Raw genomic sequence first — 72,089 nt, 5'->3', positions numbered from 1 at the left:
CTCTACTACTAGTGAACTGCCCATCAAGAATGATGGGGGATGGGTGGAAGGGGACAGAATGTCACCACCCACCACCCCGCACCACCACCACCTCCCAGGAGCTGTCAGGTGGGGAGGGGGGAAGCTTGCCCCACTGTCCCCCTCCATTAGTACCCTGTGCCACTGCTGCCTCCAGCACCTCTGGCCTCACCCCACACTAGCCCTGCTCCTCAGAGGTGTTAGAGCACCACCATAATGGTGGGGACAGTGTGTGCCAGCCTCGCTCCCCCCACCCCCCACTCCATCCCTGCCATCCTGGCAGCACTCTGTACTCTGATTGGTTGTTTCACTAACCAATCAGAGTGCTCCAAGAGCATTACAGACTGACAGACAGATTAAGCCCTTTATTATATGAGAATTTACAAGCTATTTGATCCTCAGCAATCTTCTCCCAGTTACTGGCTCCATGTTCATTGCCTTCATATCTCTCTTGCAAGTATCCTTGAAATGAAGATAAGGATGCCCATGTGATCTTGTTCCTCTAAGGAGTTCTCCACACAAGAGATCCTTGGGTATGCAGCCATCATCCATTATCTGCATACGACCAAGGCATCAAAGTCCACAATGATTAGGAAGAGAATGGGTTCTCAAAATGTTGGCATATTCCAAGCACTTGGCATAGACATCTTTGTCCCACCAGGAAATTCATAGAATATGGCCAAGACAATGTCAGTGGAAGCTGTTGAGGCACCTTTCTTGAGTAGAATATGTGGTGCAGGAGTCACTCCCGTACAATAGGGTATTGATGACACAAGCATGATGGTGCTTTGCCAATACAGGTATTTCAATATTTGGGGACAGTCCTCAGAAAGGAAAATAAGTAAAGAGCCATTAGAAACAATGGGGTCATAAAAGCTAATCAAGATAAGAGGGTAAAAATTGATTACCCTGTTTCAACCAAGCTTAACACAGTTCAGTCTGTGGATGATTTCTCATTCTGCAGTTGCCCATCCAAATGAATTTTAAGGGTTTGCTGTCTAAGAATAGTTACCCAGAGGTTAGCGATGGAGTGTCCAGGTATGTTAGTGTTTGGCCACAGATCTCCATGCCTTTCTGGAGATGATGTCAGAACAGTGTTTTTACATTTTTTTATGTAGGGATTGCACTGTCTATCCAATGTAGACAGCAGAAGAGCACCTTAAGCATCAGATGGTGTATACAATGGTGGTAGAAGTGAGATAAATGAACCTCAGATGTTATAATCCATGTTATTCAGTCCATAAATGGTTTGCATTGATTTGGGCAACATCAAGGATCTGGGTTTGTTGCAAGGTCTGGCACCACACAGAGAATGGGAGTTAGGTAGCTTGCTGCCTGAGGGATGCTGGTTGAGGCTGGGAGGCTGCCTGTAAGAACAAATAGATTTATCATGACCAGGGGCTACTTTGAGATGATTCTCCTTTTCCAGAAGGGGTTAGACATTTTTAATTAGTGCTGTGTGAAGCTTTGGGTGCCGATTCAATTCAGAGGAGATTCAGCCCGATTCAGCAGCCAAAGCTCTAAATTTGAATTGAATTGGGAGACCAATAAAAAGGTCCAAATCAATTCAAAGCTCTCCAAATTGATTCAGAAAAGATTTGGAGAGCTTCAGAAAGATTCGGAGATTCAGGCAGTCCCCACTTGCTGCCACAGGGAGCTGGACCCAGACTTCGTGCTGGTAAGTAGGGGATGGGGTGGGGCTAAAGGAGGGAGAAGGAGACCGTGGGGGGACCCCTGCCAGGCCTCATCCCCTGCCTGCTCCCCCAGCTCCCCTGAGCACCCCCTGACTCCCACCCGCTCTCCCAGCCCTGTCAATGATGCCCCACCCAGCCCCAATGTCCCAGCTCTTTTAAAAAAGAAAAAAGATAGCCCCACACTCACTGGTTCCTGCCAGGTTGGGGGGGGTCAATACCGCTGTATCCCACTGCCCCGCACTGTGTGGAGGGGCTCTGCCATGAGCCCCCAGAGGCCCAACAGCCACTGATTCGAATCATTGTCCCCAAATTGGCTTAATCTTAAGCAAATACTAGCCGCTTCGCACAGACCTATTATTAATTATTATAATTAATTAATTAATTATTCATCTAAGTTGTTCAAACAGGCAGCTGTAGGTCATAAGCAGGGGGACTCCATGTCCTTTCCTTCGGATTTGTACTGTAGAAGGTTGGAGTGAGGTCTGAGCCTGGCTTTGTTGATTTGATAGACTACAGTTTTTGGGTTGTATTATAATAGTAAGAATCCCTGTTCCAGAACCTTAAGGTGTGCATCCTGGTCAGTAGCCTCAGAGCAGATACTGTCACAACATAGAGCTTGGCCATAGACAATGGAAGTATTTGTGTGCTTAGGATGAAAGCTGGTGGCTTGAAGGTAGCTGTTAGGGCTGTGCGAAATTTCACCAGGCATTTCTTTTCAACACTGTTTTGACTCATTTTGAGCTAGAAACAGCAAAAGCAAAATGAAATGAAAGGCTTTGAAACAGCCTCAAAACAAAATGAGGCAATTGAAACTTTTCAAAAGTTTCAAAATGTTTCAAGTTTCAAAGCTGGGCTTGCTTGCAGGGAAACAGAAACTAAGAAGAGGGAGGGGGAAGAGTGGGGAAGGACTGCTCTGATATTGGCATGTGTAGCTGGCCAGTGACTGTGATCCTTCCTTGAGGTCTCTTCCAATCCCAGTGCTCTGGGGGAGGGATGGAAAAACAGCTGTGCCTTAACACATACACAGTCACACATGTAATGAGTGCTTGTCAGCAGTTTCAGGTGCAGTTTCCCACCTGAACCTATCTACTTGAAACCCCTGAACCTATGTACTTGAAACCTGGCAGGCTTCATGGCCTCAGAAGGGTCTACCATGCCTTCTGTTTCACCCCACTGCACCTTAACACACATGTATGACATGAGTTTTGCTTATCATAGAATCATAGAAGTAGGGTCAGAAGGGACCTGGTAGATCTTCAAGTCTGACCCCCAACCCCCTGCCCCCTGCCTGGGCAGGAGAGAAAATGGGCTCAAGTGACACCAGCCATGTAGGCATCGAGCCGCTTCTTAAAGACCCCCAGGGTAGGAGCCAGCACCACTTCCCTTGAAAGTTGGTTCCAGATCCTAGCTGCCTAACTATGAAGTAGTTCCTACGGATGTCTAATCTGAACCTACTCTCCAACAACTTGTGGCCGTTATTTCTTGTTATCCCAGGGGGCGCTGGAGGAAACAAGGTCTCCCCCAAACCCTTCTGGTCCCCCCGGTGAGTTTATAGATGGTCACAATGTCCCCCCTCAGCCTTCTTTTGTAAAGGTTGAACAGGTTCAGGTCCTGTAGCCTTTCATTGTAGGGTCTGCCCTGCTGTCCCCGGATCATGCGGGTGGCCCTCCTCTGGACCTTCTCAATGTTGTCCACATCCTTTTTGAAGTGGGGCACCCAGAACTGGACACAGTATTCCAGCTGTGGCCTGACCAGTGTCGCGTAGAGGGGAAGGATCACCTCCTTGGCCCTACTTGAGATGCACCTGTGGATGCATGATAGGGTCTGGTTGGCCCTGCCGACCGTGACCTCACATTGTCAGCCCATGTTCATCTTGGAGTCAATGATGACTTCAAGATCCCTTGCTGCCTCCGTGCTCTCAAGAAGGGAGTTTCCCATCTTATAAGTGTGTTGCTGGTTACTACTGCCCAAGGGCAGCACCCTGCACTTGTCCATATTGAAACGCATCCTGTTTGTCAGCCCACCCTTGCAACCTATCCAGGTCTTTCTGCAGTCTTTCCCTCCCTGCTAGCGTGCCCACCTCACCCCAGATTTTGGTATCATCAGTGAATTTGAACAGGTTGCTTTTCACCCCATTGTCCAAATCACTGATAAGGAAATTGAACAGTGCGGGCCCAAGGACTGAGCCCTGGGGGACTCCGCTGCCCACTTCCCCCCAGGTCGAATATGACCCGTCCACCACCACCCTCTGAGTATGACCCTTCAGCCAATTAGCAATCCATCTGACTGTGTAGGCATCAATGCCACAGTCGCCTAGTTTTTTAACAAGGATGGGGTGAGAGACAATGTCAAAGGCCTTGCTGAAGTCTAGAAATACTACATCCACAGCGACACCTGCATCCAATGCTTTTGTGACCTGATCATAAAAGGCAATCAGGTTGGTCTGACATGACCTGCCCCTAATGAAACCATGCTGGTTGCCCCTCAGCATCATCCCTGATGCCATCCCATCACAGATGTGCTCCTTGATGATCTTCTCAAAGAGTTTCCCCAGGATTGAGGTAAGACTGACAGGCCTATAGTTGCCCGGGTCTTCCATCCTCCCTTTCTTAAAGATGGGGACCACATTGGCTATCTTCCAATCATCTGGCACCTGGCCCTAGCACCACAAGCGCTCATAAAGCCGTGCCAAGGGCCCTGCAATAACCCCTGCTAGCTCCCTCAACACCCTGGGGTGGAGAGCATCTGGACCTGCTGACTTGAACACGTCCAGCCCCTCCAGAAGCACTTTAACCCGGTCCTCCTCAACCTCAGGTCTTGGGGCGTTCCCCTCGAGTCCGTCTTGAATCACAGTGGAGGAGTCCCTTTCCCTGCCCAAGAAAATGGAGGTGAAGAATTTGTTAAAGAGGTCTGCCTTCTCTTCTGGCGCGACCACCAGATTGCCCAGCCTATCTTGCAGGGGCCCCAAATTTCCTGGCGCCTTCTTCATCCTCCCTATATATTTGAAAAAAGGACTTTTTATTATCCTTGATCTTGGACGCTAGTCCTAGCTCTATGTCCGCCTTAGCTTTCCTAACAGCCCCCCTACAGGCCCGAGCAGTGGAGGTATACTCTTCTTTGGAGACAGTCCCCCCTTCCACTGGGTTTATGCCACCTTTTTGGCAACCAGGCATTCCCAGACGTCCTTGGTGAGCCAGGGAGGCTTTCGGGCACTCTTGTCCCCCTTGCTTCTTGTTCGGATTGTCACCTCTTGGGCCCTGAGTATCGTCTCCTTAAGGAATGACCACTCATCTTGGGCGCTGAGTTCCCCTGCCCTCGAGAACCCCAGGGCCTCTCCCACCAATCTCCTCAACTCTTTGAAGTTGGCCCTCTTGAAGTCTAGGGCTACCGCCTTGCTGTAGGCCCTTGACACCCTGCACTGGATGATGAATTCCAGCAAGCGATGATCACTATCACCCAGGTGGTCAAGGACCTGGACCCCCCTTACCAGGTCATCACCTGTCAATGGGATTATCAATAGCTTGAGGTGTGGTTTCCTAGAAACCCCTGCACCTATCTCCTTACAACTTGACACACTTTTTGGCCTCAAAAGGGGCTACCATCCCTGCTGCTTTTACTTGAATCAGACAAGAAATTACAAAGTTATAGGCATTTTTGTGATTCCCCATTATAGCCTATGCATAAAAAGTCGAAACAGCGAAACAGTTTTGACAAAATGAAACAGAACAGTGCTTCAAAATGAAATAAAACTTGAAACAAAACACTGTCCCATCAAAATGGTGAAATGAAAGTTGAAATGAAATGGTGCTGTTTCGCACGGCCCTACTAGCTGTGGTTGTCTTTTGGTTTCCGATATAATGTTGTGAGAATGTGGCCATTGCAAACTTTCCCTGTAGTGTCTAGGAAATGAATTTGCTAGGTGGAGCTTCCCAGAATTAGCTTCATGGAGGGGTAGAATTTGGTAAAGTCCTGGTGAAATTTCTCTAGAGATTCCTTTCCATATATCCTTACAATGAAATATCATCAATGTACCTTAAATATAGCAGGTGGATGAGAAGACACCTGCAGAAGAAATGGTCTTCCAGGTCTGTCAAACATAGATGTAGGGTCAGAAGGGACCTTGTAGATCTTCTAGTCTAACCCCCTGTCCTAGGCAAGAGAGAAAACTCGGCTCAAATGACCCCAGCCAGGTAAACATCGAGACCCCCAGAGTAGGAGCCATCACCACTTCCCTCAGAAGTTGGTTCTAGATCCTAGCTTCCCTGACTGTGAAGTAATGCCTTCTAATGTCTAGTCTAAACCTACTCTTTAGCAACTTATGGATGTTATTCCGGGAGGTGCTCGGGGGAACAAGGTCTCTCCCAAACCCTGCTGGTCCCCCCTAGTAAGTTTATAGATGGCCACCAGGTTCCCCCTCAGCCTTCTCTTGTGAAGGCTGAACAGGTTAAGGTCCCATAGCCTCTCCTCATAGGGTCTGCCCTGCTGTCCCCAGATCACGTGAGTGGCCCTCCTTTGGACCCTCTCAATGCTGTCCATATACCTCCTGAAGTGCGGCGCCCAAAACTGGATGCAGTACTCCAGCTGCAGCCTAACCAGTGTTGCATAGAGGGGGAGGATCACCTCCTTGGCCCTGCTTGTGATGCATCTGTGGATGCATGACAAGGTACGGTTAGCCCTACTGACCATGTTCTTGCATTGTCGACCCATGTTCATCTTGGAGTCAATAATGACTCCAAGATCTCTTTCTGCCACTGTGCTTTCGAGAAGGGAGTTCCCCAGCCTATAGGTATGCTGCTGGTGCCTACTTCCCAAGTGCAGCACCCTGCACTTGACAGTATTGAATCCCATCCTATTTTCATTTGCCCATTTGTTTCATTTGTAACCTGTCAGGCTGCACCTGGAGTACTGAAACCAGTTCTGGATGCTGCACCCTGCACTGGATGGTGAATTCCAGCAAGTAATGATCGCTATCGCCCAGGTGGTCAGGGACCTGGAGTCCATCCTGAACATGGTGGCTTATTGTGGGGACACATAGGCCTATTTTCTCTACCTACATCCTTACATGTTTCCAGCTTTACATATCCAGATCACATCTTATCAGCACAACATCATGTGCAAACAAGCAGCACTAACACAAGAAAGGCAAGCTACCAGAGAGTCAGTATTAAGCACTACACATTTTAGGACTGAACTTCCTGTACAGACCTAAAGAAAAGCTTGGATTTACCATGCAATAATTAAATATTCATTTGCACAAAAGAGTGTAGGAAGGCTTCTGTGAAGCTCTTGAATGCTGCTATGCCCAGCCAGAATATGAAAAGTAACAGGGTAGCTTGCCCAGGCATGGATGGTGCACAACATACTATGGAGTTACATGGGTGGATCCAGGAGAGGGTTGAGGCTGTGTTGTGGATGCACTAAGAGCTCTCTGAACTCTTGGATGGTCAGCATGGCCTCCTGCTGGAGCTAAGCCAAGTGTCACGGAGCGGGGTCCTGTGGGATGGCTGTTATCTCCCCAAGGCCCCTTTATCATGCCAAGTTGGCCCAAAGGGCACCCTCAATTCTCACCCGCAACGTCTTTGTTGGAAAATATATATTAGGGAGGCTGCTTTTACATCTTCTTGGACGCAGTTTTTGCTGTACTCTGACCCCGTAGGCTCCTGAACCCCTTGTGGGTCCTGTTCTACAATGGGTGTTACGGGGCACCCTAGCCTTATGGGCTATGCGTGGCTCCAACCACCCCTTTACCATGCCCCAAGCCTCACAGATGGAACCAACATTGTTCAGTCTGGGTCTTGTTATGATTTGGCCCCCTTGTCCTCCCTGGGCTCTGTGGCCCTGTCTCGCTCTGCGCCCTCACTGGCACTCAGGACCGGTGCACCCCTAATGCTGTGCCCTCTCTGGCACCAGGGTCCCCCTTGTTGTCGTGGGTTCCCTATACGGCCTCCTTCATCCCCTAATAGCCTCACTCAAGCCACCAGTGTTATACAATAATAAATCACAACACAAGCCCCTGGGCTATAACATAAACTCAAGCCGCCTGGCTAAAACGTCATTCAACCTTACCGGGGAATACTGCATCCCACAGCCGTATCAGGAGCTGCTCGGGCAGTCAGGCCTCTCCCCTTTGCTCACTCAGACATAGCTCCTTCCCCCTTAGCTGCCAGCAGGTAACTGACATCCTGGTCTCAGCCCTGGGGTTTATATGTGGGCCAGGCCCTGCCCCTTCCAGTCAGCTGACCTCTGGCAGGTGTGGGCCACTAGCTCCCTCTGGTTGCCCTCGTAACTAGCAGCTGGGGCTCCCCACTCACTGCTAGGGCTCTTTCCCCAGCAGTTCCACTCGAACGAGCAGGGCACCTAAGTGCTCTGCAACACCAAGGAAGGCAGCTGCCTAGGCTCATCAACTAGTTGGCTTGTGTTCTTCCCTGAGTCACTACTTTCCTGCAGCTCTGAAGCCACAGTAGGGTTGGGAGCAGCAGACAGGGAGTACTGCCACTATTTGTCTTCCTCCTTCCCCATGTCAAAGTCAGGGAAAAGGGGAAAGTACAGTGATGGCATTTGCCCCTGGGCTCTGGAGCTGCACAAATGCAGTAGCTCCAGCAAGAGCCCATGCCAATAGGCTGAAAAGCTCAGAGAGCTGCCTGCAGAAGTGGAGCTTGAGCTCAGAGACCTCACTGAGCATGTGCAGCACAACAGAAGGTGGTGCACTGGCACCTTCCCTGGATCAGCCATTGATGAGTTATGTTTCATTGGATAAGACCATTAATACCTGGTCAAGTATAAATCCTCACCCTCATTTACTTCCTGGCTACTTATTCATATGCCCAAGGCATTGAACACTGAGGGTTAATCCATAAAGTATAAATGCTGTATAGCAATCTTCCTTGTTTACACAGCTTTTTGCTAACTTAGTTATAATAGAAGACATAACACAGAACAAAGCAATCATTCTAGCAGTTCTAGTAACAATGTAGTTATTAGGTTGGCCATAAATATTTGTTAATGTGTAGGTCAATGGTGTGTGAATTTTTTTAATATTATTTCAGGATTGTGGGGTGGTTTCTTGCTGTCAGGAAATGCTGTATGAAGTATAAAAGCATAATCATGGAGATCAGATACAAATACATGCACAGGAATGCTCTGTCCAAAATAATACGTAACCCTCCTGCCAGGCACCAGTCGGCAGCAAAAAGGGCCGGGTTCACATTTAGGTGTACTCCATTAATTATACCAATGGCCCAAGCCCCCACCCAGGAATCTGGGAACACTAAATTTCTGGGAACACTAAATGAAATCTGGGAACTGTAATATCCTTCATAAACAAAACCCCTCCTTTGCTGGCTGTATAAACACAAAAACCCAAATTTATTGCAGAAAATAAAAACAACCCCCAACCCCCTCCCCCCCAGGAAAGCACTAAATATAATTTAAAAACACTATTAACTACAAAACAAAATCTATAGGTAGCACCCTCTTGGGTAGGCTTCATCTTGGCCCAGGCAGTCTGGGACTTGGGGATCCCAAAAGGGTAGTTCTGGGGGCCTGCACCTCTATACCTGCCCTTCAACAATAGGTGGGAGAGGGAGACCCACACCGGAGAGTCCTATGAGCTGCTCCTTGGGTTCACCGAACTGCAGGAAGCTGCTTGAGACCATGGGTCCTTTTGTGTTGCAAGAGGCTCTTGCTCCTAGAGAAGTGGTAGAGCGCCGACCTCCACTTCCACATGGTGGCTTTGAGGAGTTAACTGTGACTTTCATCAGCATACCTCATCTAAAAATTTCTAGTCCCAATCCCAGCCAGTTTGCCAGGCTGAAAACTGCAATGCAGTTCAGAAGAAAGGTAGTTTGGGCCTGAACTAGGCAGCAAAAGCTAGCTGGACTTATACTGCACTGAGGCCTGAATCAACAAGTGTCAGGGTGCACCCTGGCCCAAATCATCCAGTCAAACAAATAGCTGGGGTTCAGCCACACAGCTAGGCTGAAACACAATAGCTGTGAAACTGCAAAAAAAAAAAAAAAAAAGGCAAGGTCTATGGCTACAGCCTGGACATCCAGCCTTAGCTATACCACTATGCTGAGATATAGTTACAAAACAGAGGGAGCCAGGCCCATGTGGCCAGTAACTAACTGCCAGGACCCACTCCTGATCAGTGTGCTCTAGGGATTAATACCCCCTTGGTCTTATCCCACTCAAAAAAAAAGCGGGGGAGAGAGAGGAAATAGGGGTCTTGTCAGACTTTCTCTCCCTATACCTGAAGCTTTCCCTTCACATAGCTTTGCTTGCCTCTCCTGTGATGAGGGGGTGGGGGGAGACCCCCCCTCCATGGGGAACAGTTTTTCTGGCTCCCAATTCAGCTGTGCAGCTCTTAGCACATCTAGAAAAAAGAAAGAAGAACCTTAGTTGAGTTGTTCTTATATACCTGGTGTAACATCATCCACACTTTGTGCAGTTAGGGAGTGCCATGATCCAGACTCTCTCTTACTCAATCTGCAGGGAGAATCTGCTGCTATCTCTGGTCAATTAGGTCAGAGGATTTTACATATTTTGCCCAGATACAGGTCCCAGCTTTCCATATGCAAAGCACATGGTCAAAACAACAGGGGCCATCTTGCCCACATAAATACACACACACACACACACACACACACACACACAGTACACAACAGCCAAAAGCACACACTTTACCATACACAATCTAAGTACATGTGGGTGTTACAAACATAATATAAATTAAACCTGAGATAATTCATGTTTTTAATAATAGAATCATAGAGAATTAGGGCTGGAAGGGACCTCCATAGATTTTCTAGTCTTATCTCTTTCTTGGGACAGAATCATCCCTATCCAAACCATCTGATACAAATCTGTTGTTTAACTCTTAAAGAACAACACAGTCAGCCCTTACACAACACAAAACATAACATCCTAACCTGCCACAGGTAAAGCAGGGAAACCACAGTGGCCAATGTCCACCTTCTGAAAATGTTGTTAATCTATGCTCAAGAGATCCCAGGAAGAGGAACACAGCTGCTGCTAGAGGAAGGTAAAAGCCCCCACAGCCCATACCAATCTGACCATGGGGTAAAATTCCTTCCTGACCACAGATATGGTGATCTCTCTTACCTTGAGCCAGGAACCTTCAGCTTTAAGGCACAGCAAAAGCACTGGCACTTAGGCCCCTTTTCTCCCATGATTGGGCACCTCAGGCCAGGGGAGTTTCTGCCTGGGGCAGCAGGAGAGTGCAGGTTACCACCATTGCAGACATCAGCTGCAAAAGCACAACACAAATTTTATTTTTGGGTGCCACAAAATTTAAGCACTTGTGATGCAACAAAGGGCTATGACTTGCATTTACTTGGTTCTTGTGCCATCATAAAAATGGCATCTTGTGCCATCAATGTCTGTTTGCAGACCTAGAGTGTGGAAACCTAGAGAACACTGCCTGCTTAAATAACTCAGGATTTCCTGTTCAGAAGAGTCTGAGTGCCCTGAGATCCACTGTGGATCTAGTAGAAGCTTCAGGGCTTAGCCTGAGTCCATATTATACTGGGCAATGCGATATAATTTTAAGATAATGTGTGCTGCCAATTGCATTCCAATTTTAATTTATGATGATACCTGAAAAATTACAAAAGCTCATTGTCATATACTGTCAAAACAGAAAAAGGGAAGGGTCATAAAATACACCCATGCTAGTTTTAACCACAGGGAAGAATGGTAATGAAAATACCATGGGGTTCAGCATGGGGTAGCAATCTAGGTGAGTACCTGTAGTCTCTCGCAAGCTTGTACATCCTGTGCTTCAGCTCGCTGCACTCAGTCTTCACTACCATTATTGTTCTTCCTAGCTAAAGGTAGTGTGGGTGTGCTCAGCCAGTGCTACAATTTATAGTCTACCCAAGGATTTTACTTGTTAGGCTTGCTTTCCCCTAAATTTGTTTATGAAGACTTTCAGCAGAGCAGAGAACTGGTTCACTGGGCTCACTTGCTGGCTCACATCCCCCTACCCCCAGCAAACCTCTGCTAAGGTCTGGGGTCAGAGAGTAGGGTTAAACTTCCTTTTCCCCAAGTATGGAGCTGCTGTGCTCTCCTGGCTTACTTAGTGCTGGCTGTAACTGTGCACTACAAATCCCAGAGGCACCTGGAAGCAGGAAGAGGAAGTGATGAGCAACCCTGCAGAATCCTGCTGCTGTGATTCTGGACTGCAAATACCAGAGACTTTGGGGGCAGCAGGCAGAGTAAGCGAACACACAGTCCATGCTTGCTACATGCCAGACAGCCATGCCTTAGGACTCCCCAGCTTCTGGCTTGAGCCACTGCAGGCATGTGGCTGCATTTCCTGAATCAAAAGTAAATGTCTGTCCATTTGCTTATTGGTTCAATCTTTGCAGTTTAGACTAACCTGCAAAAACTGAATCAATTCAACCTTGGGCTTTTTGACTGCTTGTGCTTAGCTGAAATGTTATTACTGACCTGGTTAAATGGCAATTACATAACAATATCTTTTGCCAGTCACATATGTCAGTTCAAATCACCAGGGAGACTTTAATATCTATTTATTTTTATATTGGTGGAACATTCTGAAAAAAGAAGAGCTACTTTACAAAGAAACTCATTAAAAAAGCAATCAAGAAACATGACTTTAAACACAACGTTTCTTTTATGAACTGTAAATATATTTAATGAGTCTGATCTGGAAGGAACACATATTCCACACATTCCACTTATTATTTTTAGGAATAATAAGTATTAGACTCTTAAAGTGATTATTCTTACAAGAAAGATTTAAAATAAGGTTTCAGTACCATAATAGTAATGCCAGAATAGATCTAATCTCAGGAAAACCCTTCCTAATTTTAAGAATAAGTAGGGCAATGGAGTAAGGTGCTTATGGAACTCATGGAATCTCCTTCCCAGGTTTTCAGCTAGAAGCTTGATAGGGATTTAGAAATAGTGAGCCCTGTATTAGTGCAATGGGTTGGCCTAGATAACCTTTGAGGTCCCTCCTACCCTAAGAGTCTATGTTTCACTTCTTCAGTTTTCTCTTTTCTCCTTCATTCTATTCTGCCATTTCTACTTTATGATGCCCAGGTCTATAAAGGTGATCGGATGTATAACGCCCAATGAATTATTTTGGTTTAATCTGGGCCCAGGTTCCATGGGCTGGTACTCTTCTACTACTCTCTACATGTTTTTATACAGTTTCTAGGACCATGATTTTCCAGTAATAAATGGGGCTGTTAGATATTGATCTAATGCACATATCAGAGGCTTGATGAAAGTTAATGAATTAATGAAAGTTAATTAATTAAAGTTAATGAAGAAGCAGGACTGAAAAAGAGGGGCTTAGATATCCTATGGGCTGCCAAATTTGCTTGTCATGAACCACAGAAGATAGCATATTCTTTGCTGGATAAGATCCTAACACTAATTTCCAGGCACCACGAATTTGCTGGTGAGTTTCTTACCTGAAAAAAATCCCCAAACAAATGCAAGGTTAAAGTTCAACTTAAGTGAAGGGAAGATAGAGTCACTGGGGCAGGCGCTGATAAAGCAATCATTGGAGAATTCTCATTTAGACAGCTGGAGCTAAACTTGTTTGCCTCTAATTAAGATCTATGCTTATATAAATAAATACCCAAGAACAGGGAATGTCTTTGGCTACCCTCCACATCTATCTTCCACGGGTGCTTGAGAAAGGCTTCTACTTACAATGTGCCCAGTTTCAATTTTCATCCCAAATCAGACAAAACTTGGATGCCTGTTTGAAACATGAAAATCATGCAACAGCTGCTATTCTTTGGAATGTTATGATGTTCTGAAGTTAGTACGCGTTGGGGTGGTATTTGCTTGAACAATTTAATCCTTACCTGAAAGGGAAGCAATCTTCAAAGCCAAGAGAGCACTTTACATATGCTAAATTGCTTGAGCATGTTGCTGTGTCAGTTTAAAATGCACTTAATCAGGGTGCTATTACAGATTGTCTTTAAACCATTCTAAATCTGTGGATTGAATCATAGATTAATAAAAAATTAGGGCAAGAAGGGACCTTGGGAGGCCAACTAATCCAACCCCTTGCTCAAAGTAGGACCATCCCCAACTAGATCACCCCAGCCAAGGCTTTGTCTACCCAGGTCTTAAAATCCTCTAGTGAGAGTTTTTCCTAATATCTAACCTAAACTTCTTTTTCTGCAACTTAAAACTATTGCTCCTTGTTCTATCATCTGCCATCACTGAGAACAGCCAGTTCCATCCTCTTCAGACGGTGCCTTCAGGTAGCTGAAGGCTGCTATTAAATCCCACCTCAGTCTTCTCTTCTCCAGACTAAATAAACCCAGTTCCCATTGGTCTTTACTCATAAGTCATGTTCCCCAGCACCCTACCCATTTCTGTTGCCCTCCTCCAGACTCTCTCCAATCTGTCCACATCCTTCCTGTAGTGGGGGACCCAAAACTAGATGCAATATTCCAGATGTGGCCTTTTTTGTAACAAGGCACATTGTTGGCTCATATTCAACTTATTATCCACTGTAACCACCAGCTCCTTTTCTACAGAGCTGCTGCTTAGCCAGTCAATGCTGAAGCAAGTAGTGGTGCAGGTGCATGGGATTGTACCGTCCTAAGTACAGGACTTGGCACTTGCTTTTATTGAACTTCATGAGATTTCTTTTGGGCCAATCCTCCAATTTGTCTACATGTTTCTGAACCCTCTAGCATATCTACTACTCCCCTCAGTTTGGTGTCAACTGCCAACTTGCTGAGGGTGATTTCTACCCCATCTCCCAGATCGTTGATGAAGATATTGAACAAAACTGACCCCAGGACCAACCCCTGGGGCACTCCACTTGATACTGACTGCCAACTAGACATTGAACCATTGATTACTACACTTTGAGCCCAATGATCCAGCCAGCTTTCTATCCACCTTACAGTCCATTCATCCAAACAACCCATACTTTCTTAGCTTGCTAGCAAAAATGCTGTGGGACACTGCATCAAAAGCTTTGCTAAGGCAAGGTATATCACATCCACTGCTCTCCCCAAATGCAGAGCCAAGCATCTTATCATAGAAGTCCATCAACTTGGTCAGGCATGACATGTCCTCAGTGAATACATGCTGAGTCTTTCTAATCACCACCTTCTCCTCCAAGTGCTTAGAAATGACTTCCATGAGAACCTGCTCCATGATTTTTCCAGGGATTGAGGTGAGGCTGACTGGTCTGTAGTTCCCTGCATCCTCCTTATTCACTTTCTTAAAGATGGACACTAGTTTTGTCCTTTTCCAATTGTCCAAGACCTCTCATGATTGCCATGAGTTTTCAAAGATAATGGCCAATGCCTCTGCAATCACATCAGCCAAATCCCGAAGTACCCTTGGGTGCATCGCATCCAGCCCTATTAGCTTGTATACATCCAGCTTTTCTAAATAGTCTCTAACTTGTTCTTTCACTGCTGCTGGCTGCTCACCTCCTCCCCAAACTATGCTGCCCAGTGCAGTAGTCAGGGAGCTGACCTTGCCTGTGAAGACTGAGGTGAAAAAAGCATTAAGTACTTCAGCCTTTTCCACATCATCGGTCACTAGGTTGCTTCCCCCATTCAGTAACGGACCCATATTCTCCCTGATCTGCTTCTTCTTGCTGACATACTTGTAGAAACCCTTCTTGTTATGGTTGATGTCCACTTTTAGCTGGAACTCCACTTGCCCTCTGGCTTTCTTGATTTCATCTCTGCATGCCCAAGCAATACTATTATACTCTTCTCTAGCCATTTCTTCAAGTTTCTACTTCCTTTAAGCTTTATTTTGTGTTTTAGTTCATTGAGGCAGTGTGTAAGTATGCAGGGCCAGGGTTGAGTGGTGCTGTATCACCCTCTTGTGGCTGTATGACTCCTGCTTCCTTCCAGCTCTTGGGCCCTTCACTTTTACTTCCTGCCATGCCTTGATGTTGTTTGGAAAGGAAAGGTTTGGAGGCTGCCAAAGGCCCAAAGGGAATGCAGTCCCCTGCTGGGTCATGTTACACCAGGTGCCTTAAGGGCTGTATTTATGGCCTCTGACCTCCCCTGTAGCCACACCTGTACCTTGCAGATGTTACTGGTTATCATCTCAATGGAGCAATTTGCCCCAACTCAAGGTTTCACCCTTCTGGACTCAAAGCCTTTGTGGGAGTTACAACCATCCTTGCTTTGGCTCCTTCTATCTAGCTGGGCCTGCTTGCACAAGGCCTGCTGTCTGAGGATCTTGGCTTCTGGTCCCAGACTGGGTCTCCTATTCTTGACCCTTGGTCTCTGTCTCACATATGCACCCTTCCCTGCCCTCCTGGCCTTAGCTGCTTCTCTATAGTCCTGCCAGGCTCAGGCTCTTGTCTTCTAGGCTTCAGCCAGCCTGTCTTGTATACAGGTCTGGCAAGGCTCAAAATCTTCTGTGCCATATTGAGCCCTCTTGTAACTGGTGGCCCTGCCCCTTGACAGGGCTCAAAGCTCAGTGTGCCCTTCAAGGCACCCCAGTCATTCCACTTCACCCCTGGTATCAATGTCCTTCCACCGCTATAAACCAGAACATAAAGGCAGGCTATCACCTCAGCAAAAGCCTTCCCACTATGAGCAAACAAACATAATGAAAGAAAAAGGCAAGCTGTTGCTTGAACAAAACCAATCCCATTCTGGGTAAATAATCATAAAGAAAAAGCAAGCTATCACTTTAACAAAAAAAATTCCTCACTTTAGGTAAACACAAATTAAGGCAGCCCTCACCCCCTGGGTTCTTAGCATCCTGCCCTCAGACTGCTTTGGTGCCTGCAAGAGAGGTTTCCCAGGCAGCCCCTCACTCTCTGGAAAGTTCTGCTTCCTGCCAGGCAGCCTACATCTGTGCATCTGCCTTATACCCCCAGGCAGGGCATTTCCTTATGACAGTAAGGTGACTCCCACATTCATACAAGTGTTTGCCTTTAGGGCTAATGGGTAGTTCAGTCATCCCTGCTGCAGCTTAGATCTCCAGTATGCAGCCCTTACTTCGACTGCTCGTTTGCTAATGCGGTTGGCTAGTCAGCTGGTTAGTTAGTAACAGAAGCTTCTGGCTTCCAGTTACAATAAGTTAGAACAGTTTCAGAGCAGTCACAGGTTAAGGCCTACCAGTGGAGCATCTGATGATCAAGGGTGTGGCCATAAGCTAGGTCCTTATCCCTCCTCTGGGAGCAGAGCCCCAAGGGCTTACACATGACAAAAGCCACTCTCCCCACCCCACCAAATACTCCTGGTTGGGGAGAGCCACCTGTATATGGCAAAAGCTTAGCCCTCTATGGCAAAAGCTACGTGCCTGGCCTCAGGACCTAGGACCTAGATCAGGGCTCCTAGGGTCCCTGGAACAGACAGCATGGTACCATGCAGCCAGGCGTCATACCGACTGGGGGCAGATGGAAGTGCTGGCCAGGCATTAGAGCTTGAGATGGTGGAAAGCTTGTCAGGTGCAGAGGGGTTGGGAGCTGTGCATCCTGGGATGCTGGATAACTGCAAATTGGTTGCTTCACCTCTATGAGTAGATTAACAATACCCTAGCTCAAACTAGGTAGAATGGATCAAAGATAACTCATGCCCAAAGTGAAGTAATGTTAAGAGGCTTAGAGGGCATTTGCCACAGTTTGGTACCCTTTATGTGTGGATGCTCCCATTTAAGGGTCTTTAGAATGGTTTAAAAGTAACTTGTAACACCACCCAGAGTGAGAATCAGGATGGGTCTAGTTATCCAAGTTGCATCTGGTCCTTCGATACCTTGCAGCTGGATATGGGGTGGTCAGACAGTGGGGTTGGAATGACCAGGTATAAAGACAGTGATATGGGTTGAATGTGCATAACTGTCACCCATCATTTGGGATTGTTAATAAAAAGCAATTGAGGTCTTTTAGGGGGTGAATAGTTGAACTAAAGGAGGCTCAACTCAAAAGTCACTTGCAGAGCTAGAGATAATAGATGATATTATCTTTTAGATCTGTTTATATCCAAGGATCAAAAATCATACTTAAAACTTACTTTGTTATGCTTGACAGCCTGATAGGTGGTTTTAAATGCAATGGGAAAATCCACAACATGAGTTAGACTGAACCTTGCAATCCCCAAGGTGTTTAGCCCCTATACTTGGATTCTCAGTCGTATAGAAGGCATCTGGGGTTCTATGCAAGGTTACTGGCCCTTATGTCACCTCAGGACCCATCTAATGAGGTACAGTTGAGATAATACTCAAATTGAGGGATTGCCACTGGTGATTGTCCCTTAAAGAAACTTGTTTGAAAGTAAAGATATTGGCTAAAAAGAACTGGCTATGCTCAGGTGGTTAGGAGCAAGGGGCTTCAGGCAGTTTTATGTTTGATTTGTCTCCTAGTTACACCTCTCTCCTTTAGTGTACTTGCTTAATAAAGTTAATCTATTCCTGAGTGTTGACTACAGCTCCTCAACTGAACCTACAACATCCACTGTGTTAGGAGTATTTAAAAAAGTGGGATCTACATTTTGTTCATTTTACCAGAGTGACTTTAATATAATTGAAATAGTCCTTCAAACAAGGAATGTAAGCTAGTCTTTTATGAAGCGACACACGTCTCTGTTAATAGGAATTAGATGAAAACATTGTATATTTCTTCTATCATTCTGTAGCAATAAATCAATATAGGACTGGAGACTCTGAGCCCAGACTCTTGTGTTTGCAAGCTAACTTGTCCCCATGTTACACAACATGGGGACAAGTTACAGTGTTACACAACGACAAAGCACAAGAACCTGAAACTTGAAAAAAAACCCATATGAAAAAGTGAAAGAATTAAGGGTAGTACCAGTACCTTCCCACAGCAACAAAAGGGAAAGGATCCGGAAATGTCTGTTCTTTTAGAAATGGTATTTAAAGGTTTGTAAGAAGAAAAATCCTGGCTCCCCATCCTCCTCCTCATAAACATGTTGCCTCAAGGAAACTTTGCCAGAAATTATTCAGTTTGGAACACCATCTAAAAAAAGTTTCTCTAAAAGCAGTGATGCTCAGTACCATTTAGTAAAATAATGGAAATATATTTAGCTCCTCTTAGCTCTTTTGACTCTTTCCACTTAGCTGGTAAATCCTTCCCATGTATTGTGAATTGTCACCTGGTAGCAAAACTGGAGGAGTTCTGCTGATGCCCTGCTCATTTCTCCTTTACAGGACCTGGGGGGACAATAAGGGAAGAGAACTTGTCTAAGATGTGTTAAGGAAACTCTGATTACTACTGTATAGTTTACCTAATATGCTATAATTCTTCAACACAATTTTGGATAGGAGCTTTTTTAAAAGACAGGATACCATACTAAGACCTCATACAACAGCTATCCCTTTATTTAGAGACAATCTTTTAGGTTATTACTAACAGCAATACAACTTAATACCACATAGCATCATAGTAGACTTCTACCACAGAGATTCATGTTCTTAATTCTTATTTAATTTTTTGTTCTGAGCTTCTTCACGAAGAAGGCAAATTCTTTTCTTGTTGGAGTGGAGCATCATCTGGCAGCAGTAACTCATGAGACCCTGTTGCTGTGCAGTCTTAAATAAAATAGGCCTTGGCCATGGCTGAAAATCTTCCCTGGTTCACCTCAGTTCAGTGTAAAATGTCTCCTGTGGTAACTTTCACAGTACATGGAGAGGAAATTTATAAGCCAATCCATCTAAGTTATGTCAGCAAATGGAAACACAAAGAAACTATGCAAGCGTGAGAATAGCATCTCAGTGAGTATTGCTATAAGGAGTGACAGTGTATGTACACAGTAGAGGCAATATCAGAGTAGCAAATAGTTCAGCTATGAAGTACTTCCATAGGAAGGAGATGTAGATATGAGTCCAATAAGGTACAAAGATGTGAGGCATAGGAAAGTACCTGCCAACTTTTGGGGTGGGTAGGGAATGGGGGCAGAAAATCACACAGTAGTGCTATAGAACTGTGGTAGCTATTATGATTCAAAATTCTTTGGTAACATATTTTACTAGATCAACTCTGTAATGCCCTTATACGTGGTTAGAAAAGGAAGAAGGCAGTAAAGTAGTGTCATGGAGAGAGAAAGCCGGCATTGGAGCAACGAGAGAGCTGGGAGGGATGGGGAGAGAACGGCAGGAAACTGCGCTTCCGGAGCAGCTGCTTGATGCAGCTGGAATGCTGCCAAAAGCAGAGCAAAGGGAGGGAAGACCCAGATGCAGGGTGGAGTAAGCACGTGATGGGGGAGCTGATCAGGAGGAGGAGTGGGCAGTCAGCGGCGGAGAGGTAGTGTCGCAGAGTGAGCCAAAGAGGATCAGAGACAGTGTCTGCCTGGAGGAGGCAAAATAAGAAAAAAAACAAGGAAAGAGAGAAGTTTTCTGGAGTGTGGTCCCAGGGACTGTTCAGCATTGAGGAATAGATGAACAGAAAGGAGGAATCTACAGAGAACTACAATAACAAGTAACATTTTCTTGAATCTTTAAAAAAAGAAGAGGAAGAAAGTTGAAAGATACAGCAAGCCCAGCTAGCTTTAAGGTATTTAAAGGTGACATCAACCTGTTTTCTTTGTGATGGTCCTATAAAAAAAAGAAAACAAAAAACCTTATTTGTATTTTGAGCTGTTTAAGTTTACATTTAATATTAACATCTTATGAGAGACATAATACTTACCTTTACTGGAGAAGACATCAAGCGGTCACCAAACAAATAAATAAACAAACAAACAAAATTTGGTTTCTGTTGACCCAGCCAGCTAAGAAGATGCTGAGACTTAAAATTAAAAAAAAATTAAAAATTTAGATGGATAACTAATAAAGAATTTTAGCTTAAGGAACACTCTGTAAGTTTGGTTTTGTTTTGTTTTTTTAAAAGTAAAGATCCTCATGTTGTGAGTAAGGATACAAAACCTCGACAAAAGTAGATTGATATTGTATTACTCGGTAGTGTTTATGTTACATCCTCCCAAACTAAATATTTTTCCAACAAGACATGGCAGGCGGGACTCAGGGTCACCACTGAAAATACAAGCTGAGGAATAATCAACTTAGTAGTTACCTATATTATTCAACTGAGGTTTCTAGACTCCACAGGATTAGTGTGAGCTCTCCACAGTGGTGCATTGGCCAGGAATTTGGTCTTGACAGCAGCCTAAAAAGTTCAGAATGGACCTATAAAGGGACATAATGGGAAACTCTGACCCTCTTCAGCAGACCTGACATCTGGTGGGTCAACTTCTTCTACAACAACAACAACAAGCAGCGAGAGAAATCATGTTAGAAGAAAAATGATTACAGCAGCAAGGCTGGGCACAGCATTATCAAGTGGAGCCCAAAGTACCTAAGATGATGCCCCATGATAATCCAGAAGCCTTCTTGGAGAGCTTTGAGAGAGCTGTATTAGCTGCAGAATTGGACTGAAGTCACTGGGCAGGACAATTAGGTGTGCTCCTAATTGGGAAAGCTGAGGCAGCATATCGGGCAATGAATCAGGGAGAAGCTACAGATTATGACAAGGTAAAGAAAGAAATTCTATACTGGTTGGACATTAATCCAGAAAGGTACCACTGGATGTTCAGGATGAAGAAAAAGAAAGAAAATAAGTCCCCAAGAATTTTGTTACAACATTTAGCCGATCTGCTGCTTAAGCCACAAGAGTTATCCAAAGTTGAAATATGTGATCAGATATTATTGGAATAGTTCCTCCACAACCTAGAAGAGAACAAACAAAGGTGGGTGAGATGCCACAGACCAAAGTCGTCCGCTGAAGCTTTGCGGCTAGCTGAAGATTTTGACAGTGCCCAAATTGATAACTTTAGGGAGGAAGCTCTGATATCAAAAACAGGGTTGAACCGTGTACAAAGAGAACTGGAACATAAAGAAGCTCATCGAAACCAGGGAAGTCACCTGGTTTGTTTTTTATTGTGGCCAGCTGGGTCATATGGCAAGAGAATGCAATAGCTTGCCTAGGACAGGATTTTGATCAGGGTACTCTCATGTGGAACCATGGACACATAAGTATGACCCGAAAGATAACAAACCAGCAGAGATGATGAACTGTAGTATTGGAAAAAGCAGTTGAGATGAGAGAAAGGAGACACCCACAGTTTGGGCCCAAGTCAGACATAAGAAAGTACAAGCCATCATTGACACGGGATGTGCCCAGACTTTATTATGGGCCAATTTAGCACCTGAAGTTCCAGTCCCTGAAGTGGAGGCAGTCAAAATGATGTGTATGCATGGGAAAATGTCTAAGTATCCTACAAAAATGTATTGGGTGAAGGTTCTCAATGTTACCAGGGAGATGCCTATAGGACTATCAAGGGATTTACCATATTAAATGGTATTAGGTAAGTGCTGGGGTTAAATTTATCATGTCTTGAATGTAGTAAAGACCCAGGAGGAAGACCAAATTGGTATGGTAGGAGATGAAACTGAAGACTTGATCAACTTAGGAGGGCTGGACCTGGAAACTTCGCTAGCAATCTTCACTTCCAGGAAGCATAACAAGGAGAAGAGACATTTCAAGCTATCATAGAGACCGAACTAGCTAAGAACAACCAACAGGTAATTTGCCCCAAATGCTGTCAGATGCTACCCCGATTTTAAATAAAACAAGGTTTACTTTATAGGATTAAAGCTGTTGCACAGGAAGGGCAAGAGATACCACAATTACTAATTCTTCAGTCTTACTGAGCACCATTGTTGAAATTGGCTCATGAAAATCTGTTAGGAGGACACATGAGGGTAGCTAAAACAGAGGCTTGACTCTCCAGATGGTGTTTTTGGCTTCATTTCTACAAAAAAGTAGAAAACTTTTGTAAAACTTGCCCAAATTGTCAACAGGTCAATCTTAAAAACCCACAAAGGTTCCGTTACAACCTATGCCAATAGAAGCCAAACCTTTTTCAAGGATTGCATTGGATGTAGTAGGACCCCTCCCGAAGAGTTCCGTGGGGCACCAATTTATATTGGTGTTGATTAATTATGCGACACAGTTCCCAGACGCCATTCCTTTATGATCAGTTATGGGACAGAAGGTAGCTGAAGAACTTATAAAGTAAAGTAGATTTCAAGAAATTATCACTGACCAAAGTACTAGTTTTATGTCTTGCGCACTCCGCATTCTGTGTGGTATACTGAAAACTAGGCATTTACAAACTCCTGTGTATCATCCGCAGATGAATGGACTTGTAGAAAGGTTCAATGGCACATTAAAGAGTATGTTACGGCATTGTGTCCAAGAAGAACCTCGTAAATGGGACCTGTTGATTCTACCTTTGCTGTTTACAGTGCGAGAGGCTCCGCAATCCTCGCTAGGTTTCACACCATTTGAGCTAGTGTATGGGCATCGGCCAAAAGGGCGCCTAGATATGGTGAGGGAAGGCTGAGAGAGGGATGAACCCAAAGGTCCACAGCATTCTGCATATGTAAGGGAGATGAGAGAGCGGTTATAGAAAATAGGAGAAGTTGCATGGGAGCATCTTACCCAAGCTCAGTTGAAACACAAAGAATTGTATGATAAGGTGACGCATCAAAGGGAGTGGCGGGCGGGGCAGAAAGTGCTGGTTCTGCTTCCAAGCACATCCAGCAAGTTCTTAACTAGTTGGCAGGGACTCTTTGAGATCATCAGGCAAGTTAGCCCGGTAGATTATGAAGTATTCAGACCAGGATATAAAAAAGAGAAACAAATATTCCATGTCAACTTATTGAAGTTGTGAAGGGAAAGAGAAGGTTTACTATCCAACCCCGTGCAAGACGAGATAAATACCAACCTTGAAGAGAGGGAGACAGTAAGAGAGGTGGGTCTAGGAATGCAATTGGAAGAAAGGCAGTGGGAACAATTGAGATATTTAGTAAAAGAGTTTCAAGATGTTTTCAGTGAAGTTCCTGGGTGTGTGAAAGGGATGACACACAGAATTATCACAATGAAAAGCAAGGTAGTATGGGAAAAATGGCGAAGGATCCCGTACCATTGCTATGACATTATAAAAAAAGAAATAGATAAAATGTTATCCCAGGGAGTAATCACTGAGTCACAAAGTCCTTGGAGGAGTCCATTAGTTGTTGTACTTAAATCAGATGGTTCACTCCAGCAATGTGTAAATTTTTGCAAGCTAAATGCCATTTCCTGATTTGACGCTTTTCTGATGCCTCAGATTGGTGAGTTGTAAACTTTAGAACCAGATCAGTGACAAAAGATGCTTATAGCTACTTCTGGTCACCTCCACATTCCACCATTGGCAAAGGGTCCTACACAGATGGAAGATTATAGTGACAGAACACATTCTTCCATATCCCTTCCTCTCCTGATCTATCTGTAGGGCAGGAATGGGAGATGGATAAACTGAATTTAACATGGCTGATCTAAAATAAGACTTTCCATATGAAGGAAGGATTTTTGGTATATTATAATTACTGAACAATGCCAAGAAGGTAAAACTACAAATGAAACCCCAAAACAAGTCATTATCCTATCCCATTGAAGCTGAGGATAAAACTCCACTGGCTTTCAGAGTGAGGGATAACCAGACCAGAAACATTTTGATTATGTCTTTGGTCTGTTCAATGTTTACTTTAGAGAAATTCTGGAAAATGAGATCATTGTCTTCTTCTCATGTCTCTAAACCATATTTGGCCATTTTGTTACACATGCTTGTGTTTGTTTATTGTACTTTGTGAGATTTTTCATTGTACATGTGCCTTCAAGCAGTGGACATTGAAGCAGGTATTGCATAGTCTGAGTCTCTGTGCTGCATTCACAGGTAGTTGAACCAATGGTATAGTCCCACTTCTTCACCAGTTCCTTGGCGCATCCAACTTCAGTGCATAGGAAGTTGAGACAGTGCCACCTTTGCCATGGTTCATCAGCACCTGGTGGTAAGGACTTGGCTGCTGGAATGTCCAGTATTTTGCTATCAAGTATTTTTTTCAGCCTCTTGTTCCATATCTGTAGGTGTGTCTCTTTGGGTGTGGCATTGAGAGGTTGGGTGTTGATCAGGAAGCTCCCGAGTGAATTCAGTTGTTTATGTGATGCAGGATGGTTGTACAAAAGGTGTCTCACATTTTTAGTTTGTCTTGAGCATTCTATCCTCTTCTGATGTCAGGCAGAGTGATGTTTAGGTTTGTAGGCTTCAGATATCCTATGATACATAAGCCACTATCATTCAGAATGGGGTCAAGGCATTCAGCACATACATCCTATACAGGGTAAGCAGAAGAGAAGCTGAGACTCAGAGCAATGGTTTGGATGGTTGAGGGGCTAGCTCTCTATTTCAAGTTGGTGAGCTTATATAAAATGTTGTTACGAGTGTTCACCCTTGCTTTTGTCTTAATGATGTGTTCTTTGAATAAAAGGATTTGATCAAGGATGACTCCAAGGTAAACTGGGTTTGGACAGTGGGATAGTGGGGTCCCAGACCAGGTAATGTTGAACTGGTGGTTTGCTTCGCTGGGTTGTAGCATAATTGGGTTTCAATATAGTACAAGTTTAGGCCTTGCTTAGGGATCTTTCAACATAGCCAAAGCCAGTGTTTTGGGCTGTCATGCACAGGTCATCTGCATAGTTGAAGCATTTTGTTTCAATATTGATTGGTATGTCATTCATATAGATGTTATATAACAGCAGTGCAAGTATACTTCCTTGGGGAGGCCATGAATCTGTTGCCTCCATCTGCTTCTCTTCCTATCCAGTTTGACAAAAAAAATGTTCTTCAACAGGGTTCCTATCAGCTCTGTAAGGCATAGGTCTTTTGTCATTTCCAGGGAATGGTGGAGGAATCATGGGTGGCTAATTGTATCATAGGTGGCTGTTAGGTTGACAAACACAGCTCTAGTGATTTGACCATTTTTGAAGCTATCTTCAATATGTTGTTAGATTGAGCAGCTGGCTTGTTGTTGATTTTCCAGGGCAAACACCACCCTGTTTGGGAATTACGTTTTTATCCAGGTATGGAGTTCAGTATCAGTTGTTCATAGAGTTTATATATATGTGGTATAGCAGAGAGATAGGTATGAATTTCTTTGGATCAGATGGATCTTTCCCTGGCTTTGGACGTGCCACTATCAGAGCATGTTGCCATATCTTTGGTATTTTCTGACTAGCTGTTCATTAGTTGAATAAGCAGAGAAGCCATTCTTGAGCCTGGGGTCTGAATTGATTGATCTGTTCACTATGTCATCAAGGCCGGAAATAGTATGCTTCCAACAATGATTTTGGAAAATGAGTTAAGGGTGGGAAAACATAACAGGAGTCAAGCTACTGTTGGGAAAGTGGGCGGATCAGAATAGGATGCAATTCAGCAAGGATAAGTGCAAGGTGCTGCACCTGGGGAGAAAGAATCTCCAATACACCTATAGACTGGGAAGTACCATTCTGAGTACCATGGCAGTGGAAAGGGATCTCAGAGTCTTAGTTGATGCAAAAATGAACATGAGTCACCAATGTGTTGAGGTAATAAATAAGGCTAACCGCACTCTTTCTTGCAGTAGTAGGTATTGTGCGGGCCGGGGGCGAGCCAGGCCCATCTTTGCGCACGCGGGCTGTGACCAGCAGCCCGGGCACGTGGGGTCAGAGAAGACCAGGGGCGAGCTAGAATTAGTCACGGAGGCGTAATGGTTGATTTAAAGATTATTTACTTACACCCAAGATGGTCGCAGTGTAGGCTGGACAGTTTCCAGGTGCAGCTCCGCTTAAATCCTCGTTGGAGGACTAAGACAAATTTGGTTCTTTGGCCCCGGAGTTGTTAAGGCCCCACGGGTTCGGTAATTTCTTTCCCACGGAGTTGTCGAAGCTCCGTGGGTTCGGTTCGGCTCTCTGGCCCTGGAGTTGTTAAAGCTCCGTGGGTTCGAATCTTTAATATGCAGGAAAGGGATACATCTAGGATTGCGCTCGGCGACGGGGAGAGGCCAGAGGCTGTTTAGACCTCTGTTGCCTTCTTAAGAAATGCGTTGGGTCCATAAGGATCCGCAGCGCTTAGAGATCTTCACACAGCGCGAAGTCTCCTCCTCCTGGTGAGTTCTCTAATTTCTCCTGATGTTCATGGAGTCCTCCAACTTGGGCGGAAACCACCCAAGCTCTTTATACGGCTAGCAAGCCAATCGCTAGCCGCCACATGTTTATGTATTAGAATCGGCCAATAACATTTGCACGAATCTTCATACAAATGGCAGGAACTCCTTTGCACCATGCATTTCTGAAATGCAAAAGAAATGCACCATGCAAAGAAAGCTACAAATTGGCGGGAACTTCTCCGTTGCACTGGGGTTCTCTTCTGCAGCAGAGAACTCCACTGTGTAAGGAAGCTGCAATTTAACGGGAACATAATTTAGCAGTGCTGAAGCACACACAAACGAAAAATCACAACTTTGGGTTGTGACAGGTATATCACGAACAGGTCTAGGAAGGTGATACTTCCCCTCTATGCAGTGTTGGTCAGGCCGCAATTGGAGTACTGTGTCCAGTTTTGGGTGCCGCACTTCAAGAGGGATGTGGATAACCATGACAGGGTTCAGAGAAGGGCTACTCGTATGGTTGAGGGCCTGCGGGTAAGATCCTATGAAGACAGACTGAGGGACCTGAATCTCTTCAGCCTCCGGAAGAGAAGGCTGAGAGGTGATCTTGTGACTGTCTACAAACTCATCATAAGGGGTCTGCAGGAAATAGGAGACGCTCCGTTTACCAGGGCATCCCTCGGGATCACTAGAAATAACAGCCACAAATTAAAGGACAGTAGATTTCGACTGGATATCAGGAAGAAATTCTTTACAGTGAGGGTTGCCAAAATATGGAATGGGTTTCCAAGGGAGGTAATGCTTTCCTCTACCTTGGAGGTGTTCAAGAAGAGATTAGAGAGGCACCTAGCTGAGGTTATTTAACCCCAGCGCTCTTTCCTGCCTAGAACAGAGGGTCAGACTCAATGATCTACAAGGTCCCTTCCAACCCTAGAAATCTATGAAATCTATCTATGAAATCTACTGTTCTTGGAGATTGGAAAAAAAGGCATGGCAGGACCAAAAGTAGGGAATGTATAGAAAAATCTGGCCATTCATAGATTAGGCTGACAGTAAATCCAAGACACCAACAGATCATTCTGCTTTTATATATTTATTGGTCCTAAACTACTAAATGCAATAAATAATACAAGCAAAGAATTATTGAGAATATACACCTGAATTCATTAAGTTAAAACCCACATGAACTCCATGTGATCTTAAACGCAAAACATTTTTTAGAGAGGAGGCCAGTAGAGGACCAGAATTAGTTCTTTGATGTCACAGGGCATGTGTAGACAAAATGAGGAGCACATATACATGATACTTTAAAGTGGGTTAAATGCTTTTGCACTGCTTTAATGGTGTTGGTGTTTGCACATGTTGGTGGTGTATTGCACATTAATTCCAGCCACTGTAGCACATTTAGTGGTGTAATGTACCTTAAATGACTTTTGGGCACAGAAAACTAAACCACCTCCAAGGAGTTTTAGTTTGCTTCCTTATAGCTGCAGAGCGAAGCACCAGGCACCAGGCTCAGGGGCTTTGCAGGCAGCCCATGCAGGCAGCCTGGCAGTAACCTAGGAAGCTAGGCTCCACCAAGTGGTGGTGGGGGGGGAAGTGGCAAGCCTGCTCTCTCCCTTTTTTTTTCTTCCTCTGGAGCCTGCCTGACTACATGAGCTGCGCGGGGGCCCAGTGCTTTTCTTCATGGCTGTGGTGCCCCCCGGGACTGCCCGAGATGGGTGCCTGTGGATGGGTGCCATCTTAGGGGGGCCCACTGCTGCTATGGAGGGAAGCACCAACCCACCCCACCCCCCACAGCCCAGGGACCACTCCACCCACCGGCAGCTCGCTGTACCCTCCCTGCCGCTGGAGAGGCAGGTAAGACATGAGTGTACATGACACGGGGGCTTACTTCATCCTAAATTGAAGCGGTGTTTTTAAAAACCTACCACTTCAATTTAGGGCAAAGTAAACACCTTTTTTGTCTACACACCCATAAACCCTCTGAAAGAACCATCAAAGTAAAACAAAAAAATTAAACCATTATAGGAAAGGTCAGAACAAAATACTTTAGCTGTGAGCACCAAAGAGTGGAACTTGCTTATAGTAGTGTTATGGATTAGAAGAATTCACTTATGGTTGGTTTTCAGACCTCAGTATTGAACTGTTTATTTAGTGTCCACCACTGAGTATTTTTACATCACGAGTGCTTGTGAAAATGAAGTATCTCATTTAGTACATCTCCTACAGTCTATGCAGTCTGAGTGTGAAATATAAAAGATACATGGAAACTCAAAAGAAGTCTTTCAAGATAAATTATTTTCACAAACATTAGATATATCCTGATGATATAGGTATTATTATACCTGTTTTGCAAATAGGTAACTTGAGGATGATAGGCTGACAGAGTTCCTTGAGGTCACAAAGGGGGTCATTTTCAAGGGTCAGCATTAATTACCTAGCCTCTCAACTCTGGCAGTCTCTTCAAAAGTTGGTTATAAAAGCATGCGCTCACAAAGCAAAGCAGTAAAATTAATGCCCCTGACTACATTGAGAGAAGACCCGTTGAAATTCTATTAATTACCTAGAGTCAGATTAAACTGCAGAAATTAACACATTCTGATTTAAGTGATTATGTGCTGTATTATATGGATAATGCAGGTAAGGGCCTTGTAACACCTTATGCTAAAAGTCACACAACTGCTAATTGGTTTAGTTCTGACTGGCTTAGTGGAGCAGTCATACCTTAAGGTGAAAAACCTGCTCTGACTGGCCTTCACCAGCACAGCTATGATTTGCCACTAGAGGCTTGGTGAGCAGGGACAGGACTAGGAGCTACAGGCAGGACTAGCTTGCTGCTTTCCCCCTGGACAGAGAGTGGGCCCATCACTGTCAGTTGCAGTGAGACCAGACACACCCCAGGAAGCAGCTTTCCTGGAGTTCTCTAGTCTTGCTGAAAGTGGCACTGCAGCTCTGGTCTGAGAGCAGGGCTATCAAGCTTAAGCTGTAGCAGCCCTGTTCTCAGCACAGACCAGCCACAGCCCTATGAGATCAAGCTTCTTCTGTGAAGCTCTCGGGTCATCTTGAGCTGCTGTGGCTCCATGCTGAGAGTAGGGCTGCTAGGGCTTAGGTCTGGTGGCTCCACTCTCAGTGCAGAGCCACTGTGTCAGTTTCATTGGGACCAGAGAACCCCATGGAAACTAGAGCCCTGGAGCTCACTTGTATTTCCTGGTGACACCATTCACAGGAACTTTGATTACAGATCTTTAAAAAATAAAACACAAGAAAGTCAACGATACTGCCCACACAAAGAAAAGAAGACCCAGTAGATTAAATTGTTTTACTTCAATCCTTGTCATGCAGCTTTAGGGATACTTCTTTATCAGGTCAATGATTTTTGCATACATACGCATGGCTGCATCAAGACCCCAGATGAAATCTAGATGTTCCCAATCTGGGAAATGCTCATGAAAAATAAGATTAGTAAATTGAGGGAGTAACATGGCAATATCCTTTGGGTCTGCAATCACATCATGTCCACCACTCCAAACAGCAACTGGCATTTTCAAATTTTCTATTTCATATGCAGGAGGGGTTGTCTGGAAAAGAGGGAAACAAAATAAAAAAGGAAAATCTGGAAAGCCACAGCAACTTTTTAACAAATAAATTCTGAAGTGATTAAGGTTTATTCTCTCCTCATGCAAACACATTAAAATAAAATAATAACAATAAACCTTTACCTCCATCCTTTTTTTCATCCATCCCTGCCATTACTTGAGTAATTTCATCCTTCCCTCCCAGCAATTGGAGGTAATGCCCCTAATTAAAAGTTATCAATGTCAAAAGATTAAAAGTGCACATAATACAAGGGTTGGAAGACCAGAAGCAGACTTGCATCAGTTTCATATGCTTTAGCATTCTAATGGGATTGTATGCAACTGGGATCCACTAGATAAATGACAGTGTATTTAACTCTTACAATCCATGTGCCAATCTGTCAGATTATTCCATGCTTTTGGTATTAAAAATTCCTATTTGTCAGGATATTATCAAGTTATAGGATGAACCTCTTTATGATGCTTCTGGAATGCAGTTTTTGAGCACTTTAACTGAAAAATGATTTTAACTTTACTCAATAGATAGCATCAGGAGTATATTGAATTTGTCTATGCTAACTGTTATGGAAGATAGTCATTTTTATGTCTAAGTATTGAATAAATGGCAACGTAATGTCTCAGTACCAATCTTTTCTCCCTGGTTTGTTTTGTAGGGCTGCATGAAGCTTTGGTCCCTGATTCGATTTGGTGGAGATCAGGCCTGATTTGGTGGCTGAATCTTTGAATCCAAATTGAATCAGAGGACCCTTTAATTTCTCTGAATGGAATCAGAACCCTCCGAATCGATTCGGAGAAATTCAGCGATTCAGACATAGACACAGCTTTAAATGTTTTTTCTACATACCTCTAAGTACCAGGCGGCTGGTGAATGTTGCAATGCTGGGGCAGATGGAGTGTCCCACAGAGGCATGGGGGGCTCCCCAGAGCTCTGGGCAGCAGACCCAGAAGTGGACCAGAAGCACTTCTGGTCCACTTCTGGGTCCACACAGGAGCTAACTGGGGGAGCTCCCCACACTCCCTTGGCTCAGCGACTGGTGCCTCCTGGGTTGTGGGGGGCACCTGGGTTCCCCCCACAGCTGATTGTTGAGCTAGGCGGTTGCAGCGGGGCCCCCTGTGCACGCCCCAGCCGACCCGGAAGTGGACCGGAAGTAGTTCCCGTCCACTTCCAGGTTCACTGGCAAGCGGAGGGGGGGGGGGGATGTTGCTGTGGGATGCTTCATGTGCCCCAGCATTGCAGCATTCACTAGCCACACTGGTAGCTCGAGGTATGTATAAAAAATATTTAAAGCTGTGCCGATGTCCAAATTACTGATTCTCCAAATCAGCACCGAATCTTCTGATTCAGATTCAGCCAAATTAAATGAGGGACAGTGATCCAAGTCAATGAATCAAATCATTGTCCCCAATTCAGGCTGAATCTGAATCTGAATCGAATAGGGCCCGCTTCACACACCCCTATTGTTTTGTATATGCTTGATAGATGCATTTCCCTACATTCACAGCCTCTCCCTATTTCATTTGGAACCATACTCTACATTTTCCTTTTCCAACAAAACCCACCAAGAGTCTACCAGCTACTAACAGGTAAAGTGAGATGTTACATCTTTCTTTCTTTGTGATTGTTTCTTCTAGGAGGCCCTAGCAGGCTTACCTGAGACTCATTTGACAATAAATGTCCACTTGTAAGAGTCAGTTATGCATCTTAATAACCTTTTACAGTTGGACATATCTATATTAAATCACCTCTTCCATTACAGGGTTCCCAAGAACTACTGCCTCTGTTTCCTTATAGAATCATAGAAAGTTAGGGTTGGAAGCGATGTCAGGAGGTCATCTAGTCCAACCCCCTGCTCAAAGTAGGACCATCACCAACTAGATCCTCCCAGCCAGGGCTTTGGCTAGCTGAGTTTTGAAAACCTCCAAGGATAGAGCTTCCACCACCTCTCTGAGTAATGCTGGTTTAACTTTTCCCTTGTAAAGCAGTGGTAGCCAAGCCTTTGACAGTTGTGCCACAAGTTATCTCCCTGCCTCTTGCCCATCACCCCCCCGCCCCCAAATTCTTGCTGGTCCCCAAGTGCCACTCTAATCCATCCCACACTCCAGAGACATACCTGATAATCTGTGCCTTGGGGTTCTGGAATGGAGGCTAGGGTACTCCACCCTCTGGCTGCTGCTGTGCAGAGCAGAGCAGGGATAGGATGCAACAGGAAATGACAGCACCAAAAGCCAGGTTAATTCTTCCCTGACTGCACAACTGCCAGTTTTGTAATGCTCGCAAAGATCCACAGCTTGGACTTTGGTGGTGGCTGCAGGGCCTGACCTGCAGAGTTAACCTATCTCTTCACAGTGACAGCTGACATGTCTGCTTTCAGGAATGCCTTTCCCCTGCTCTGCCCCACAGAGTGTTCTGCCTTAGGCTTGTCTTCCAGCACCTCTCTTAATTGAGCACTCAGGGTTCATGTGCCACACACCAACTTCCCATGCCTTCATGGCAGGGATGCCACAGGTTGCCCACCCAACTGTAGAAGTACCATTGAAACATTTGAAAGTAGGTTTCCCTTATCTTACTATAACTTTAGGTCTCTGGTTCTAAGTTTTCTTTTTTTAATATTTTTTTCAAAGACCTCATCATTTTCCAACAAAAAACATATCATCCTACCTGATTGTATTTCTCCATATTCTTTACTTTAGAGCCATAGTCATAAGCTTGGAATTGCTTTGCACGGCATACCTGGTAATTACACATCAGTAATTAGACTCAAAAGCAGGATACATTAGGAGATAAAAAGCAGAACACAGTATCTTTCACTTGTCAAGTTCATTGCATTAATCTTCTTTCCAGCACACCTAAAGCTCCTACTAATTTACTGGCAGTTACACATACTTAAAATAAGGAGAATATTTGCATTCTGGCTGTATTCTGGATGATGCTGACAGCAAATGGAAACGGGTTCAAATGAGATATTATTTGGTGGCCTCCTTAGGATGAGGTAATGGTCTTTATCAGTTCCTTGTGAACATCTTAAAAAGCCCTTCTCAAATGTCTCAGCAAAGAGGATGGAAAGATTAAGCTCGAGTACCTCTTGTGTTTAATTTGAGTCAAGCAACATGCTTTCATCTACCCAAATCTTTCTTTCTGAACCTTTTAATAAACTAAGTTTAGAAACATTTCAGAACAAAACACAATTGAAAAAAAATTACCTTTTCCATATCATATGCAGCCAAAATTATTCAACACATAGTTATAAAGAATTTTGGTGAATTAAAAAATTTTCCAGCTAAAATTGTATTCAAAGAAAGATGTTTTCTTGGTCAGCCTTCCCTTCTGCCCCCTGCCTCTAATTAGGAAGGCAGAGATGTACACAGTGATTAGTGTTTAATATTTTTATTCCAGTAATGCCAGGACCCAGGCCCAAAGAAAGATATGCATGTCAGATGCTGACCGATGTTACACGTAACTTTCTGGGGCAGGTACCCATACTGGAGTCTCCAGCCTTGAGGTACATCAGTCAGCTCCCAATTCAAAACACAGGGAAAGTTAGGAGCCTAAAAACGAGGTTCCATGGCAAACTGAGTGGTCAGCCACCTATAGTTTCTCACAATAAAGAACTGCGAAAACAGGGTCTCACCTTAATCCCACCCTGCTCGAGAATTTAATCCCCAGTCAGCATTACTAGGAGATTCCACTCCACTCTGGATTCTCAGGCCCAGAACTCCTGGAGGCAGAGACCTACAACTTCTCTTGTAAAAGCAGAGTAAATTTTGCTTTTTCCTTAAAACATTGAAGATGTGATGAGGCTCTGCCACTTATACATGAGAGATCAGTGGGACAGACCATTCACTCAGGAGATGGGAGACACAATTCAACTTCCTCTTGAAGTTCCTGCCTAACTCTCTCCTTTCTTGATAGGGAGCTCAGCTGCTAAGCACAGGTTGTAGAGTATACCCCATGGCATGGGCACCTAAAAGTATGTGCCAAGTTCTCTTCTCAATCTATTTCTAAATCCATAAGGGCCCCCTAAGATTCCCAGTGTAATTCTCAGTATTGAGCCAGGTTCCTTATAAAACAGACTGGGAAAGTCAGGTGCCTCAGAATGTGAGTAAAAAGCCAGCAGGCTGACCAGGAGGCCACCTAAGCCAGTAGGACAGTAGGCTCAGAAGAAGAGCAGGACCTACTCTTCACAGCTCAAAAGGCAGTTAAGTGGAATAAGTAACTCTGCGCAAGAGGAGGCATAAACTATCTACAGAAGCTGGGCACCTGAACCAGCTCAGTTCTTTTTACAAAAAAGAGAGGAGGAGGTACTGCTCTCCCTATATCCAATACTCCAATTGTTACAGCCTGCAACTGGCATTTGGGGGATTCAAGATCCAAGCTCTCCTCTGCACATTTTAGATAGATGATGTCCTACCACTGGCTTGTTGTGTATGTGAACTCCACTGTTATTCCTCCTGGCTATGTTTTATGCAAGATCAGGTCTGGTAGCTTTGTTCTGAGGAGACCCATAAGAGGGGTTCCATAGGCAATGTAATTGGGAAGTGATGCCTACAATTAGGATCTCACTGAAATTTGAGTGCTGAACAGTTCGGGGCCATTGGGTATATTACTTGACAGCATTTGGGCCACTAGAGGGAGTTCTGGGCACAAGAAGTTACAACTACTTAGGGCCTTGTTACACTGTGAGACGCGCAAATGTTGAATGGCGTTAGTACTAGCTCAGAGGCAGGAAAAATACAGCCCATGGGCTGAATCCAGCCTGCCAGGCAATTTCATTTGGCCCTCAGGAGCCCACCAACTAATTGTACCCCACCCAGCCTGTGTGCCTCACTCCCACCCTTGTGGGCAGAAAAGCACAGCCCAGCCAACATGCAGCTTCTAGGTGGCACTGCTGCTGCCACTGCTGCAGCTGCTGGGGGATCTGCTCAGCTTCCCTGGTGTCCCACTCACTCTGGGCACCAGGTGCGGAAGTGGTGGGGGTGAGGGCAGGGGCAGGGAACTGAAGTTGGGCAGTAGTGTGGGACTGGGGCTGGAGGCAGCATGGAGCCTGTACCTAGGGGGGCACTGAGAGCATAGAGCTCGGGTGGGCAGGGTGTGAGGACCTCCCTCACACTCTCCCCCGTGCTACACAGCCCCCACTGCTGGCAGCAGCAAACAGGCAGGTGCTTGGGGTGCTCGTGCCTGCACAGGTGCTGCTGCCCACCAGCGCATGGCTCACCAAAACTCGTTAAGCAGACCTGCAGTCAAAATAATTGCCCACCCCTGTGCTAGCTTGACTCTGGAGCAGTTGCACTTCAGGCCAGCATAGGCCTGGAGGACTGAAAGGTAAGAATACCCCTACCCTTCTTTTCCAGACACCCCTTCACCACTGTGGTTCTTCCCTGCCCTCCCCCACTCCTGGGGTTCACCCCCACCTCCTTCTTTTCTTGTGGCTGCCCACACATTCTGTCTTGAAGGAGCAGGCAGGGAAGGGTTAACCTGCCTGGCTGGCCACAGCTGCCACTAGTGCTGGGCTGCTTTTTGCTAAGGCTGGACAGGCAGGTTAACCCTTCCCTGCCTGCTTCCCCGGGACAGACAGCACAGCAGGGGTAACCACAAGTTAGCAGCGGGGGTGGGATGGGGCAAGGGAGTGAGGAGGGGGCAGTGAGCAGGGATCTGGGATAGTGGAGAGAGCTGGGGGTGGGGCAAGGACACAGGCCTGATTGAGGCTAGTGGGGGAAGGGGGCCGGTGGGGTGTTTACACTGAAGTGCAGCCTAGAGTGGCTATACCTTAGAGTAACACAAGTTGGGTAACACTATGAGAGATAATCATGCCCTAGAATGGCATACCTTTGAGCTGCCTAACAAGTGCTTGAAATGTGTTTCAGGTGTTAAATGTGCAGATAATTCAGGTGTTAATAGCTCCAAGAGTCACCCAAAATTACCCTGTAACAAGGCCCTTATAAACACACCATTTCAGCAGTTCATATTTAAAATGAATGTATCAACCAGCATTTTCAGACCACACTCATGCCCAACAGCAGAAGTTTAAGCACTTAAAAGACTTCATTTGCTTGCAGAAACGTAGGTATCTAAGTAATGTTATGGAGTGATGTTATGGCCGTGATGTCCCAGGAATGATAGGAGAAGTCACTATTTCTTTAGTGTGATATCTTTTACTGGACTAACTGCAGCTCTATCTCAACTATGCTGTGAATCCAATAAAGGATATCCTGCTACGAAATCCTTGTATCAAAGTAGCTGATTTTGCTGCCTGCACACTCAGAAAGCATGACACACACAGAAAAGTTGGAAGAAAAGGTATTATTTTGTCTTGAGAAGAGAGTTCGATTTACGGAGAGTCTTCCAATACAAAAAGAAGATTGCTATAAAAAGCATACTGTTTTCTGTGCTCATAAAGGGCAGGAAAAGAAATAATGGCCTAAAATTGCAACAACAGACTTAAATTAGATAATAGGGAAAATAACTGTAACTCTGAATATAGTGAAATGCTTGACAGATCAGCCTGGGAGATTGTGGAATCACCATCATTGAAAGTTTTTGATAGAAGGCTAGGCAATATTTGTGTGGGATACTTCAGACACAGAAGATCCTGCTTTTATCAGGGTACTGAAGCAGATGACTTTCTGAGGTCCCTTCTATGTAACTACAAGATTTTATGGACCTATGTTCTGGATTTCAGTACCTAAGTCCCTTTGAAAATCTGTTCTTTAGGCACCTCATGTAGAAATCTTTCCTTTTGGAAATAGGAATGTGTTGTCTTAGTCCTAATTACTATTGTATATTACTTTGTACAAATCCATACGTTTCAGCAAAATGACAAGCAGGTAATTCTCTTATATCAGAATATGAGATAAAGCCATGCCATTGCATATCCCAAATATAGTTTCTCAAGCAGCTTTTCAACTTGACAAACAGCTCTCAAAGAATTTTTGCCTTATCAAAAGCTTCCTCCAGTCTTAGGATTGTCCTGCAGTCTTGAGCAACATGTATTTTATTCCTTGGGTGCAGATAAAAAGGATATGATGCCAGTAATGTAATCCAACTGTTCATTAAGCTCCCATTTCTATTTTCCATTTTCTCACCAAGTTTCCATTGTCTTTCCAATGTATTAAACTTGTAGGGACTATGCTTTATTTCCCAATAGTTTCAAAATTGAAATCATCTTAACAAAGGCTGTAACAAACACCTGCCTCTCCTTGGTAAACATATGTATTGATATATAATAAGATAAAATGAGCAAGAGGATTACACACATATTCTAACCCTGACTCATTTCAGTTGCATCTAGCCTGCATAAAATATATGCTGAGGTCCTGGTACATTTCAAGAGATAATTAATACCTGATGCCAGTGTAGTATGTTTTGCACAGCTGTTCCAGCAGGGGCATGTGCTACATATACATCTGCACGACTCTAAAATGAAAATATTGATTATCATAAACATAGAATTTCATGTGACGATGAGGTTAAATTAAAATATGAAGGACCTGGATCAGCACTTAATTAAAAACTTCAGGATGCAATAAAAACAGGGAGTATATGTATATATTAATGAAATAATAGGTAAAACTAAATACTGTATTATGTGATAGCATTTTGACTACTAGAAGGCCTCCAGGGCACAAAGAATTACTTCAGCACACAAGGCCCATCCATACATGCAGGAAAAGTAGCGATGGGACAGATTTTAATTCTTTCTCCCTTCTCCTTCCTTGGTCTTATGAATCTCTTAGTATTCCATGCAAACTGGAACTGCTTTAAGAAAAAACAAGGGGGAGGGAGGGGTATGCATAAACAATAAAAATGCCAAAGCTTTGTTTTCTGTCTGAGCGTACTTTCTCTCTCCATGGTGGACAACATTCCTGATTCATACGTTACAGCTCTCACATCACTTTTATCTTGTTTTTGACAAAGGCCAGTTCCCAACGTATAAGATGTGCTAGCCAGAACAGTGGTTGGTTTCATTGTCTTAACATGGAGTGCAGCAGAGGATTTTCTTATTTTCTAAGAGTTCCTTCTGTATAGGTCTTTCTGTCTATTCTGTATTGGAATACAGGAAATCATACAGAGAATGAGAGACATTAGACACTATCACCACCTCACAAAGGCATTAGACAGTAGGCCTGTGCGAGTCAGCAGCAATCTGATCCGGCTTTGGATCCGGCCACTTTGGATGGCCACGATCTGATCCAGAGCTCTGGACCAGGTTTCTGCCTCAATCCGGCCAAAGCAGCTCCGAAGCTTCAGAGCCACCTCGGAGATCTGGCCATAGGTTATAATGGAAGATCATTCCATAGGGAATCAATGGAAGATCTATAACCTTGTTTATTTGTGTTCAATTTGGATGAAACTTGCAGAGATGGTAGCCTCCGCCAAGAGCATGAAGCCTGTTAAGTTTCAAGAAGATCTATGCAGGGGTTTGGGGGGAACTGTACCCCAAATTCTTGAAAGCCAAACTTATGTCACAGCTGTGTGTTACAACACAGGGAGGTTAAAACTGCAGAGGTGGTAGCTCTTACTGAGGCCACAAATCCTGCCAAGTTTCAAGGAGATAGGTGTAGGGGTTTGGGGGGAACTGCACTTCAAGCTGCAGACAAGCAAAACTCGTGCCATGGGTGACACTGCATGTGTTAAGGTGCAGCAGGGTGACAGCTGCAGGGGTGGTGGCCCCTGCTCTGACACCTGCCAGCTGTGGAGGAGATCGGTGCAGGGGGGTTCCGGAGCCCTGCACCCCTAGCTACTGACAGGCAAAACTCATGCCAAGAATGTTTCTGTCTTGCGGCAGTTGATTGTCTGTATTGATTATTTCCTCTCCTTAGCCTGGTTTTGTAGGTGCTAATTGATGCTCATTATGTAGTAGCTAGCTCCTGTGTATTGAGCTGGTCCCTGAGTCCCTGGTCCCTGAGTGAATCATGATTGATTGATTGGTAACTGGTAACACAGCAGCTTAGCAGGCAGGCATGCAGTAGTGTCTCCCTTCCTCGCCCCAAGACAGACACAGTCAGTCCCACAGCACCCATGGCATGAGTTTTCCTTGTCCGCACTTGAGGGGCAGTTCCCCTCAAACCCCTGCACCAATCTTCTTGAAACTTGGCAAGCTTCAAAGCTTCATCCTCTGTGCAGAGTCTACCACACCTGAAAATTTCATCCAAATCGGACAAAAAACAACAAAGTTATAGATATTTTATTGTTTCCCTATTATACCCTATGGCTGGATCTCCGAAGCAGCTCCAAAGCACTTCAGAAGCTCCGAACCACTTCAGGAAGCCGAACAAGGCAGCGCTTCCACCCGGACGTGCAGCTTCAGACCCCATAGCATCCAAAGTTTCTCCAGATCCGAAGATCTGTCTGAAGCCTCGCATAGCCCTATTAGACAGTTTTGCTTCTTCAGTTGATATAATGGAAGACAGCATGGTACTTTCAGTCTGTGGATCCATTAGACACAGGAGATAATGTATTTCCTCCTTTCCTGGCTTACTTTTGAGGCTAAATGCCAGTCAAATTTTGTTTTCCAATCTTGAAAGTGAAGGGTAGGACCTGGTAGACAGGAGCACCTGTGTCCACTCTAAATTTACACATGGGTCCCTTTGTGAATTATGTAGAATTTACACAAGATTTGTTTCCAGGGCTTCTGCTATAATCCAGCTCCTGCTTCCAAGTAATCTTTGCTCCAAAGGGGACTGTCTTAACTATCCATGGTTTTGAGAAGTAGGCAAGATCCAAGGGGACTGTGCAGAGTCTGAGTATAGGGAACCAGAAGCCAAGAGATCTGTCTGGGGAACGGAGTCAGAGATCCAGAAGGTTGGGCAGAGCGCCAAGTCAGGTGGCCACCCAGGTCAGGTATCTAGAAGATGAAACCAGAGTCAGGTCAGGGCAACAAAGGGTCAAACTCAAGTTCCACGGACAAGCTGGGACAAGTATCCAGAGTGTAGCAGGGCACTAAGGTGCCTGCTACTGAGAGCCGGGATGATCCCTCAGGTGCCGGTTGCTGAGGCAACTAGTGGGAAATAATGACCCACACCTGCCTAGTCAGCTGATGAGAAGGGGCAGGGCCTGGCCCCCATATAAAGCACAGGCAGGGAGCCAGAGGCAGTTGCTCTAGCAGCAGCCAGAGAAGAAGGAGCTCTTGGTGAAGAGAAGAGAAGAGAAGAGAAGAGAAGAGAAGAGAAGAGAAGAGAAGAGAAGAGAAGAGAAGAGAAGAGAAGAGAAGAGAAGAGAAGAGAAGAGAAGAGAAGAGAAGAGAAGAGAAGAGAAGAGAAGAGAAGAGAAGAGAAGAGAAGAGCTGGATGCAGAGGCAGCGCCTGTCACTGCAGCAGGATAGCGAATCCCTGGTAGGCATGAGTGTAGTTATAGCTGGGCACCTTGTGTTTATGTTGTAGCCCAGGGGCTTATGTTTGTGTTGTTATTTGTTAGACTGGTGGCTTGGGTGAGGCTATTAGGGGTTGGAGGAGGCCTCATAGGGGACTCACAGTAGAGTGGGGACCCCAGCTCCAGTGAAGGCGCAGCATTCAGGGTGCATAGACCCCAGCCCCAGAGAGGGGTGGTTGAGAAGGCCCTGAGAGAAGGGCAGCGTTAATGAGAAGGCCCTGAGAGACGGGACTGCGGAGAGCCTGAGTGCCAGAGAGGGTATGGAGAGAGAGAGAGGGACAGAATAACGTCCATTACATCTATGAGGCTTGGGGCATGGTATTGGAGTGGTAGGAGCCATGCATAGCCCATAAGGCTTGGGTGCACAGTAGAACTGTGACAGGAGAACCATGGCCAAGAGGACAGAAGGCAGCCTCCCTATAAAAATATATAAAATCAAAGACATGGTGGGCGAGAATCAGAGGGTGCAAGATGACAGCTTGGCACGGTAAAGATGGAGGCAGGGGAGAGCACGGTGACCCTGACATCCCTCCCGTTACACAGAACATCTACCAGAGAGCCAACGGAGGCACAACAACCAAGGGTGCAGCAAGCTAGGTACAAGGTTGAGCCTTCATGTCCACACACTTCCTTTTCTATTTCAGGGGCTTATATAGGAAGGGGTAAAGGGTGTTAGAAAATATTGTTGGAAAATTAATGTGACCTTTGTATGACCTTTTATCAATGCTGGCTGATGCAACCTTGCACTAAGATTGCCACTAGTCTGTCAATCTAGGCAGGCAAGCATGGTGATTGGGCCCAACCATGTGGGGTGAGTAAAGTCAAGCCATCTTAGTAATTTCCGCTAAGTTTTGCGAATGCGTTATGGGGAAGCTTATTTAACCAGAGTTTATAAATATATGTGTTGAGTTGCAGTCGGGGTCTCTCTGCCCTTACGAGGACAGGGGACCTTCGGCCGAATAAACTAAAAAGACCACACCCTTGTCTCCCGCTTACTGGAGTCTCAGCTGGGATACGAGCCCCGTTCGGGTTAAGAGAGTCTGCAGGTGTTCCCTTACCAGATTGGGAGCCTGATCGGACAATTTCTCTCACAAGGGTCAGATGACCCTGGCTGACCACTCCAGTGGCAGAGGGTAGATGTGTTGCTAGGCCCAAATGGAGAGTTCTGGCCACCAGCGTCTGCCCCAGTGTGCTACTGATGAGGTGGCAAACTGGGATGAATAGCTGTGCCAGGCAGACCTTGAACCTCAGGCCTCAGCCTGACAGAAACAGCTTATTTCCAAGCCAAATAGCACAACAACAACTCCAGGCAGAGAGAGGAAAAAGTAAGAAGCTCTTTTCTGCCTTACTGAAGTTGTGCCTTCCCTACCTACCAGACTAGGCCTCAAGTAATCAATCTCTGATGACTGCATGGTAGTTGCACCTACAGGGGCTAAGGCCCAAATGTATAACTACAGACAGAGTGCCTCCAACCCTGCCTGGAGGATAACCCATAGCCTGGTGGTGCGAGTAGTCTCCTGAGATGTTGGAGATTGGCTGGAAGCCCCCCAGGCAGAGACATTTTTCTACTTTCATATTCTGGGTGGGAAAGCTAGCCGCTGCTCTGCTACAGAAAGGGAAGGAAGATATCATGACAACAGTGCCACTGGTGACCTTTCTTTAAAAGACAGAAGTGACTTTCTTTTGCTGTGAAAGAATGAGCTTAGGTGCTAAATTTCAAGGGAGGACTCTATTCTGTGTAGACCAGGCATGAGAAGTACCCAATTGTAGAAGAGCCAATTTAAGACCTATCCTCATTGACTCCCTATTGGATAACATACTCCCCACTCAGTATTCCTTATGGGCTCACTTATCAAACTCCCCACACGGTAAGAACATAAGGATAGAAGAAGTGCCATACTGGATCAGGCCACTGGTCCATCAAGGCTGTGGAAGATAACTGTAGTATGTAAAAAATACTTCCTCTTGTTTGTTTTAAACTTGTTTTCTGATAACTTCAGTGAGTGGCCTCTAATTAATATATTCTGGGACTTGGTGAATAACAGCTCCTTAGTTACTTTATCTACACCTTCTTGATCTGCTGCTCTTTTGTAGCTCTCATTCTGAGGGGTCCCTCTCTGCCCACAGAAAACCTAGGTGGGGGCTGTAGATTCTTCTTTGGGGCCAAGCACCTAAGTGCTGGGGCCTATGATGCTTTGTAGCATCTCTGTCCATTGGGCAACTTGGTTATAAATGACTTTCCCAAGACTTGCAGGTAGCATTTACTAGAGATATAGGAGTAAGATGTTTCTCTTGAGCTCTCTTTAGGGAGCTGTGAGAACCAGTTCCCTCATTATAAGAGCCAGCATTAATAGCTGTGAGCAGCTCTAAGATAAGACACTGATGTAAAGTCCTTACTGCAAGGACAGCTGAACTATTTGGGTTGCTAAGCATTACTTGGGGGGGGGGGGGTTAGGTTTTTCTAGATTAGCTGTGCGTGTGAGTGTGTGTGATAGTAAGTTAGAAACTGAGAGAACTAGTGAAGCTTGAAGAAAAGTCAATGGTGGCAGCAGTCCCTAAATATGAGGGATGAAAGTTTTCCAGTAGTAAAGGAAGTCATCAGTGAGTCTGAAGATAACTGAAGAATCCAAGATCTGTATGTTCAACTGCAGATATGGCAACCAGTTCTAGAAGGAAAGAGTGAATCCTGGTGATGTTGGGTCACAGCGCTTTCCCTTTGTTTCTTTTGTCTCTTTGCCTTCGTATTGAAGTGAGTTCGCTCAAAACAGTCAAGTCAAGTGCCTTGTACTTGTTGGTGCCATAGGGGATGATTCAGTGCTCAGATCTCCAAGTTGTTGATATTAATATTGCATTTCTTCAAATTGGCCATGAGGATGTCCTTCAATCTCTTCTTTTGCCCACCTCTAGAAGGGTAACCATTGGCAAACTGGGATTGTAGGACCTGTTTTGGGAGCCCATTGTGAGATATCTTAATGACAGAGGTTCTCAAACTATGAGGCATGCCTCCCTGGGGAGTCAGGGCATCATATCAAGGGAGGCATGATCTGTGAGTCTTTTTAATTTTTTTGAGGATAAGTTGGATAAGTTGAAAAAAAGTTTTATATATTTAAAATATCTTGTTTAAATAACTAAAAATAAAATAATGGAAAAGGCTTATGTTTAACATATTAATGTTGCGTATCAACTCTGACACAACACACATGTTCTGTCATGTTTTGTAAGTAAACTTACAAACCTCAGCAGTGCATTTAGTGAGAGACAGTTTAAATGAGAAATGGATTGTTTTGTGACAAAGGGAGAAAAGCATACAACCAAAGCTGCAGAGAATGGAGCAGCAAGGTTTCCAGCAAAACACCAAGGTCAAATATATGACCAAGTTTATTTAAAGCTTGGTTTTACATGGAGCAGGTCCAGCGATGCATCAAGGCCTCAATGTACTGTATACACCAAAGCACTGGCAAATGACAATATGGGGCCCTGAAGGCTATGCCGGCATCTTGAAACAAGACACCCTACCTTGATATCTAAACCTGTAGAATTTATTCACAGGAAGCTCAATGAATTAACAGGACAAAAAATGTTGTTGAAGTGTAAAGCACTGTTAATCTGAAGGCTATTGTGGCTTCTTACCATGCGGCTTTGCGTATTGCAAAAGCAGACAAGGCTCACAACATGTGAGAAACTAATCCTTCTAGCTGCAAAGAATATGTGCTCAGTGATGACAGAACAGAACGCAGCATCACAGCTAGATGCGATCCCACTTTCAAATGACAGTTTCACGCCATACTAAGGAGACGGCAACTGATGTAAAAGAGCAGCTCTTAGCAAGTGTTCGTCAAAGCTCATTATTTTGTTCAGATAGATGAGTCTACCAATATATCAAACACTGCACAGCTACTGATGTATATGCATTTTGCTACAGCAACAGAATTAAAGGAAGAATATTTTGTTTTGCCATCTTCTCCCCACATGAGCAACTGGTGAAGAGCTTTTTAACTGTTAAATACTTTTGCCTAAGACACAGGCCTTGATTGGGGACGTTGCTTTGGAAGTTGCGGCAATGGTCTATGATAGGATGACATAATGGGCGTGTGACAACAGTACAAGAAGTGGCCTCCACAGCAACCTGGAATCATTGTATGAACCACAGACAGACATTGGCTGGTAAGAAGATGCCAGAGGAGTTCAGCATTCTCCAGGGACTGTCCTCTACTTGTAATATTTGGGGGAGCACCTGGATGATTTTGATAGGTTAGTAAGTTATCTTGTGTTTTGTGAAATTAACAGTGAGTCCTAGTGTTTCACAGAAGCAGCTGAGGGTGATCTAGAGCTCTTTAATGGATGGACACACATAAACACATAGTCAGCATACTGAAGATCAATAATGGAAGTGTTGGTTATCTTGGATTTGGCATGTAACAGGTTGATGTAAAAAGAGATTCCTGTAATCCCCATGCTAAGAAAAACATTACCAAAGCAAATATGAAGGACCAAAAACCCAGGATCATGCAGGCTGAAAAACTATTGGGGTTATGTTCTTGGAAAAAGTCTGTAGAGGAAACTTTTTGGGACTGCATGTTGAAACTGTTAAGAAAGGAAAGAATTGTCTGCTAGTGTTTGATTCTCACTGGGCACATCTGTATATTCATTAATGCACCTTAGTTACTACGCATTTAGTTTAGTATTTGCCTAATAAAGTACTAACTAAATGTGCAGTAACTAGGGTTACTGCACAGTAGCACTGGCTCATGGTTATTTTGTGACCCTGACTGTGCAGTAGCCTAATAACACTGGTCAGTAGGCTATTAGCATGGTTTTTGACCAACACGCTATTGAGCAGTGTTATTAGGCTAATGCACAGTAGGTGTTTCATGTAGATGCACTTGTGTTCAGGAAACCAGACTTCATACTCTGCTTGTAAATAAGCATAATTACATCAAAGAAACTATCTGATTTCAATAATCATTTTTACTCGTAATAGAATCAACCTCCATAGGACAATAGATTTGGCTAACTGCTTAGGTCCAAAGGGAACAATGCACAAGACATCTGTGCAATATAAAGCTGTATTGATCAAAATTTGGCCCCAGAATTTTGGATTGTCCCATTCTTAGTTAAAGTCTAATTTAGTGTTGGTCAAAGCCAGCAGGATACTCTTATTCCTTCAGAATACTGCTGAACTGAACCAGAACTTAGGCAGGTGAAAATAACTACCTATGCACAATGTCTAGACACATTATTTATTTTAGAAATTACTTTAGTTTTATTACTTTAAAATACTTACCATATTCATATTTGGAATATTATGGCCAGCCACGAAAAAGAAGATCGAGGTACAAAACTTACTTAGGACAGTACACAATTTTGTAACAAATTTCTTCAGAGGTTCATATTGTTGAAAGACTCCCTTATTACCAAAGAAGATCTGGGGTGGGGAAACAATTTTATTCAGACAAGAGTGGAACATGCAGGAAGCCTCGTGGGTCTGCCACTACAAGCACCTGGTGACCCCTGGGGTTCAACCCACCCACTGTCTCTCTCCAGCCCCATCTCACTAATGTGAAATTAACAATCAATCAAACCTTTTATTATTATTATTATTATTATTATTATTAGGACTAAAGGATAGAAAAATAGCAAACAATCCTTTAGTCCTAATATTTCCACAAGCTCACAACTACCCATTCCTCCTTATTCTACTGAGCAATAAACATGAAGGAAGCCATCTTTCCATTTTCATGGCAATAAAATATTTAACCTAGCTCTGTTATTAGACAGAGCCAGGTTAAATATTATTATACTGCCTCTAATTACAGGCAGTCATTTGCATTGACATAAACATTTGCCATATTCAGGTGAACAGAGTCAGGCCCCGAAGCATCGTTTCAAAGTTAAAGAAGTAAAAAAGTTGTGGGGTTTTTTTGGGTTGTTTTTTTTTTTAAAGCTTCATCCCCACCTGCAGTGGTTTGTTTGGAGCCCTATCAACAGAGAAGCAGGAGGAAATTCTGTCAGTGGAAGTGACCAGGTCAGGCCTCCCCAAAGTGGGGAGGACTGAGACCACCGCCACCAAAAGGAAGCAATGGGTGGTGGTTGGAGACTCCCTTCTGCAGGGGAAGGAAGCACCCATCTGCCAGCCTGATCTGTTGTCTCAAGAGGTCTGCTGCTTGCCCAGAGCCCATATCTGAGATGTCATGGAAGGATTACCAAGACTCATCCGACCTCTGATTACTACCTTATGCTGCTTATCTATGTGGGCATCAATAATACTGTCAGGGGGGACCTTGGGCAGATCAAATGCGACTACAGGGCTCTGGGTGCAAGGGTGAAGAAGATAAGGGCTCAGGTAGTGTTCTCCTTGATCCTTCTGGTCAAAGGGAAGGTCCCAGGCAGGAGCAGAAGCATCCTGAAGATCAATGCAAGGCTGCGCAAATTGTGTTATCGGCAGGGCTTTGGGTTCTTTGATCGTAGGATGTTGTTCCAAGATGGGAGATTGTCAGGTGGATCTTGTCTCTTCCTAGCAAAGAGGGAAGAGTATCTTCACAGACAGGTTCAATAACCTAGTGAGGAGGATTTAAACTAGGTTTGCCAGGGGATAGACCAAAGCCCTGGGGTAAGTGAGGACGCAAATGTCCTAAAGAAAGTGCAAGCAGGAGGGGGCAACAAGGGAGGCCTTCTCATTCTTCCTGAGAAAGTAGGGCAATCAGCTAGTTTCCTCAGATGCCTGTACACAAATGTATGCCACATCAGAAATAAACAGAAAGAACTGGAAGTCCTCGTATAGTCATGGAACTGTGATGTGATTGGAATAATAAAGACTTAATGGGATAACTTGCATGACTGGAGTACTGTCATGGATGGGTATAAACTGTTCAGAAAGAACAGATAGAGAGAAGAGGAGGAGGAGTTGGTTTTTATGTAAAAGATGAAGCTGTATGAATGTTCAGAGGTACAATATGAAACTGGAGATAGGCCGGTTGAAAGCCTCTGGGTTAGAGACAGAGGAGAGCAACAAGAGTGCTTTCATGATGGGTGTCTGCTATAGACCACCAAACCAAGAGGATGAGGTGGATGCAGTTTTCTTCAGACATCTAGTGGAAATATCCAGATCACAGGCTCTGGTTCTCACTGGGGACATCAATAACTCTGACACCTGCTAGGAGAGCAATAAAGTAGTATACAGGCAATCCAGAAAGTTTTTGGAGAGTGTAAGGGATGACTTCCTGATGCAACTATTGGAGAGGCCAAATAGAGGCTGTGTTCTTTTTGACCCGCTACTCACATATAGGGAAGAATTGGTGGGGAATGTAGTAGTGGATGACATTTTGGGTAGTAGTGAACATGAGATGATGAGTTGAGGATCCTTAGGAAAAGATGGAAGGAGAGCAGCAGAATAAAGACCCTGGTCTTCAGAAAAGCAGACTTGGGCTCACCCAGGTAACTGATGGACAGGATGCCCTGGGAGGCCAGTCTAAGAAACAGAAGAGTCCAAGAGAACTGGCTGTACTTTGAAGAAACCTTATTCAGGGCACAGGAATGAACTATCCCAATGTGTAGGAAGACTAGTAAATATGGCTGAAGATCATTGGCTTAGCAGGGAACTCTTCAATGAGCTAAAACACAAAAAGGCAGCTTCCAAGAATTGGAAACTTGGAAAATTTAGTAGAGAGGAGAAAAAAGTGTATTCCTCAGGCATGCATGGATTAAATCAGGAAGGTCAGCGTGCAATTGGAGTTGCATCCAGCAAAGAATGTGAACAATAACAAGAAAGGTTTCTACAAGCATGTCAGGAGCAAGAGGAAGATCAGGAAGAGTATGGGTCCCTTACTGAACGGAGGAGACAACCTAGTGACAGAAGATATGAAAAAGGCTGAAATACTCAATGCCTTTTTACCTCAGTGTTCACAGGCAAGGTCAGCTCCCAGACTACTTCACTGGGCAGCATAGTTTGGGGAGGAGCCAACAGTGTCAAAAGAACAGGTTAGGAACTGTTTAGAAAAGCTGGATACGTACGAGTTCATGGTGCCAGACTCAAGGCACTCAAGGGTGCTGAGGAAGTTGGCTGATGTGACTGCAGAGCCACTAGCCATTATCTTTGAAAATGCATGGGGAATTGGGAGAGATCCTGGACAATTGGAAAATGGTAAGTCTAGTGCCCATCTGTAAGAAAGGGAAGAAGGGGGATCCAGGGAACTACAGACCAGTCAGCCTCACCTCAGTCCCTGAAAACATCATGGAGCATGTCTTCAAGGAGTCCATTTCTAAGTACTTGGAGAAGATAATTAGGAACAGTCAGCATGGATTGACCAAGGGCAAGTCGTGCCTGACCAATCTGATTGCCTTCTACAATGAGATGACTGGCACTGTGCATGTGGAGAGAGGAGTGGATGTGATATACCTTGACTTTACCAAGGTTTTTGATATAGTCTCCCACAACATTCTCGCAGACAACCTAAGGAAGTATGGGCTGGACAAATGGATTGTAAGGTGGATAGACTACTGGCTCAAGCATTGAGCTCAGAGGGTAATAATCAATGGCTTGATGTCTATTTGGCAGTCAGTATTAAGTGAAGTGCCACAAGAGTTGATCCTGGGGCCAGTTATGTTCAATGTCTTCATCAATGACCTGAAAGATGGCATAGAGTGCACCCTCAGCAAGTCTGCAGATCACACCAAGCTGCAGGGAGTAGTAGATATGTTGGAGGGTAGGACTAGGATTCAGAGACGCAGAGACTAATTGGAGGATTGGACCAAGAGATATAGATAGCATGGCTATATTGTTTTTGGGGAAATCTGGGACACTGCCTCCCCCAGCCCGAAGTAAGTGGTGCTGTTGCAGGCAGAGGCAGGTGGGCAGGGAGCAGTCTGGTGGGGAGGTGGAGCAACATATTGCACCAGGCAGGTGCCTGCCCACCAGCCTGCCTGGTGCACCATGCGGCTCTACTTTCCTGCTGGATTGCACCCTATACCCCTGCGATTTCGGGACTTTTATTTCAATTTTCACCAACCATCTGGGACTGACTTATGAAACCTGGGACTGCCCTGGGCAAGCTGGGATGTATGGTCACCCTAGGAATTGACTGCAGTAATAGAAAGCAAAACACTCCTATAACCTCACCTACTTACATTATTCAAATTACAGAGAGACTCCAAACTGTAAAGAAATATTTGAATAATCAAATATCTGGGGTATGCATTTTCAACAGTCCTGATCATATCTCAGCTTCTTCCAGTTCCTGACATTGCACCCCCCTGCTCCACTACCTTCCCTTCACCCCCGCAGACTAGGATGGGTCCAGGAGGCATTCAGTAGCTTTGCAGTGTTCACAGATTCCCCTATATTAGCTATCCATATAGATAGAGGCAAAGTAGATGCAGTCAGAATCGGGAATCCTGCTATATGGGTGAAAAAATAACATACCTTGAGTAATGATTCAGGAAGACGCAAAAACTTTATCACAGGGCTTGTTGCATAAGTAAGTGTGGCTACAGGACCCAATGCAAAAAAGACTTTGATTTTTTGAGCCAACTCTGGATTAGTTAAAAATGCTGTAAAACCTAAGAAAATAGACGACATATCTTAATATAGCAAAACTGAATCTGAAATAGTCCTGGTTTACTCAAATGAAAATCAAATATTCATTCTCAATCCCAATTCAGATTATACTTGGAAAAATTAAATTCCATGGATATTGTTCAGTTGGATTCTAGTGGCCAAAAGTAAGCAAATTACTTGATATTTTCAAATCACTTTATTGGGACGGTAGGGTTACAGTGATGTTGAAACCGTGATGGTCCAAGAAAGAATGGACCGCTATGTATTTGGGAGTTACTTCAATAAAAGGCATCAAGAAAACAGTCCTTGCCTCTTGTAGTCATTGGAAGTTTCTCTAAAATCAGATTTTTGTTGCTTTCTGAAATTTTCCTCTAGGCATTGCAAAATCCAGTGTGTTATTTTGTGCATTTTATGCTAGTTAGTTTCCAAAGACCAGTAGAATTTTAAAACATGTAAAACAATAGTACAGTATTTCGAAGGTTTGGATTGAGGAACAGAATATTATTTTAATCTTAACTCTAAATATAACCGTACAATACAACAATGTCCACATACAAAACTAATAAAGCATCGACTTAAGCTCAAAAAGGCATGGGAGTAGCAAGATAAAAATGAGTTCAGCCCTTTGTTGATTTGCTATATTCCATTGTTGGATGGTAAGGAGTTTGATAATACTGATTTTAGTGGCTGTCAATTTGTTTTAAAGCAGCAGCATTTCCCATCCAAGTATCAAAAGTGCATTTAGAAAATCAGGAAATTGATTTAAAATCATGAGATTTTAAGAATAATAGTTAACTGGTTAAGGTGCACACCAATCTAACATACACCTTAACATACCTATAGTTGTCCCTGCTGAATGGCCAGCGTAATAGAGCTGTTTCTGTCCAGTTTTTTCCAGGATAAAATGTAGTGTTGCTGGAATATCATATTTACCCATCTCATCAAAACTACAGGGAGAAAACATAAATAGTTTACATGAATAAATTCTAATACAATTGGCCACAACAGCACACAGATTCCTTAGTTAAGTGAAATAGGGACTGGTCAGTGATCATGTCAATTCCTGGGTCCTTTGTTTCCCTTCAAAGAGGAAGTACCACTAATGTGTTTCAAATATTTAGCATGTGTATTTACTGTACCAAGCAGTATAGTGAGAAAGAAGATGTCTAGACAGAGCTCCTGAAAGCTGCTAGCTTGGCAGCCTTATAAATAGGAGTATCCTCTATATTGTATGACTTTAACAGCATGGCTGGTAGATGTGGCTCAGCCTGGATCTGCAGGTCTGGCTGTGAGCTTGTTCAGTACTTGCACACTTCTGAGAGTGACAGAGCTTTCAGATTTAGGACAGCATCCTTCACTTATCTCTCAAAATTAAACTATGGGGAGTTTTCTTCCTCATTTGCTGCACTGGCTTGAATTGTCCAGCTTACTTCATTCTCTCTCTCTTCTACTGCTGCAGCCTTTCACTGCTCAGTCTCACTATCATTGTCCATTGTGCTTTTTACCTCACTTTCTCACCTCCATTACCTTTCTCTTCAGCAACCCCCTACATTTATCAACAACTGTCCTTTTCTCCTACAATCCCTTCCCAAATTTGAGCCTTAGTGAGTAAACCTTTCCCTGGGTCTTTCATCACCCTATTCCTGTAGGCCACTCTCATCCTCCAATCACCATCAATCTAGGAAGCAGTGAACTAGGAATGAGTTCTAGAAATAGGAATGAGAACTAGATGCAATGGTCCTCCATCCCATTATTATCTATCCCACAGAAACTGCTATTTTCAAAATTTCAATCATTCAGTGTACCTGAACTTCCAGAACTCTTTCTGGCTGGGCTTAAGAGTCTTATGCTTTAAGGACCAGGTGTTCCCTCTGCTGTTTCCTAACCAAACATCATAGCCAGCATCTGCTAGGATGAAGCCCAGGCTGTTTTTAGGCAGGTTAGAAATCCAAGTGATTGCATCTCCTAGGACTGCATGCTGCAAAAACACCACAGGTTTTTTTCCTGGAAAGGAAAAGTTTATTGTCATTCAGCAATGACGACAGTGCAGTTAGGTTTGGGTTACAGTGTTCTTCTGGAATGAGGTAGAAATTGGACATTTCATGGTGGTTGGACAAAAACTTAACAATACACTGTAGCAGGCTGCCTTCTTTCAAACATTCTTTGTTCCTCTCTTGAGTGTCTGTCTGCAGTCTTAGCGCTATGTAGTCTCTCACCTTGGCATTTGCTACCTAGAGCACCTCTCATCCTACCCCAGTTATATACAGGTCTTCATCAAACAAAGTAAATAAACAGAAACCTTATCATCCTGGCCCCTGAGATGGGTCCACTGTGGCAACAGTCTTCTTTCCCAGGTTAATACTCCTCCTAGTGCTGGAGTTCCCTACCTCAACTGTGTCTTCTCAACATGCACCCTCTCCCTGCAACTCTTGTTCTGCCTCCTGGAGTTTTTAATTCCCAGCAAGCTACATTCTCAGCTGCAGCCCTTCACTCTAACTAGCTGCTTTCTCTTAAAGGAACAGGCCATCCTGTTACATACCTCGCCCCTCAAGAATGAAGTCAGAGACTCACTTTTCCAAATTTCAGACCCCCACCTCCCTGCCCTTTGCAGAAGTCCATATTCATATGGACTTCCTGAAGTCTTAGGCCTGTGGCATATCTTAAACATGTACGCATGCAAAGCCAGGTACCAAAGCGTGAGCCTGATGTTTGTGTTCCACATGTATATAGGTCACAGATGCTTTCAGGAACTGAACTTTGGGAGGGTCCACCAGCTGTTCCTGCACAAATGTTTGGACTGAGTCCAAATTCACAAGTCCCAGAATTTGGATATCTCCTATCCAGACAAGAAGTATATATGCTGTCTACCTGGGAAATTCTCCTGGGACCTCAGATATCCTGGATTTACCATAACTATAGTCCATGAGGGGGCAAATCTCAGTGCCAGTCCCCAGGATGGCCACATGAGAACAGACCAAGGGCTCCCCTGGCCTCTACTACCACCTCCCAGTGATGATACTCTTTTGCCTCCGGCTCCATGACTCAAACTTTTTTCAGCTCACCCTGCTCTTTTGGGGAGGGAGGCCACAGCACCCTGGGGCTCCATCGCACCCCAGCTACAGAGGCTGTCACTGCTCCAGCCCCACTCCCTCCCTCACTACTGCTGCAGCCGCCCATGCTGCCCCACGTTTGGCTGGGGGCACATGCCCCCACATCTGTGTGGTGGAGGCGGCTGCCATTGCAGGCTGGGCTTTGTGCCCTGAGCCCACTACAGCTGGCCTAGGAGCGGCCAGATGCTACATGCGTTCCGCCACTGGGCTAAGCTGTGCCTGCACGAGGCCAGCTGCAGCAGGGCTTGATGCACAGCTACAACTGCCTCCACCACCTCCACTCCGCACAGAGATGTGGGGAGCACGTGCCCCCATGGCCTCTGCTGGGGTGCACCCAGGAGTAGGAGCCTCGTCCCCACCCCTGGATGACCCCCCAGTCTCCAATCCTCCCATCACCCAGCCAAGCTGGGGCCCCACTTACCTTCCCCTGCTCCTGGCTGGGCTGTACCATCCCTCCCTTGCTACAGGGGCCTTGATCTGGCTCCCACCTCTTCCCTCCCCCAAACTGACCTACTGGACTGGGGAGTTTGGGGGCTCATGCACATGCATGTGTGTGCCCAGCCCCCCACCCCACCTCAGCCCAGGATCAACTAAAAGAGGTTCCCTAGTCAACTGGTTGATTGCAATCAACTGGTTGGGAACCACTGTCCTAGAAGAAGGCATTACTATGCAAGTTGCATAATCATCTCAAGTCAGGACTGGTGTAAATATTCAGATAAAGCAAGTTACACTTAGAATATATAAAATCATAGAGAAGTGGGGGAAGGTACCTCCATAGGTCATCTAGTCCAACCCCACACCAGAGGCAGGATCATTCCTATCTAAACCATCCTATACAAATCCACTGAGCAACCTACTGTTAAACTATAGTCAACCCTGACAATCACAAGACATAATACCCTAACCTGCCACAAGTCAAACAGGGGGACTAAGGCAGCCAATATCCTGCTGCTATCAGGTTTGTTTAAACATGCTTGAAAGATCCCAGTCAACTGTTTTCTTCTTCAGTGGGAAGCCAACTGAGAAGCTCCAGAATTTCCACTATCGCACAATAGAGGGACAATGCTGGTGTCAGATCAAGACACCAATATCAGAATATGGCAAGCATTCGCAATAGAATGACCTTCCTTTCCACTACCAATGCCTTTGAGTATAGTGTACATCTTTTATAAAACTGAAAACTGGCCCAGGCTTCCATCCTTGGACAGAATGGTAAATAATCAACTTCCTCACCCACATGCAGCAAGAGGTAGAAAAATCACCTTGTTTAAAATGCACTTTCTACCCCTTTTGTCCCAGGAAAAGAATTTTATAATGCCAGGCCAACCTTACCTATATTTAGGATTTCATACAGAATCAGAATTCAGATGTGAATGGAAATGTGTGATATATGCTGCTGTACATACATAAGTACAAGCCCGAATTCATCCCATCAGAGCTTTCTTTTTCAGACAAAAAATTTTACCTTTGTTCCAACTGTTCTTCCCACTAGGAATTCTGTTAATACTAAGGATATAACCATCTTCAGTCACAACTTCATACTCCTCAGCAGGGTATCCATGATACCTGATAATTTCAGTCTGCAGGAAGCCAAATGAAACCCTGGTTAGAAAAATCCATTTTTTACATGGTCTAGGGTGTTAGGTAAGGATCCCTGTGGAAGGAATGCTATCCTAGTCCACAGGCTTAACCAAATTGCTCATCAGTGTAAAATCTGAGGAGAGTCAGAAAGAAAAAGGTCTGCCACATTTGTGCTTATCTGTTCCCTGAGGCTGTTGGCCTCTGTTTCAGATGCTTACACGCTAACTTACAGAGCATGTCTACATGTGCATTTTATCTTTGAGCAGTTAAATTTTGAGTAAATTACTTGAAAGTAAATGGTCCCAGGCAGGCACATACAGGCACATACATGTGCAGGGAAGCGGGAGCAGATTTTCAGCTACTAGCAGCAAACTACTCCTACTTCCTGGGACCCTGCAACAAGCTCCTGCCACCACCTGCCTGCAGCCAGAGGCCATATTTAAAAGAACTGCCATCTGGCTCATGGCAGTCTGGGCCCTGCCTGCTCCTGCACACACAGCAACCACCTGGCCAGCCTCACTGTGCCATCTCAGGCCCCGTGGCACCACACAGCTGTCAACTGGGCCCCATCCTGCTGGCTGGATCCTGGCAGGGATGCCAACAATGTGCTCCTAGATGCTACCACCAGGACCATCCACACCCTCCTAGGCCTCCAGCCCGCCACATCTGGGCCCACCTGGCCAGCCAAGACTGATGACTGCACACTATCCAGGCCACTTGGGATGATGAACAGTGGCTGGAGGCATTCTGTATGACCTGAACCACCTTTCTGGACCTCCTGGAGCACCTGGAATGGCAGGACACCACCATGCAGCAACCCCTCCCCGTGTAATGGGAAAGTTTGTTATTACCCTGAAAGACCTCTGTTCTCTTCCTCTTCTTTCTGCTTTTGTTTTTTCTCGGTTTTAAGTGGGATGATGCCTTTTTGCTATCTCCCAGCTATTGCATTTCAGCCTAGCTGTGCGGCAGAAGGACCTATGCTCTCTAGCAGCTTCCTGCAGTGCAGCAAAGCCATGGAGCAGCTTATAGGACTTTCCCGTGTGGGCCCCCTCTCTCCAGCCCATTGCTAAAGGGCAGGAGGTACAGCTATAGGGGTGCAGACCCCCGGAACTACGTGTTAGGGAGCCCTAAGTCCCAGACTCCCTGGGTATGGTTAAAGCCTCCCCAAGAGGGAGCCACCTATAGACCTTGATTTGTATTTTATAATGTTTTAAAACTATAATTAGTACTTACTTTTGTTTTTTCTTTATTCTTTGTAATAAATTTGGATTTTGTGTTTACACTGCTTGTGAAAGAGGGTTTGTTGGTTTTATTGGACAACCTAGTGATTCATTTCATGTTTCCAAGTTAGTCTGAGTGGGGGTTTGAGCCAATGTGAAATATATTTAGTGCCCAGAATTGAACCCAGCCCTTGTTACGGCTAACAGGTGCTCAGCAGAAGGGTTACATGTAAAATTATTGCAAAACAACATGAGCTGAAGCAATAAACAGTTGATCGTTTAAAATGACTGATTACGCAGTCCAATGTATGTACAGAGATCCTACTTTTCCCGTTACCTAGGGGGAATTAAGAAACAATTCAGAGACCAGTATTTTGGGCAGCATACCTGCCCAAATTCAAATCCTCTTTTCTAGGAGAAAAATGTCTGTTTTACTGAGAAGCCATGTTGCTAGTATACGGGAAGAGTTTAATTAACTTTAGATTGGAAAATGCCGTCCAACAGCTCTATTAAGATAATACATCTATTTGGTGGTTAAAATCTTTCCAGCAAACTGTAAATGTCCTACCTAGTCAAGTGCAACAGGTGACTTATGGTCAATTCTTTAAATCCCTTCTCAAGTCCCCTGTACCATCCATAAAGGCTAAGCCATGTCAGAGGAAGCCAAAACCACCATGACAGACTTCATTCTCAATAATTTGGGCTATGGCTTAGAATATTAATGGTTTGATGATAAACGCAGAAGAACTCCTATTGAATTTAACATGAGATGGATCATGCTTTAGGTGCCATGTCAATAGTTTCAGAGTAAGTGGCAAAGCTGGGGACAGAATTCAGTAATCCCAGCTTCCAAAGCAACTTGCCTTTCAGTCAAAAACAAGATTCTAGGGCTACCTGACTAGCACTAAACTAGTATTTTTTCACTGTGTACTATATATGCAAGGCGTAACTACTATCTGCACAATTGTAGTTGGTATTTGTTGTGATCTAAACTCTAGTAAAGTTAGGATGGAGTGTCTGTTTAGAAATAGAATTTAGAAAATGCTGGACCAAGGGATTTTATTTTTAAAGATATCTCTCCTAAACCATCCAGTGCTGGGCAGTCTCAAAAGAGATGAAGTTATTAATAATAGAGACCATCCTTTGAAAAAAGAGACAAAGAAAATTACATCACTTACAACATTCATAAAACATTCTGGATCCACCCTGTTCCCTTTTAGGATTTCTTCTGAATTCATGGGGTTTGGTTTTTGAAATTCTCCAGAAAATGAAATTCCTTGGAACCAAACCAGCGTTGTGAATATCCACATCCTGGGCCTGTGTGAAGCAAGGAATGTCTCTGTAATTAAGAAGACTATGAACATATTGTGTATCCCTGCTTTACATACATGCTTGCTACCTCATTTTTTAATAGCAAAGGGGTCCGGACAGCTCTTTCTGCTTCCTTGGCATCCGATAGAAATGAACAACAGCAATGAGGGGCAAGTAGCTCAGGCTGAGGCCCGGTGAGAAAGATACGATGCTGAAGAAGTATAGAGTTCACTTTGAGAAAGTGGAAATACCTGCATGTATATCCTTTCCCTAGACTATGTGCCCTCACATTGTCAGGGAAGTGAGAGGACTGTCTCCTACTCTCACTCCTAGACACTAAAGTATTTAAAAAAGATGGTAAACATATTCTTTCACTTTTCTATTGCTCCAAGGCAGTGTCCCTCCCTCTTAGAATGGGCCCAACATGTTTACAGTAATGCATGCCTTTGTCAGCTAAAGCTAGGCTATACAATGAGTAGAGACAGAAATCACACATAAACCAGCATAAGTGATAAGGAACCTGTTCAAACCTCTAACACAACAGAAGTTCAGTACACATAAACTGCTTTCAAAAGTCAGAGATAGAAGTGACAGTTTTCCCCCAATCTGGCCACAGAAATTGGTCTGTAGCCATGTCCAAACACAAGTGCATGGCTTCAAAAATGTTTCAAAAATGGCCAGTCGGCTGAAAATCTGAACCCTCATTGCATGAGGGGTCAGGTAAAGATGTTTCAAAATAGAGCATCTTATGTAACTTCTTTCTGCGCTGCCTGCCAGCCTGTTGCTGTTTTTAGATGGGGAGTGAGGAAAGGAAACAGAAGGAGTTCAGTCTGGAGGGGGTGAGGGTTCAGCCCTGACTGGGTGTTTTGGACCCCCCCCCCCGCCCCCGAGGAGGTGGGGGCTCCAATGCTGTCTCACCCTACCCTTCAGCACTGGCTGGGGAACCCCTAGAACAAGCTCCCTCTGCTCCCTTTCCTGCCTCCCATTCTGAAAACTTTGCAGCCTCACAGGCAGGAGGGGACATTGGTAGGGGAAACTGGTTGCAGACTGGCATCCAGCAGCTAGATTCCCCTCCCCCCTGGAACCAACAGTGAACTTCTGTTTGATCTGGAGGATTGTTTTAATTCAGAACACTTCCTGCAAAGCGTTCTCAGTTAAAGTGGGGAGCTGCACGTCTGTCTGCACCCAAAATGGCTGAAACCAGTAAGATAAACCTGGATGGGTGTTGTATTGGACTTAAGCAATTTAGGTTAAATTGGTTTATTGAACTTCTGTCCCAGATCCTCTCCAGATCCAAGTTAACTTACAGTCCCTCAGCATTCCAGGATGCTTTGTGTCTCCCCCACAAATCCCACCTCACAGGGTGCGCCAGTTACTCTTGGCCAAGCTGTCTACTCCAGCCAAGCAGGGAGGCATGCTCTCGCAATCCCAGCTCCTGGCTTGGGCCACTACAGGCATATGGCTGCATTTCCAGAATCAAAAGAGACTGTCTGTTCACTTGCTTATTGGTTCACTCTATGCAGCTTAAACTAACCTGGGAAAACTGAATCAATACAGCCTTGGTTTTTTGGACCGTTTGTACTTAGCCAAAGTGTTCTCCCTTGGGCTGGCAAATCACAAAGAATCTTTCTTGTACGTGAGTAATACTAATAAGAAAAGATACATAAACATCAGGACTCAGCAAACAAGAGTCCTTGGAAATCCAAGTGTTTATTTTCAGAGAAACCATCATGCAAGTGTGTATCATCAATAACATCATCCTTTGTATGACTCAGAAATTAGCTTTAACAGTACAACTAAAGCCTGGTTATAACTGATATTTTTCTTTTATTCTTTCTGGAAAATATCAGATTGGTAGATCTGACTGGCAGAGTACACAATAGTAGTAAAAAAAAAAAAAAGTAAGATGTGTCACCTGAATAAGCAGCCTCAAGTGCAGAAAAGACATATTATTGTACACCACAATGACTGGTGAATTGTTGCAATGCAGGACTTATTCATTGTTATTAATTATAATATTGTTGCATCACAGCTTATTATATTTTCAGGTTGTTCACATCCCTTCAATCTTTCTTAGAATACTTCTAAAGGATTTGTTTGTGGCATTTACTAAATTTTTCACAGTGGTTTAAAATTCATTGTGAAAACTCAAATTGTTAATTAATACAACTTTTTGTACAGGATTTACCTATTGGGCAAAAAGGTATTTCCCACTGATAAAAGAATAGAAGGGAAATGTTTGGCTTGCCCTTACATCCAACAGTTTTCAGTGCTGTCAACCTCAGTCATTCAAAAATAATTCCATCAAAGCTACATAGATATTTCTCAATAATAAGATCCAAGGACATTATCAGAAGGGCATCTTCAAAGGTGTACCATCTAATCCCTTACCTCCTCATGGCTGATATCTTCCATCAATGAGGAAAAACAAAATGCATTAGGATATTTCCCCACTGTCCAGTATCAGACATACTGACACTCTGGTCAGCTTTCCCCTTTGCTGTCACTAATACAAATTAACCTATATCAAATCATACAACCCATTTTGCAGTGAAGATGAACCTTGGCTACTTGAGAATTTTTAATCCTCATGTAGAAAAAAACAGAAGAGAAGAGAAAGATGAGCTCTTCATTCTGTCTCTCAAACTTTTGAAGCAAGTCACAGTTATTCACACATATATACATCTTAACCTGAAAAGTAATAATAATTAGATTATAAAAGGAACAGGAATTATGCATTTATTGAAGGGTTTCTTGTTTACAAATAGACACCAAAAGTAAGAAATTATTAAGTCATGAATACTTACATATTGCTTCAATTCTCTCAGTCTTCCCTTCCGTTTGTTGCTCTTGGGCTGATTCCACCAGTTGGCTGACTCGCTGTGTGAATCGGTGTAGGCTGGTAACAAGCAATCAAAAGGAACGAATTACTTAAGAGCAGCAGTACGCATTACCATGTGTTGCCATCATGCACAGAAGGGCATGTCTTTGCCCCTATTGGATAGTAAATTAAAAGAAAAAAACAAAATAATAAGGAAAAGTATCTTCCTTTCCGAGGCCCCTATTAAAAATAAAACAATCTGCTCTCTGTTATCTCTTCATCTCTGGCTGTCTGCTTCAACCTGCCTGGGGTTCCCTGTGGAGTGCTTTCAATTATTTAATTGAGATAATATAGATTTTAGATTTAATTATCTGAATAATCCTCATAGATTTTTGCATATTCTATGATTAGATCTTATCAATTCTTACAAATCAAGCAACAGCTGAAGCTGTCTCAGAAGCACACATTAAATTACCATTTTGAAAGTATCCTATGGAGACAAGTACTAAAATAAGCAAATGCAGAAAAGTAAAAGATTGATCCCATTGGACTAAGAATGTGAAAGGTAAAACTTCCAGTGACTTCAATGGGGCTATGACTTGGCACTTAGCATTAAGGAAATAATGTACTGAAATAGTTTCTGGAGGAACCATGCAAGTCTACAATTTAGAATTTTTTTAATTGTAGGGGAGTAAGAATCATCCATTATTTTAAGTAACCAAGTATTCACAGAAGGATTATTGGGATTATGATATTGAGCCCAAATGGGAGGTCTTGCAGCTCAGGAGAGAAAGAGGGGTGGGGGGTGCAGTACATTTAACAGTGCTTGGAGCTGGACTCCCCTTTCCTAGCTTTGTGCCCTAACTGCTAGGCTACAGAGACAAGCTCATATTTACTCTGCCTTGACCAATCAAGCTTTAATTCTTTCTCATGAAATTGTCTGCCTTCAATAGGGGAGGCTGAGAATACACATACACATGCAGGAACCAGCAAAGCCCTGATGCATGGCAAATATCCCTAGCAGAACATAGGCATAGCTGTGCCCACTTCATCTACAACCAGTATCTCTTCAATTTTTTCTTGAACAGCTCCAGTGATGGAGAATCCTTCTTTAAAAATACCCCTTTCTGTCTACTTTTGGTAAATAATGTTTTTATATCACAGCTTTAAGAGCCTCTATCTCAAAGTTCGTAGTGCATAATGAGACAATAAAACTACCAACTGGCAGTTACATTTCCTTTAATTCATGTAATGCAACATTTTTAAGGATAAGAGCATTTTTCAGATTATGACCAATCAGGTAGATAACATCAAAGGGGTTTTTGTATAAATGTACAAAAAGGTCCCAGGAAAGCCAGAAACCAAAACAACCTCACCTGTTTTAGAGACAGGATAAAGACTCAAAAATCAGTCCTAAATCAGTATCTAAAACTGGAAGATGTGAAATATGCAACTGCACATACAGAAGAGCAATTGGATGATGGTTTTGTTGTTTTTTTTTAAGCTGCCCAATTAAAGATTTCTTACTTCAGCCAAATAAAGCTTACCTCTGGTCCCACTGTCTTTCCCACCAGGAATTCTGTTAACTCTCAGGATATATCCATCTTGGGTCACAACTTCATGCTCTTCAACTAGGGTATTCCTGATACCTAATAATTTCACTCTGTTGGAAGCCAAATGAAGGGTCGTTGACATCTAGAATATCCTTGATGATAAAGAGGGATCCCTGTGGAATCAGTGGGCCAGTCCACAGGTCCAAGCCACTGTTGTTCAGTGCAAAAGACGAGGAGGTTTAGGGACAAGGATGAGGTCTGGCCTTTTTGTTTTTGTCTGTTTCCCAAGGATGTTGAGTGCTGGTTCAACTCTCTGGTGCTGTACCTTACATTGGCTGGCAATGGTCCTATGGTGGCCACTGTAGTTCAGAAATGCCTTGATCAGCCCTTCACTGCTTCCCTCTTGGGTACATATAATACCTCTTTTTTATTTAAATTACAGCTATTATCTACCACTGGTGATTTATGAAACAAATCAGATGATAGATTTCTTTGTTCCTTCAAGTGTGCAAAAGCTGTCCACTGCTCTCTTGAGCAAACAGTTAAAGAACAAAAATAAAAAGGAGGATACAGTTATCATGCCTTTAAGTGTATAGTTTTATGAGATGAACACTGATGACAATGTTTTAAAACTGTTGCACAGCAAAAATTTCTCAAGAAAGCCATGAATCAAGGCAGCAAAGGGTGGATCATTTAACATGGCAACTTACATGGTCAAACATATCCAGTGAGCCTTCGGGCTAGACTTTTTTTCTATCCATTTGGCAGATATGGGAACTTAGTCACCTGTGTGAGGCTGTATTCCAGCTTGCTGGAGTCCCTGAGAAGCTGTTAATGAAGGTGGGTGGGTCCTTCCTCTGCCTGGTTCCTTTTTTATGTCTCACTCTTCAGATGATGATGTGTCAGAAAAGTACAACTCTGGATTTATATCTCCATGAGCAGGGTGCATTAGAATCACACTTCAATACTGAAGTACACTTATGCATGATCTTAATGAGACTGAGGTTGCTGAAAGAGTCAGCAGACAGCTAAGAGATGCTGCAGAAGGTAACAACTTCTGCTGAAGGGAGGTTGCAGAAATATCTCTGCAGACTGAGATAATTGGTTCTCTGTTGGGAATGCCAGGGTTACAGCCTCAAACCAGGCAGAGTTTACGTTGGAGCAGGGAATAAATTTTCTGCAAATGGCTTAAGAGCAAGATTACTCAGTGGCAAAATGGGAGTACTTTCCTATCGGGGGATATATTAAGCAGTCCAAATCATGCCTGGTTAATCACAAGTTTGGTTCCAAACCATCGGCTGCCACCCTCCAGTCAGCAGGTTTTGGATTGCTGATTTAGGACACAGTGCTCCAAAGGTTTGAGATGGGAGTTTTGTACATCAAAGAGTAGGGGAGTGTAATCTAGACTAAGCATGTGATTCTTTAAAATGGCAAAATCTGTTCTGCTAGGAGCTGGCAAGGCAAGAACTGAGACAGGTGGAGCTGGGTGAAGAAGTTGGCCCCTCTGCTACATTTCAGCTTCTTTTCAGTGGTGAAGCAGAGAAAGATCTGTCCAAAAAAAACCGTAGAAAAAAACCAAAATGGGGCAGCATGCTCTTGCAACATGAGGAACAGCTGACTGTGCAGTATGTGGCACTGCAGACATGTTTGTGGCACCACATACTGCACGGCCGCACCTGCCTGAATGTGCCCTAAGTGTTCAAGGACAATCTGAGTGGCTCCTGCCTGGGTTCCTGAAAAAAACACTATAAGGCTCTGACTCATTATGCACTCTGCATACAACAAAAGATTCACTCCAAAGCCTTAGTGTCCTTGTTCAAAGCTCCCAGTGTGCTAGGACTGAGTTCCTGCCGGCAACACCATTCTCTATAGGTCTGCCATTCAAATGGAACTGAAATGGAAACTTTGGCCAAGAGATCCCAGACCTGGCATTACAGGATGGATACCCCTAACAATAATATTCAGAGGGAGTCCAAGTGTTGATTATTAGGTGCACAGTCCCTAGGAGCATGTGCACACTGTTTTCCTGACACTCCCAAGAAGTTGCTGTCAAACACACCCATTCAGCCATGCCTGCTTGCACAAACCATGAGTGAGGTGGTGAAGCAGATCCTGACAATGCTTTTGAGATCTCTGCTTCTGATGCACTTGAGAGACAAGACGTGTGCGCCCTAAAGCAGCATAAGAGTCTCATTCTCTGTGTGAGTGGAAGGGGGTCAACAGGGTATACTCCACAGCAATGTCTTCAGGAGTGCTGGGGATGTAGTACAGATATACCCTTTATCATTTTTCTACAGTTTCTCCCCACAAAAGGGAAGTTCCCAAATGGACCACTCGCATTTCTGTCACCTGAATGAGGAACCTCAGAAATGAGCTTTAACAGGGAGGGTGAGGACCTAGGCATAAAGTAGGAGCACTACTGCTTCTAAAACTTCTGGTGGATGGTATCTTTAGTGGCTAGCACATCAGACAGGTTATGCCTGAGAAAAAAAAATTAGTGGCAAATTTCATGTCTGGACAAGTCTTAGTATAATTGTGCCTCATCATTAGAAACTGCTGGTTTAAACTCATCTCATCAAAGCTTATTGTGCTTTCAGGTTGCTCAGGCTCTTCAGTCCTTCCCAGAACACCCACAAGAGTAGATTGCATCATCCTTTAGACTTTTCAAAATGTTTGGCAATTGCTTGTCAAAACTGAAATTCTGATCCACGTGATTTTTTTTTTTTGTGCCCGAGCCCCTACCCTGGGAATTCTGAGTATATGTTAGGCGAGCAATCAGATGAATCAAGCTGGAGCAGATTTCTTTCCCCCAGTGCACTCACCTGGCTCAGCTAGCCTTGGCAGACGTGGAGCAGGGCCAAAGCCTTGCCACTGCTCTTTAAAAGAAGTCTGCTCCATAGGGCACAGGGACTCCTATGGGAAATGGCCTTGCACAACTGAATGAGGGGAGCTTTTGTACAACCATTTGTGTCACTGCTCAGTCAAGGGTCTCACATTCAGATCTGCCCACTGTCAGCTGTGCTCGCTTAAAAGTGCAATTCTCATCTTCAGAATTGTGAGATTGGCTTAAAAATAATGAGATAAAAAATGTTGCTTTCTATTTGTCCAGAGCCCCTGAGCCCTCCATAATTCACAGTTTCTACTTTCTGCCTACTTTGGGCAAATAACCATACTGAGGTTACCCATACTAACAGAACCTCTCAGCCATAAAATGTAAGACAACATTCCTAGTGAGTCACCAGAGGACAGGGAGCAGTTCCCTCACACAAAACCTGCAGACTTCATTTGTGATCAAGGTAACTCTAGGTGCATTTATTACATGTGCCATGGTAATGGAAAGTGCAAAGCTGCTCTGCAGATGAAACGCAAATAAGGCTGATCCTGCTGGGTCATTTCCCCTTGCTCACCAACAGTTGCTGGCAAACAGCTCCCTCCCTTCAAAGCCTTTGTTCATCTGGTGTTAGCAGTCTGGGCTGCTCTTCACTCTGTCCTTTGACAGATGTCAGTAAGAAATTGCTGACACTCTGGTGCTTCAATTATCAATTCCTACAAGTGGTATATAGCGTGTTCATTTGGGAGCACCCTGTGGGATATAAGAGAACAAAAGCCCATCGTCCCCCATCATCCTTGTCATAAGCGATAGAGCTTACTGGACAACAATTCTTGTTCACGAAAAAGGCTGAGGTTTTGTGAGACTATTTCCACTCCTCACTTAAACAAAAATGCAGGCTTTAAACAAAAAAAAAAGATAAAGCAAGAGCAAAAAAAGGGCAATATCTACAGCCTGAGATGGACAGTAACTTGGTGATTAATGCATTCAGCTTACTCAACTGGGATGTAGAAGGCCCTGGTTCAAGGAATGTTGCCTAAGGAAACATTTCCGGAAATTATTCAGTTTGGGACATGCATCCAGAAAAAGTTTCCCTAACAGCAGTGATACTCAGTACCATTTAGTAAAATCATAGAGATTCATATTTTTAGCTCCTCTTAAGTCTTTTGTTTTGACTCCTTCCACTTGGTGGTAAATCCTTTCCATGTATTGTCAATTGTCACTTGGTACAAAACTGGAGGGGTTCTGCTGATGTCCTGCTCATTTCTCCCTTACAAGACCTGGGGGGACTCTGAGGAAAGGAAACTCTCCTATCTAAAATGTATTGAGGAAACTCTGACTACTGCTGCATAGTTTACTTGATATGCTATAATTTCTCAGCGCAATTTTAGTTAGTAGCTTTTTAAAAAGACAGAAAGAGACTATCCTGAGACCTTTATAAAAAATGTTATCCCTTAATTTAGAGACAACCTTTTAGGTTATTACTAACAGCAAGAAAAAGTAATAATATCATGTAGCACCATAGCAGACTCCTACTACAGAGATTCATGTTGTTAACTCATGTTTAGTCTTCTATTTTGGCTATGTTTACTGAGGTGGTAAGTTCTTTCCTTGCCAGAGTGGAATATCACCCAGCAGAAGTAATTCATAGGGTCTTGCTGCTGTGCAACCTTAAATAAAACAAGCATTTGGCCATTGCTGAAATATCTGGTACCAGACCACCCTGGCACCCTGGGTGGCCTCATCCTCTTCTATCATATGGAAGTTGGTGGCCCAGTTCCGGAAACTTAGCATGCACAGGGTGCAGTAGCTGACCTCATGCAAGATGGCTGGCTCGTGGTACAGGGAGCTGGGACCCAAGTCCCATTGTGACCAGCATCAGACTATGTCCACATTGGCCATGCATGATGTCCTGCAGTTTCTGGTGAGAGTTGCACAGGGCAACAAGCAGGATGCATCGCAGCTCCTGAGTCTGCAGGTGGTAGGATGCCCTAGGTGGGTACAGGCAGGCCAAGACACAGATGAATGTGCAATTAACAAGGGGGGCCACTCACTCTGGGACTCTTCTAGAAGCTTCTGGGTAGGGCACAGGGGAAGGTCCATAAGCAGAGGTTTGCAAGTGTGGTTGTATGCACCCAGCAGCCAATCAGGGGTGGCCCAGGCATTTGGCTGTGCTTGGCAGTCTCTGACAGCATGGGGAGCTCACAGGGCATGATAGGAGATGTGCAGGAGCACCTCCTGCCTGTGGGCCTACACTAGGGCAGGCTGCTTGCACATCCCCTGTCCTCAGCAAGGGCAAATATGCATATTGTTCACTTCTGATCTAAACAAGGTCAAACAGAGAGAAGTAACTCGGATTGATTCCTCCCCCAACTTCTTCCCCCAACTTTTTGGACATGGCCTTTTGGTTCCATTATTTAAAATCCTTTTTAAACCCTCTATAACATCCATAAAGGTTAAGCCATGTCAGAGGAGGCCAAAACCACTAAAACAGGCCCCTTGTAAGTAATTTAGCCCATGGCTTAAAGTTCTAAGTATTTGTTGATAAACATAGAAGAATTCTTAGTGAATTCAAGGAGAGGGATCAGGCCTTAGGTGCCATGTCTCACCATAATCATGCCATTAGTCTCACCATAAGTGTGAAAGCTCAGTAATCCCAGCTCCCAAAGTAACTTGCCCTTTCAGTCAAAGGCAAGATTCTAAGGCTACATGACTAGTGTGGAAGAAATATTTTTCACTGTGTGAGTAGTTTTGCCTTGCATAAATAACTGCATGATCATAGTTGGTATTTGTTAGGATCTAAACTCTAGTAAAGTTAGTTTGGAGTTTCTGATTGGAAACACAGAGGAAAAAAGCTGGACTGAGGAATTGTTTTTTAAGGTACCTTCCCTAAACCAGTCGATGATGGGCACTCAAAAGAAATGAACATATTAATAATGGGAACCATCCTTTAAAAAAGAGAAAAAGAATATTACATCACTTACAACATTCATAAAACATTCTAGATCCATCATGTTCCTTTTTAGGGTTTCTTCTAAGTTCAAGGGTGTTGGTTTTCAAAATTCTTCAGAAAATGAAAGTCTTTGGAACCAAAGCAACATTATGAATATCAACATTTTAGATCTGTAAGAAACAAAGAATGTCTCTGTAATTAAGAAGTCTATGAACATATTGTGTATTCCCACTTCATAACAATGTTGCTACTTCATTTTATACCAAAAAGGGAGTCCAGACTTTTCTTCTTGCTTACTTCATGTCAGATAGAAATGAACAACTGCATAAGGAACAGTTAACTTGACCTGAAGCCTGGTGAGAGGATTATGTGCTGAAAAAGTGCAGAGTGCACCTTGGGAAAGTGGAAATACCTATTCTTGTACCCTTTGCCTAGAGCATGTGCCCTCAGATAGCGAGGGCAGTGAGCAATATGACACCTATTCAACCGCTCCTAGATACTAAGTAGTAAAAATGACTGCAAATACATTCTTCACTTTCTATTGCTGTAAGGCAGTGACCCTTACTTTTAGACTGGGTTCATCATATTCACAGTACTCCATGCCTTTGTCAGGTGAGGCTAGAATACAATGTGTTTTATCTTGGGTTGACAGAGAAGCTTTCTTGAGTATCAGTAATACTAATAAAAGAAGGTACATAAACATGAAGACTCAACAAGAGACTCACTTGGAAATCAAAGAGTTACTTTTCAGACAACCCACTGAGAAAGAATGGCTGTATTATCAAGAATATCAAACTTTGCTTGATTCCAAGGAGGCTGGGATCATTATGAGTATTTTGGTTGAAAAAACCAACATGAGAACTTGAGGAAGGTAGTCTTGGAAATGGACCTTTTTTGTGGGTATCACTAAAAGTAAAATTCTGGGTGACAGAGTATTACATTAGTCAATATGTAGTATTAGTTTCATCCTTTACCCCAAATTAGCCTGGCTGAAATGAAACTCCCAAGTGGCCTGCTCACATTTTTCTTTCCCATGAATAGAATCTCAGAAATGAGCTTTCACAGTAAAGCTAAGGCCTAGCTATAACAAACAAGTATTTTTGCTTTGATCTTTCTTACAGATATCAGATTCGCAGATTAGACTGGCAAAGTACAATACAGTAATGAAAAAATAGCATTTGTCTCCTGAACAGACAGCCTCAGTTTCAGACAAGGCATGTAATTGTATGCCATAATGATTGGTAAATTGTTGCAACTAAGGGCTTATTACTTGTTAATAATTGCCAATTGTTGTATCAGGACTCATTGTGTCTTCAGGTTGTTCACATCTCTTCAATCTTTCCTAGAATACTCCTAGGCTTGGCACACACAGTCAAAAAGCCCAAGGCTGAATCAATTCAGTCTTTGCAGGTTAATCTAATCTGCACAGATTAAATTGAAACATAAGTGAACAGACATTTCACCTTTGATTCAGTAAATGCAGCCACATGCCTGCAGTGGCTCAGGCCAGAAGCCAGGGGGTGCTAGACCACTGGTCTCTGGCTGTGTGTTTACTTCGTCTTCCTGGTGCCCCCAAGGTCTCTGGGATTTGTAGTCCAGAATTAGAGCAGCAGGATTCTGCAGGATTCCTCATCACTTCCTCCTCCTACTTCCAAGTGCCTCTGGGATTTGTAGTCCACACTTGTAGTCCATCCCCTGTAGACTGGGCTGCATCCCTAGCCTGTTTTGTCCCCCCCTCCCACGCCGGTCACTCAGCCTTCACTGCTCCAGCTCGGGAGCAGAGGGGTGGAGCCAACCCTGTTCTCTGGAGCAGACAACACAGCCAAGCCAGGCTGGAAAGCATCTCGGATTCTGGGGGACAGTGATTTAACTTGAACCAGGAAGGGGTCTGGGACAGAAGTTTCATAAACCACTTTGGCCTAAATCAGGTAAGTCTGATACTACATTTAACCAGGTTTATCTTAAACCAGTTTCAGCCAGTTTGAAACTTGTTTATATGCACTGAGCTTCTGTTCTGTTACAGATTGCGCCCGCCTCCGCTCTATTATATGCTCCCATGCCACCTTTCCCTGAGCAGTTGATCTTGCTTGCCACAGTGAGAGCTCCATACACCCTTAGCCCCCCCCCCCCCAACACCCTTAGGCTAGGGCAACCTCTGGGTTGGGATCCTCTGCAGCTCCTGCTGCTTCCGCCGCCACCACCACTTGTGCCACTGCCGCTGCTGCTGCTGGCTGCTGGCTGCAGCGGCTGTATGCCTTCTGCCCAGTGGTTCCCCACCGGTACTCCAGTCCTTGCCGTTTTTCCAGTGCCTTCAGGGCCGTTCTTTATCTCTGCCAGGTGGTGTCTCCTCATGACGTCACCCAGTCCCAGCTGGATATAGGCACAGCTAATGAACCGCGCAGGCGGTTTCCCACCACACGTTTCCTCGTTCCTCCTGGCCCCTACAACAGGTACATTGCGGTTTTCTTTTCTTTTTACTTTGGACTGGGGTTTGCCTATGAACGCAGCTTCCCCCTCTCCTGGTCCTGTGCCCCTGGGACACAGGTTTAAACCAGTTTCTGATCACTTAAACTGGTTTATGTGTAACTTCTGTCCCTAGCCGTAAAGGATTCACTTGTGACCTTTTACTAATTTTTTCCTAGTGGTTTGAAATTCATTGTCAAAATTGAAAATGTTAATCGACACAAGTTTTTGTAGAAGATTCTCTTATTGGGCAAAAAAGCATTTTCCAGTGATAAAAGAATAGAAGGGGAATCTCTGACCTGCTCTCACATTCAACAGTTTTCAGTGCTGTCAACCTCAATCATTCAAAAATAATTCAATTCAAGCTAAATAGATATTTCTCAATAATAAGAGTCAAGAACATTACCAGAAGGACATCTTCAAAGGGGTACCATCCATTCCATCACCTCTTAATGGAGGATGTCTTCCATCTAACAAAGAGGAAAAACATAAAATGCATTAGGAAATTTCCCTACTGGCCAGTATAAGACATGCTGACCCTCTGTTCAGAACACTTTCTCCATTGCTGTCCCTAGTACAACTAAACCCAAATCAAATTGTATATCCCATTTCCCAGTAAAGATGAAACTTAACTGCTTCAAGATTTTAATCCTCGGCTAAAAAGACAGAGAGAGAAAGATACAATACTTCATTTCCCTTTTACCTTTTTCAAGTAGGGTTGAGTCTTTCACACACATAACCTTCTGCCTACATCAGCATCTTAACAATCAGAAAGTTGACTGGAACCTCAAAGTGAATTTAGTAAAGGAATGGGAACTATGCATTTACTGAAGGTTTTCTTATTTACAAACAAACACCAAAAGTAAGAAATTATGAAGCCACGCATACTAACATATTGCTTCAGTTGCCTTGGCCTTCCTTTCCATTTGTCCTTCTTGGTCTGATTCCACCAGTTGACTGACTTGCTGTGTGAATCAGTGTAGGCTGGTAACAAGCAATCAACAAGAACAAATTACTTAACAGCAACAGTATGCATTACCATGTGTTGCCACCATGCACAGCAGGGCATGTCTATTAGGGCTGTGCGAGGCTTCGGACAGAGCTTCAGATCCAGAGAAGCTTTGGATGCTGTGGGGTCTGAAGCAGCACATCCAGGTTGAAGCACTGGCCTCATTAGACTTCCCAAAGTCGTTTGAAGCTTCCGAAGAGCTTCGGAGCCACCTTGGAGATCTGGCCATAGGGGAAACAATAAAATATCTATATCTCTGGTTTTTTTTGTGTCATTTAGATGAATTTTTCTGTAGTGGTAGACTCTGCAGAGAGAATGAAGCCTGCCAAGTTTCAGGAAGATTGGTACAGGGGTTTGGGGGGAACAGCACCCCAAATTCTTGAAAGCAAAACTCATGTCACGTCTAGGCGTTACAACATAATGGGGTGAAAATTGCCAGGGTGGTAGCTCTTACTCAGGACACAAAGCCTGCCAAGTTTCAATAAGATCAGTGCAGGGTCTTGGGGGGGACTGCCCCTCAAGCTGCTGACAGACAAAACTGGTGCCATGGGTGCTGTGGGACTGACTCTGTCTTGGGGCGGGGAGGGGAGACACTATTGCAGGCCTGGCTGCTAAGCTACTGTGTTACCAGTTACCAATCAATCAATCATGATTTACTCAGGAACCAGGGACTCAGGGACCAACTCAATACACAGGAGCTAGCTACTACATAATAATTTAATGAGCATAAATTAACACCTACAAACCAGGCTAAGGAGAGGAAAGAATCAATACAGACAATCAACTGCCGCAAGACAGACACAGTCTTGGCAAGAGTTTTGCTTGTCAGCAGCTAGGGGTGCAGGGCCCCAGAACCCCGCTGCACCGATCACCTCCACAGCTGGCAGGCATCATGGCCACAGCAGGGGCCACCATCCCTGCAGTTCTTACCCTGCTGCACCTTAACACACGCAGTGTCACCCAGGGCACGAGTTTTGCTTGTCCGCAGCTTGAGGTGCAGTTCCCCCCAAACCCTTGC

General features: G+C 44.2%; 1 protein-coding gene across 2 annotated transcripts; it reads right to left on the bottom strand.

The window, feature by feature from the left end:
* Nucleotides 1–30,010: 30,010 nt before the first annotated feature.
* Nucleotides 30,011–57,336, bottom strand: LOC102565327 (lysosomal acid lipase/cholesteryl ester hydrolase). 2 transcript variants are annotated; one of them, XM_006277457.3, is made up of 9 exons: nt 57,310–57,336; nt 54,796–54,910; nt 52,026–52,224; nt 51,058–51,167; nt 50,086–50,222; nt 45,952–46,092; nt 37,641–37,712; nt 32,961–33,032; nt 30,011–30,283 (listed from the first exon to the last, which is right to left on the bottom strand). In XM_006277457.3, exons 1-9 carry the CDS (start codon nt 57,316–57,318, stop codon nt 30,050–30,052), a joined length of 1,089 nt encoding a protein of 362 aa, XP_006277519.2. In that variant the 5' UTR covers nt 57,319–57,336; the 3' UTR covers nt 30,011–30,049. The 2 variants fall into 2 exon arrangements, 1 of the variants encoding a protein (XP_006277519.2); XR_009463069.1 differs by lacking the exons at nt 32,961–33,032; nt 37,641–37,712; nt 45,952–46,092; ... (3 more) ...; nt 54,796–54,910; nt 57,310–57,336 and adding exons at nt 30,425–30,503; nt 31,146–31,453 and having other exon boundaries at nt 30,196–30,283.
* Nucleotides 57,337–72,089: the final 14,753 nt, after the last annotated feature.

This window comes from Alligator mississippiensis, chromosome 6 (genome assembly GCF_030867095.1).
Source record: "Alligator mississippiensis isolate rAllMis1 chromosome 6, rAllMis1, whole genome shotgun sequence".
Lineage (NCBI taxonomy): Eukaryota > Metazoa > Chordata > Crocodylia > Alligatoridae > Alligator > Alligator mississippiensis.
This window is presented reverse-complemented; position numbering and strand designations above follow the sequence as displayed.

Excerpts from the sequence above, each read along its gene's own strand:
- LOC102565327 (XM_006277457.3), bottom strand. Across the intron at positions 50,223-51,057 it reads TTCAGCAGGGACAACTATAG|GTTTTACAGCATTTTTAACT; the intron begins GTATGTTAAGGT and ends CTATTTTCTTAG. Across the intron at positions 30,284-32,960 it reads ATATGGAGAAATACAATCAG|ACAACCCCTCCTGCATATGA; the intron begins GTAGGATGATAT and ends CCTCTTTTCCAG.